Source organism: Semicossyphus pulcher, unplaced genomic scaffold (genome assembly GCF_022749685.1).
Source record: "Semicossyphus pulcher isolate SPU_LCO1_2020_fin unplaced genomic scaffold, fSemPul1.0.p SCAF_1, whole genome shotgun sequence".
NCBI classification, from domain to species: domain Eukaryota; kingdom Metazoa; phylum Chordata; class Actinopteri; order Labriformes; family Labridae; genus Semicossyphus; species Semicossyphus pulcher.
Window position 1 is genome coordinate 3,241,072 of NW_027211603.1, and position 60,948 is coordinate 3,302,019.

A 60,948-nucleotide genomic window follows, 5' to 3' on the forward strand; every position below is an offset into this window, starting at 1 on the left:
TGCTGTATGGCGATCATGACGGTGCATGTCCGTGACAAAGTGTTTGCAACAATCAAGTTAGTTTTCAAACAGCACTGCGGCACGTTGTAAATAGGAGACGTTGTAGCGGCTCGGACCCGGAAACGGTTAAATGCAAAAATGTGACGTCACTCAATAATCGGATAGCGCCATCGTCTGGGTAAAATACTGTAACACAAAACACCTCTCTCTACATTTTTAGACTGGTATATTGCTCGCACCGGTGTATAGGACACAGCCCACTTTTTAGATGAACATTTTTTTTAAATAAAAGTGCGTCTTATACACCAAATTTGACGGTATATGTTGTGTTTCCTGTGATGTCACTTTAGTTTTTTCTATGTCGTCTAAGTGGAAGAAGAATCAAAGCTAAACTTAAACTGACAATGTCGATGATTTCAGTTTCGTTCTCTTGGGCGCCACCTAATGGTGATATTATACACAGATATTCTACTGACAAAATTAGAGTCCGTTCAGGCTCCCTCATAGATTCTATTCAATAACTGTGATTAAGATGCACACAGACCGGGACATTTTAAGGTTGAAAGGAAAAAGATAAGGGGCTATTTCTGTCACTATGGTAATAAATTAAATTGGAGTGTGCTTGTCATGGTCAGCTATGTGTTGTCAGTACACTCATCAATCTCTTCCTGCTTCTTCTTCTTCTTGCAGGTGAAGCTGAACAAACTGGCCTTCCTGAACCAGTTCCACTTCAGCGTTTTCTACGCCTACGTCAAGCTGAAGGAGCAGGAGTGCAGGAACATCGTGTGGATCGCCGAGTGCATCGCGCAGCGGCACCGCGCCAAGATCGACAACTACATTCCAATCTTTTGAGCCTCCTCCTCCTCCCTCTCGTCTTCTTCTTCTTCTTCCTCCTGTCGTCATTTCATTCAGTCTTACATCTTTAAGAATTTCCCATCTCGGTGTAAAAGATTCTGATGGTGTGATGCTAAATTCTCCTCATTCTTCACTCGTAGGTGTAAATTACTCTCAGACACCCGAGTGTCTCATAAAACACGTTAAACGGTAAACTTTAATACAGTGTTCAGCTGGAGAAGGATCACATGCGCTTGTTCCAGACAAGATAATAAGGAGGGAATTCATTTGACTTTCAAACCCTTACCTCTGATTGTCTAAACTTTCTGACGCTTGGTTTGTTTTTGTGCCACGCCCGGTGCTCCTCACAGACAAGCTGGTAGATTGAGCAGGAGAAGAATTTGCAATTTAATAAGATGAGAGGCTTCAATTCCTTTACCATGAACTCCCAGCTCAGCAAACACCAACCATCTTTTTAAGTCATTTTAACCTCCAGGCACAGGATATATAGAGATGCAGTATACTGTCTGTTTTGGATTAACCACCTTCCAAAATGGGTTCAATCCTAAATCTGCAGCTCACACGGCCTCAGAACTTCTCACTCCAGAACAAGACATGAAACATTCCTCCGCTCGGCATCAGACTCCACCAGGTTCTAACCGGTATTTGTTTCTGTTTTAGTGCTAGCTTCTGTCAGCATGTCCGGTCATTACTGTGTGATTTTTCCCAGAAACCTAACGAGTGAAGTGTGTGAGCCCCCCTGATTTGCCGTCTTAACTAGATTGTTGTTAGATCCAAACAGAAGACGTCAGTCCTCGCCGTCCCTGCTCCCGTGTGAACTCTTGAGTCTCTGTAAATGAACGTACTGGAATGAGGCTAAATCGTATGAGAATATGACAGACTTGATGTTTAAAGTATACAAAGATATATAGATATTTAAAGATGAGTACATGATTTTGTTTTTTTCATGCTGTAAAAATTGATTTATTGCGGTTTTGATCTGTTTCTTACTTGTGAAATGTGTATTGTAAATGTGACGAAAAATAAACAGACTAAACTGCTCTAACGCAGGTCTGGAGAAATTCAACACTCATCAAACAGCTTCTGAATATTTGAGCTACTGACTTTGTTTTTTCTTCCTCAGCAGATGGACTTAACTCCATTATCCTGACAACTTCAGTGTTTTATTACTACTGTACATAAAATGCAATGAACAAAATGTCAAAGGAACAGCTACGACTTCTATCATAACCCATCCACTATCATCTGACATTGATACAGCAGCCCGTTCATCTGTTTCTGCCAAGTCTCAGTTTCACTGTAAATAGTGAGTTACATGGAGGCTGCACGAGAGTGTGGTTGACTTTAAGTAACGGCCCTCACGGTATTGTGCTAATTTCAAGCTTCATATTTCACTCTGTGATACCTGTGGAGTAGCTTAGCGTATTTACAATTTAAAAAAAACAAATTCTTCTCACACTGGCGCTCTGTGCAGTTCCCTCATACAGCCTCTGCCTGAAACGACTCGGTCAGCTCTGTCTCTTTAAGAAACCCCGCCCCTACAAGCCCGCCAAGGGCACGCCATCTACCCCATGGTCGTGTTAGAGTTGTCAGCAAAGAGTAAACTTCACTCTTTCGATTTGAAATGAACGCCTGGAGCTCCCGTCCTTTGGAAAAGTAAACACTGATGTCTTTCCTTCACAGACAAAGAAACACTTTCTCCAACACATTTTGAACCAACTTTGACGAGCAGAGTGGTGGAGTGAGCTGCTGGGTGGGCGTGTCCTTGAACTGCGCCTTGGGCAGGAAGTTCTGCTGTGTCTCGGGCAGATGCCCAAATATAGAGTTCCTCCACTTTGTGACATCACAGAGCGTCTGTAGACATCCGTCTTAAAGCGAGCCTTCACAACGGCCTGCAGACTTTTTTAGCAGGGGATCACTCCAACATACTTTTACCTACAGACTTTAAACTTCACCCACGTTTAGTCTGGACATCCAACATCGTAACATTATATACGTCTTAAAATGTGACACAGCACAATACCCCGTCTTTAAGTTTGCTGAAGTAACAACATCATGATGCAGATAAGTTATAAGTCAAAATGAAGCTTTGTCAGGTCTGTCCTCAAGAGGAGAAGAAAACTACTTTAAAATGAGACGTTTGTTGAACGGAGGTCGCTCCATCATTTATGATGCATTCAAGGAAGTTGGGAAATCTAAATGCTGATCGGCTTTTGTGACGCAGCGTCAAGGGAATTTGTGTCAAGTTGAATTTTAGATCTAGAGCAGATTGTTAGCTGAACTTGCTGCAGATGTTTGTTTATAGAGATTAATAAGAAGCTGAATCGTTGACAGATGATGCCGATGGGAGCCGGGGTGTCATTACCTGGATTGTGTTCCGCCTGCTTTTGCTTTCCTCACAGATTTTTTTTCCTGCATACCCCGCAGCCTGCTGATACGTGTTCGGACAATACTACTCACTTACTACATACTATACTGGATCACTTGCCGTCCCTAAAATCCACATCACTGCCTACAGATTCTATGTTTCCTAACAGAATCTGTAAATAGAGATGACAACATGTAGAATGATTCAAGTGTAATACTCCCCCCAAAATGACGTCCGGATCAGTTAGCTTTGCGGAGAAACAGCGAGCAGAAATGTCCTCCAGAGGGAAACTTTTAACTTTTTAATATTAGTACATGGCAGAGCCTGAACCTCCGTACTTCCAGACTTCAGGCTCTATTCTTTAGCTTTAACAAAGTATTTCTTTTTACACAAGTATCTGTACTTCTACTTGTGTAAAGCATGTTCTTTTGCCACCTCTGCTGGAGACCCCAGGAACCTTGACACAGCTCCACTTTGAACGCCGATGCTTTAAAGAACACCTTTACCCTGATGTGAAGCTGCCACAAGTTATTCTTAATGAAAGTGTCGCTGGAGTTTCCCTCCTTCGTGCACCTTGTGAGGCCAGAAATCCATCCTCTTCTTCTACGATTCCCTCCCTGTAAAGAGTGATTGATCACAGGCTGGACACTCTTTAGGTTTGATTGAGTCCAATCAGACTGCTCAGCTCCAGCTGTTGTATCAGCAGCCTGCAGGGCTCTCAGTTAACCCGACAGTCTTATCAGAGAGCTTCTGAGAAACTGAGAAGAGACAAACCTGTGAAACACACCCAGACATGACCTTACACCTGAAAACCAAAGCTCGACTCTTTGACCTGCACTGCTCTGTCGGCCTGACAGACTGGGACATGGACAAGGAGCTGAAACTGGCAACAACCGCAGACCAGTTCTACCACGGTGACTCTTCTCCATTCACTCCTATTTATTCAAACAACTGAGGACGTTCAGGAACACATAATGGAGTCAAAGTAACTGATTCAAAGTGCAAAATGTGCAGCTTGTCTGTGTGTAACGTTCGTGTGTTTATAATCGATAACAGATGACAAACTGAATGATCAATACGTGGTGCAGAGGCCTTCTGCGAGAGCATCGAGACGGAAAGATGAATTCATTTGGTACGATAAAACGTCAGGTGAGTTTTCAATAAAAATAAAATGTAAGACTGTCGCTAAAGAACGAGCCGTCTGTCTGTGGATCCACCTGCTGGCTCAGGATCAGCCCGGTGGTTACGCAGGAGTTCACCTCAGATCATTTTGTGTATCCTAGAGGAACAGCCTCTCTTTCTTCCTGTTTTTTCTTGCATTATTTTCCTCAATGTTGGCACTGATTTACCACAACCGTCCAATATAACACCCGCATGACTGCTGATGCTGCACCAACGTCTGTCAACCTAAAATGTCTGCCATAATCTTTTCCGTGCATCAGACACCTTTGTGAAGCCGAACCTGTGGCTGTTGGTGAATCCAAACATCGCCTGCCCACTCCGGTACGGAGGAGATGCAGCACATCTGCAGACTCTCAGTGAACCTGCGGAGGAAGTCCAAACGTCTGTACAGGACCCTGCAGAGACCAAACATCATCTGAACACAGAGCGTCGCAAGTTCAACTCCCGTGATGCTCCTCTTAAGAAGGAACCGCTGCATTCTGTGTCCTCCAATGACTACATGGTACTTTACACACTGCACTCAACAAATGCTCTGACGTACACTACCTTCTTTTACCTTTGTTTCTCTGCACATGCACACATATGCATGTGCAGGTGATGTGATACAACGATGAACGAATGTAACCTCACTGGTCTTGACTATTAGATTAAGAATGAAGACGTGTCCTGTCGACCAACCAAGAACAGGCGTAAAGGAAGGACCACGAAGGCGAGGGTGAGAACGATCACCTTTGTTTCTTTAGATATCCTTGACACATGAACACATTTTCCTGTCGATCCTCCTGAAGCTTGAGACCGTGCATTATAGTGTCATGCACAAGCACCATAAGAGGAACATTTGGTCTTTCTGCTTGTTTTCAGGACAGTAAGACGCTGAAGCCGGGATGCTGGCCTCGTCCACCAGTGAATTACTGCATCCTCATCGCGTTGGCGCTCAAGAGCAGCCACACTGGGAGCCTCAAAGTGCAGCAGATCTACAACTTCACCAGGTCAGGATTTAATACTTCTGTAAAAGACTAAATTAAAGGTTGTACCTCAAGTTTGGGAAAAGTGGGTGAGTCTGCATGTTCTCCCCGCATGCGTGGGTTCCCTCCGGGGTCTCCGGCTTCCTCCCACAGTCCAAAGACATGCTTGTAAGGTTAATTGGTGATTGCCCATAGGGTGTGAGTGCAAAAGGTTGTCTGTCTCTATGTGTCAGTCCTGTGATTGACTGGCGACCAGTCCAGGGTGTATCCCGCCCTTCGCCCAATGACAGCTGGGATAGGCTCCAGCCCCCCCGCGACCCTGAAAAGGATAAGAGGTATAGATAATTGATGGATGGACTTATGGGCCTCTATACATGTGTGTGTGCAGACCCTTCCCTCTGCATCTATTCTGTTGTTTTGCTTTGCACGGGACATTTTCAGGAGGGGCGCTGCTGTGGTTCCCTGAGCCAATCACAGCGTACAGGTGAGTGTGGGAGTGGTTCAAATTAGCAGCTGGGCCCCATTCAGACCAGCGGACATGGAGAAGGAGCGAGGGAGAGTTGACCTACTTTCTGTTGGACAGGTAGGTGCCTCAAACCAGTTAGGACAAGCTAACTGGCAGTTGGCATGCTAGCGCAAAGGTAACCGTGATGGTGTTGCCTCAGCGGGGTGGGTGTGTTCTCGCACGACAGAGTGAGAGTGAGCTTCTGCCGACGAAGAGCCCAGGAGGAGGGGCCCAGTTTGAAAGTGTTGATTAAATGCAGGAAAAATCCTCCTTATTCTACCTTTTAAGTTTGTGTGAATGAGTCCTTTAAGTGTTCACATACAGAATGTGTCATTGGTTTGAATGATTTCTTTTTTAATAATTGCATTTCTTTATTTCTTTTAAACCTGATGATTTTCATAATCTGGGTGAAATGTAGTGATGTTTAATTCAAGTTCAACATATCCCTGTACACGACCGTCCTCTTTAAAGGATTAGATTTAGGCAAAGGCAATCTCGGAACCCGTCATCTGAGATGATATGGCCTCTCGGGCATTCCGGTTTAGCCAGCATAAATGACTTCCAGCCAAGACTTCCTTCTCCGTGCGCTGCATTGTTTACAGTCCAGTTAGCAGCTTGAGAAGCGACCGTGTGTTCAGATAAAAAGTGAAGTGAAATTCTCCTTATTTTAAAAAAGCCACTGACCTCCCTCCCTCATGTTCCTTCCCGTCTCTTCCCAGAGAGCACTTCCCCTTCTTCCAGACCGCTCCTGACGGCTGGAAGAACACCATCCGACACAACCTGTGCTTCAACAACAGCTTTCGCAAAACCTGCAACCAGCTGTGCAGGGACGGGAAGAGGAAGTCGTGTTTCTGGCACCTGACTCTGGACGGCCACCGCCGGCTGAAGGACGAGATCCGCACGCTGACCGGAGAATCGTTCAAGCAGCTGGAGAGGAGCATGTCCCACCCAGGTGAATGTAAACACCTCAGAGACTTAGCAAAGTGAGTTTCTGTACACGACAGACAAAAATAATTTTTACTAATGACTGCTCTGTTTTTGTTTCAGATGTTATTCAGACTTTATTTGCAATGTGACTGCAGTTGTAAAAGGTACCCAAGAGATTGAATCAATGCATAAATAAACCTAATATGCAGAAAGTATTTTGTTCTCTTTCTTTTCTAATGACACCTCAGGTGGTGCTTTGTTTAAACAGTCCTAAAAAAAAAAACCAAGTGTGTCCGGAGGCCTTTATTACACAGCAAGTTCAACATACCCAGGGTCTCATCCTGATCTGGCTTCACTTAACCTGACGAAGGATATCGCGCTGAGCGGTCACACGACGCTGGTTATCAAGTCGATAAGTCAATCCAGTTTCTATGAGCGCATTCACATTAAAGGGACGTTGTTTGGAGTAAGTGATCAATCTAAACACGAGCAGGTCTGCCGTCAGCTGATCGGCATATTTTACAAACTCGGACCGAACTATGATTTAAAAAAGATATGAAGAAATGACACATAATCCAGACTGACGTCCGCTCAGCTGCAGCTGCTGAATGCAGGCAGGACAAAGACCTGAAGAAAATCATACTGTTTAAATGTGCAAATATAATAATGTCACTGCTCCATTTGAGCACCATTTATTTATTATAGAAGTTGTATCTGTAGTCATCCATCTTTTCTTTGTTTGTTCAGCCATAGTAGATTACTGTTTACTCGCAACACTTGCAGAGAGCGAAAAAGCAGCCGCTTAGCTCCGCCTACCCTCTCTGACAGACCAACCACTGCTGGCTGATGGAAAACGCGTCACTAACTGGGCGCCGTTTGGGATTTTTATCCACAAAAGTCGCACCAGACAGCCAGTCTGTAATACTGCAAATGCAAAGGCTTTCATCAGTGGGCCATAGGCTCAATCACCATTGTGTTACCTCATTCAGAGATAGATGGAGACTTAACAGACTTTTATTTAGATGAAAATCTTAAACTCATGCCTCTTTAATGCAGTGGTACTTCTACCTTAACTTGTACTTGTTAAACTTGTTTCATATATGAAGAGCAGACTGAAGTATTTATTTTAAACATCATAAGGAAGTCCTGATGTGACTCTGAGCAGTAAAATGTGGTCGGTTTTTGCCTGCTCTCTCGTGACTCTTGTGCAAAATACACTGTATTCATATTGTTTCATGTCGGTAGGGAAATCTTTGCTTCATTTGCCAACATTCAAATGGTTTTGGGGCGATGCAGAGACGAGGAGCTTATAGTTTATTTAAGTACGTCTTCTAGTCAAATCATTGTTCGGATACAAGTGATTCAAACGTGACATGTTCAGGTGGATGTCGGAGGTTTATAAAGAAGCACCGGGTTTTTGTCGCTGAGCAGGTCGCAACGAAAGAGAGCGCAGGACAACTCACCCGGACAGGTCAGGACAACGATCGAACACATTTACACACGAGCTGCCCCTCAGGTTATTGATTTACATAGTTGTTAGTTGATTGGTGTCTACCTCTCTAGCAATGGTACATCATGGCTGAATGATGCTTTCTGTTCATCAGAGTTCTGCAGATGACAGCAATGAAGAGCAGCCTCTCAGGACTCTTCCTCCTCCTCCTCCTCTTCAGCAGTTCTGTGTCTGGACTGGGATCAGTGTTGCGGAGAACCTACCATTACATTGAATCTTATTACACCTGGTTGGAGGCTCAAAGCCACTGCAGGAGGTGGGTTTTTTAATTCAGAAGTTTGGCAATAATCACTTTTACTCTGACAGAATTCCTTGCAAACAAATCTGTCTCCTCTTTTTGTCCAAATAGCGATCCTGACTTTGTCGACCTGGCCGTCTTCTACAGGGACTCAGAGAAATACAGTGTGTACATTTATAACTATTCTGCATGGGTCGGCCTGTACAAAGAGGACGAGGCTTGGACTTGGACTCGTGGGGGAAAACTCAAAAAATTTTATCGTGGACCGAACGAGGGAGACGGCACACACAACTGTGCTTACTTCTCGAACAGCGATACTAAGTAAAGTGGGACTGTTTTTACAACATGTTTAAAGCTTGTTTTATATTTCTTTATACATTTTCAAAACAGCCACTGGACTCCATTAGCTCATCGTCATGTTTCATCCTTGTTCAGTTTTCTTTTAAATATATTTGTGTGATTGTGTGGCTTTCAATATTCTTTTTGATTATGTTATTAATGTTACACATGTTGAAGCATGCTTTGATTTGGAAAGTGGTCAGTGAGGAGGCAAACCTTTCTGTTATTTGTAGTACATTTGCTAAAAACGCTTAAAGTCGAGCTGAAACGGCATTTCGAGAGTATCTAGCTTCCGTATCGTGACGTATTTCCGAGTGAAACAGGACGTGCAGGCGGCACATATCATTAGAGGGATTTGATTTGATCGTTGAGAAGTCGGCGTAGACCGACGTTCTCCACAGTGCAGTAGCTAGCTAACTGACCGAACGTTCTTGGTGCTCTGCAGCTAAATGTTGCAGATTGATTGGTTGAAATTGTTTGGTGCTAACTTACGTAAGCACGCGTGAAATTTAGTTTTGATTTTGATATTGAATAGATGCACAATATTACCTGGGATGTGATCTAAAAGGATTAAAATGACATTTTTTATTTCACCTCGACTTTAAAACACTGGTAGGGTTCACATATGAGTGACTGCGAACATGTCTTTGTAATCTTTGTTGTTCATATTTCCCTTGAAAGGTTTCATGGTGCCAGCTGTGAAAGTTCTTTCTTCTTCGTCTGTGAGTATCAGGGAAAAAAAGACTACCGCTACAGATTTATACCACAGTCGATGACGTGGTCTGATGCCCGGCAGTACTGCAAGAAAACTTACTCTGATCTGGCAAGTTTCACACCCATCGAGAGAGTGTACTCAGGGATACAGTCGAGGAACATTCCTGCCTGGACTGGTCTGCACAAAAATGGTAAAGACAAACATTACTGTAACCTGTCATCATCTGATGAACTATTTCAATGTGTCTGACTCCGAATCAGAGAGGGAAGCAAATGCTAAGTTAATAAAGCTATACAGTCTGTGCCTGTGGTTCATTCATTAGCTAGCAGTTAGCAAGTTAACCCCCTTGTTTACTTCAGAATGAGGTTGTATACGTGGAGGCTGCCGACCAGAGTTGTTAATTTATTAGACTAAAGAAGCCTATGGATGGTAGCAGACTCGCCTCTCACGAGCTGCGGGTGAATGACATGCACTGGGTGAGTTAAAATAACCGGTCCTTATGCTGTGTTCAGACCAAAAGCAAATTTAATTTGTTGCGAAACAAAAGTTTGCCCGACTTGGAATGCATCAGAATTATTGATCAAACTTCCAACCAACAAACAAGCATTTGAAAGGTTGTTTTCTTCTCCTCTTTGGGGAAGACCTCACAAAGCTTGCATCAAACACGAAGCGAAAATTTGCCCCTTTAGACATGTTGGCAAAATACGCGTCATTTCTCGGTTCATTACATCCCCAGAGGAGATTTCTCTGACTGAAATCAAGTACCGCTCCGCTGAGGTGCGCCCATTTAATCGGTATCCAGTAAGTCTCAGTTTCACTCTAAGTCACACAGAGGCTGCACTCTGGCTTGCTACAGCAGAATGAACACGAAAAAAGAAACGGGTTATCTCGTGATTTACTTGTGATCTGTATTTACAGATTCTAAATAGAAATGTAGAATCAGTAGGCAGGGACGTGGATTTCCGGGACAGCAAGTGTTCTGGTTTCTGTTTGTACTACGCTTATAGTCCAAGTAATATTGGCCTATCACGTATCAGCAGGCTGCTGCGTATGCTGGATAAACAGTCCGTGTGGAGAGCGTTATCCGCCGTAATGACATCAGCTTCATCTGACAATGATTCTGCGTCTTATTAATCTCTATAAACGGACATCTGCAGGAAGTTCAGCTAACAATCTGTTCTAGATCAAATATTAAACTTGAGACAAATTCACTGACGCGGCATCACGAAAGCCGCTCAGCGTTCATATGTCCCGACTTCCTCGAATGCATCAGATCGATCCGACCAACAAACGAGCATTTTAAAAGTAGTTTTCTTCTTCTCTTGAGGACAGACCTGATAAAGCTTCATCTTTACTTTTTACAAATCTGCATTATGATGTTATTTCGGCAAAGGTAAGACCCGTTAATTAAAGTCACTCACAAGGAAAACGATTTATTTTTCTGTAAACAATGCCGCACACGGAAAAGGTCGTTTATCGCTAACTGCTGGCTACATGCCCCGGCATGTTCACCGTTGTGCACAGAGGCTATATCATCGTCAGACTATAGCCGATGGGATCCAAGATTGACTTGCGACTAACACACCGTCAAGTCAATTTGTCGACATTTTTAACCCACGCGTATGAAGCGACACGCGTCATAAATGTTTGTGACCTGCAGCTTGCCAGTGACTTTCTCCGTACTTTCATCACGCAACAAATGTAACTCGTTTCAGCATCACTATTGCGCCTTCTTTTTGTTCACCAATATAACTGGAGCGCAGACTTCTTGGACGGCCTCTTCCAAAAAAAAAAACACAGCAAAACATATCTGTGAAACAGACAGCTAGCAGCACCCATCTGTCACTCAGTGACCACGCCTCTAACTATGCGTAACTTTAAGCCTTCATTTAATTTAAACTGGTGAGTTTTATAAATATTTACCCCCTGAACAGTTAATAGAGAATAAGCTCTAGAGACAAAGACACTGTTTTAGTAGCAGGCTGTGAACATGTTTGATTCTGCTGTAAAGTTGGGCATAATAGGGGGCCTAATGGGGACTGTCTCACTTTTGGAGCCTCAAGTGGCCATTTAAGGAACTGCATTATTTCTCAGCCCTGGAGGTTGCTGCTTCGTTTACAGAAACCGAAATGATCATATTCAGATTTGGATTAAAACTAATTTCCAACACTTCACGATGTTGCTGTTGGGTTTCCAGTGGCTTTAAGAAAACAGAACATGTTCAACAGCCAGTGTGGTTTCAGGACTGCTATGTTGGATTTTTTTTTTTTACTCTTGCTCCAGATTCAGTCCGTCTTAAAACCATCAGCCTAACAGACAGACTTTTTTCTCCTGTGATCTGCCCTGCATGGAGCACATGGCAGTGGAGCTCAGGGGTGTCAGATTACAGATACTGGGCACCAAAGGAGTCAAAGGACACAGGCGACTCACAACAGAGGACACACCCTGGACCTGGTCATAACCTATGGCCTCTCCACTGGTGTGTCCTCTGTTGTTGACCTGGCTGTGTCCGACCACTACTGTGTGTATTTTAACATCGCCAGTTTTAACCACCAGGAGGCCCCGGTGAGAACAGTGAGGAAACGCTATCTAACTTCTGAGGTGGCTGCAAATTTTATCGAGATTTTACAGAGCACTCCTGCTGAAATCGTACCTGCACCCTGTGATTTAATTGCTGACAATTTTAACAGACAATTGAAATTAGCTCTGGACTCTGTGGCTCCACTTTTAACAAAAACAATAGAAACAAAACCTTTACCCCCGTGGAGAAATGAGGAAATTGAAAAATCAAAAAGACAATGCAGGAGTGCGGAGAGAAGGTGGAGAAAAATAAACTAACAGTCCTTTATCAGATATTTCGTGAACATCTCAAATCGTACAATAAAACAGTCAAACAGGCAAGAATATCCCATTTCTCAAAACTCATCACAGACAACAAAAATAACCCAACATTTCTTTTCTCCACCTTCGATCTTTTAACCAACACCAATTTTAAAAAATCCTCAGAGTCACCAACAGACGCCCTCTGCGAGGACTTTGCAGACCACTTCAGAAGTAAAATCGACGACATCAGATCCAGTCTTTTAGCACATCAGAATGTAACTTTATCACACCTGGACAGTCGCTTTTATCCGAGGAAACACTGGAGAGTTTTGTACTGGTTGATGCAGGGACACTTGTTCGAGTTTTCTCCCAGGTAAACCCAACAACCTGCCTTTTAGATCCAATTCCCACATCACTTTTAAAGACATTTTATGGATTCTTCAAGGAACAGATTTTAAATATAGTAAAATGCTCTCTTCAGACGGGTGTCTTTCCCGCTGCCTTCAAAACGGCAGTAGTGAGCCCCTTCTGAAGAAGAGCAATTTAGATCCCAACATTTTTAATAATTACCGACCTGTATCCAACTTACCGTTTTTAAGTAAAATTTTAGAAAAACTGTTTTAAGCAACTAAATGACGTTTTAGATAGAAACAATATTTTAGAGAAGCATCAATCTGGATTTAGGATGAAGCACAGCACCGAGACAGCCCTTTTAAAGATTTTAAATGACATCAGGTGAGACGCAGACTCACAGAAACTAACAGTCTTGGTTCTACTGGATCTAAGCGCCGCCTTCGACACAGTAGACCATCACATTTTATTAAAAAGACTCAGGAACCTGGTCGGCCTCTCCGGTACTGTTTTTAATTGGTTCAGTTCTTATCTCACAGATCGCTCGTTCTCTGTAAGTATGGATACATGTTCCTCAGGAACACATGAAATCAGGTGTGGGGTGCCCCAAGGGTCAATTTTAGGTCCAATTCTTTTTCATCTTTATATGCTTCCACTTGGGGACGTCATCAGGAGGCACGGCATCAATTTTCACAGCTACGCTGATGACACGCAGCTGTACATTGCCGTGTCTCCTGATGACACAGGGCCTATTGATACCCTTTTAAACTGTATTTTAGATATTAAGTCATTGATGGCAGAGAATTTCCTGCAGCTCAACCAGGACAAAACAGAAGTTTTAATCATTGGTCCTGAAGGCAAGAGAGAGAAACTTTTACCAAAACTGCAGGATTTGAAACCATCACAATACGTAAAGAATCTGGGCGTCATTTTTGACTGAGCTCACTTTTATCCCACACATTAAAAACGTAACAAAAACAGGTTTTTATCATCTTAAGAATATTGCCAGAGTCCGCCCGTTTCTCTCTCAGGCTAACACGGAGGTGCTGATGCATGCTTTTATCTCTTGTCGTTTAGACTATTGTAATGCCCTGCTCTCTGGTCTTCCCAAAAAGACTATCTCTAACTTACAATTGCTGCAAAACTCCGCCTCACGTGTGCTGACGAGGACCAGAGGGCGGGAGCACATTACACCAGTTTTAAAGTCGCTGCATTGGCTCCCCGTGTGTTTCAGGATCGATTTTAAGGTTATTTTATTAGTTTTTAAGTGTCTTAATGGTCTTGCGCCATCTTATCTATCTGAACTGCTTTTATCATATCAACCCTCGCGGACCCTGAGGTCCTCCGGCACCGGCCTTTTAGTCATTCCTAAAGTTAGAACAAAAACCCACGGTGAGGCAGCATTCAGTTACTGTGGCCCATGCTTGTGGAACAGCCTGCCAGAGAGCATCAGGACCGCAGAGACAGTTGATGTTTTTAAAAAGAAGCTCAAGACTCACTTTTTCAACTTGGCTTTTAACTGATTTATCCTATTCTTTTACTATTTTATTCTATTTTTAATATCTAATATTTTTATTGATTTATTCTTAATTCTTTTTGCACTTTGCACTGCATTTATCTCAGCCTATCTTATTGTCATTTAGCCTTTTACTTTTTAGCTCCAGTGTTTCCTCATGGGAGCCCTCCACACTGGGAGTTGTGTCTGGTCTGCCCACGGGGACATCGTCCTGGAGATCCCTCAGGCCCGGAGGACCGTGGGGCTCTGCACCTTGTGCGGAGTTTATCCCGGTCTTTCCGGGTAGGGGTGGTCTCTGTGGGTGGCACTCCCTGCAGGCGTATACTGTGACCCCTTCCGATGCGGATGGCTCCCATAGGTGGCGATTTCCTCACCTGTTCCTCAGTGTCCTGCCACGTCTCTTTACCATGCTTTATCCTGAGTGCGTGCGTGTGTGTGGGTGGGTGTATGTGCATACGTGTACATGTGTGTCTGTCTGTATCTGTGTGTGATAAAGTGTATGTGTGCCTCTGCGGGTGGGTCGGGAGGGGCAGGTTTGCAGTATTTGTATTATTGTGATATGTTTTTAATTTTTCTGTGAAGCACTTTGTGTTGCATTCTTTTTGCATGAAAGGTGCTATATAAATAAAGTTTGATTTGATGACAGGCACCTGTGTCACCATCTCCTCTTGGTATAAAAACATGACTACCCGCGACTGCTCCTCCCGGCTTCCCTTCGTCTGCTTCAAGGACAACCTGGTCCTGGTGAAGGAGAACAAGACCTGGGAGGAGGCGCTTGAGCACTGCCGGGCCATGAGGTCCACCCACAGCTACCTCCAACACCGCCGCTACGAGCTGTTCAGCATGCAGCCTGAAGACCACAGCAGTGTGATGGCCAAGCTGATAGATTCCATCACTGAGGAGGTGGGTTTATTTTCACACAGAATATCACAGATAACATACAAGGAGGCATCTCCAACAATCACAGCTCTGAGGAGCCAGTGCACGGTGGTGCAATGGTTAGCGCTGTCGCCTCACAGCTAGAAGGCTCTTGGTTCAAATCCAGGTTCAGACGTAGTCGGCCTTTCTGTGTAGAGTTTACTGCTAAATATGGAGTAATATATCCTGATTATCTAAGGAACAGCAAACAGGATGTCATTTTAGTGGACGATAGCAGAACTGTAAAATGTGGTGAGGCTGGCAGAGATTGCCAGCAACGGTAAATGGCATTGCCGTCCTCCACAACGGAATTTACAACCGGATGTTACCCCCGTTACACAACAAGGAAACATGGGCGATCTGGACGACCAGAACTTTATGAGCAGCGTCTTAAATCCTACAGAGACGTCACATGAAAACACTTGGACGTACATCAGCATGATAAGAACTAACTATAATGACAGAAACCATGTTTGAGAAAAATGTATTGATTTTGATTTTATAGTTTGACTCATGTCCCATCTGTTAACATGGAGGAGGCGGGCTTTATGAGCTATACTGCAGCCAGTCAGCAGGGGGCGATAAAGAGGGTTTGGCTTCACTTTTAGGGAGCTGTCATGTCGTCCAGCTTTTTATACAGTCTGTGGTCTACACAGACATGTTTAATCTGTCGTCAACCCCTAACAACTCTCCAGCTCCAACCTATGATCCAATTATCGTCTCCCTTGGCTCCACAAAAGAAACCACAGAGAACCTTCATGCTGTGAAGTGACAATACTAAGCAGCTACACACACACACACACACACACACACACACAATATACTGTCAATTACAGTTAAAATCCAGTGTGGAAGTCCTGCTTCCTTGGTTTCGATTGTTGTCTCATTTTTTTTGATGACCCGGCTCTAAAGATGGTTCCCTTTAAGTCTAATGAAACCTTTGTACTGCGCACAGGAGAAGCGTGTTCTCCTTGTTGCTTGTTTTGCGCGGCTCGCTACACGTGCTCATTAAAATCTTTCTTTCCCCGTGAGCACCAACAGGACCATAAATTTCACATCCAGATGACATCATGCACATAAAAATAGCTTCTCCAGCCTCTTGGAGCGCACACGTATAAAACCCTGTTGGTATGAAAAAGAAAATAATACAAGGAGTTATAATCGAGCTTGTTTGCAGGTTTCCTGTCAACAGTTTTATAGATGTTAGAGGATTTCTTGTTTCAGTGGTCTAAAGTTTTTGTGGACTGCAGGTGATTGTTTTCGTTGTCCAGCTGTCTTAGCACATCTTTGGAGATTCATCAGTTGTCTCCACTCCTCAGGTGTGGGCAGGTCTGCGTTTCATGGGAGGTCATTGGTGGTGGGTGAACGGGGCCGACCTGTTGTACTCCGACCTGCCTGACTGCCCCCTCAAGTGGCAGAACTGTGGAGCTCTGTCCAAGAACAACACGGTCAGCATGAAGGCCAGAGACTGTCTGGAGAAGAAGAACTTCCTGTGTTACCTGAAATGGTTCACAACATAAATACACAGCCTCTTTATGTGGTAAAAACACTGTTTAAAAACATCAATGGTGTCTTCATCAAACTAAGGTGGCTCAGATTACAGGAGCTTTAAAATCTTAACTAAGTTATCGTCGGGTTTCTTCACAGATATTCTTACCTCTAATTTCAAACATGCTCACACTGCAAGACATGAAAATGATGGTGCATTACTCACAACCGGTTATTATCTCTAACTTTAAAGTGTGTGCCAGAGGGAGCAACGGATGTGCTCACGTGATCTTGTGTGATGTGACGTGATCTCACTGGGAACAGCTGTAAACAAAACAGAGACTGATGTGGTGCAACGATGTGTCTAAGAAAAGCTTTGCACCGGAATAAATGCATTGTTAAAAGTCTGTTTGAGAACACAGTCAGGATGGGAGGAGAGGTGAGATTATACCTGTTAGTTTATAGTCGACAGTAACATTGTAGCTAGCGTAAACTTCAGGGGTAGTATGACAACCTTTGCTTTTAAACACCGTCTCCTTGTAGACATCTCTTATCGTCTATTATGTTCTACTTGGAAAGTACTGTCCAGATTTTTGGTCCTAATATCAGGCAGGTTCAATTCTCGGAGTTTAACACGGTTCTGAAAAAAAGTCTCAGTACCACGAATTAATTGTGTATAAATTGTGTATTAATCCAGGCAAAACTCCTGGAGCCGAGTGCACCAGCTGGGCGTACGCCTGGTCGTAACCTTACGTCCGACTTAGAGCTGAAAGTTACGACTGACTTTAAATTACGCCCTGTGCACCAGTTAGGCTTAAGCCCCGTGTGTGTCGCACCCGGGCGTATCTTTTACGCCTAGGATGGAGCAGGCGTAAGTTTAGAACGTCAGACTTAAATCCATGGTAAAAAAAACCTGTAAAAGCAACAGCCACAAAACACCGTGGCAGCGTGTCGTTATTTAACAGGATAACTAAAATGGCGTTAAAACGAGAGAGAGTCATCCGTGATCGGACAGTAACTTCCTGTTTGAATTAATTACAGAGCTCTCCCCTCAGCTGCAGCATGTGTGGGACAGAAACGCTGCGCTGTCCCCGCCCTGCAGGTGCTGACTGAGCTCAGATTTTGTTCCAGTAGGGCCTCTGAAAACACAGAGGGAGACATGACAATGTACATCAGACAACGGCATGCTTTATTATTTATATTCTGAATTTCATATCTGTAAAATTTATATTTCTTTACTTTTGTTTTCTTCTGTCGATCATTTGACGAGAGAAGTTAACGAGTGGGGACGTGTGCTGCTTGGTAACAGTCACAGCTTTTCGAATGTTCACGTGGACACGCATCAGAAGACCGTTGTCGGGTAGACTTGGTGCACTCAGTGTAAATTCCCATTTAAGAAGTCGGTCGTAGCTAAGTCGGATGTAAGAGATGAGACCTATTTTTTTTCACGCCCAGCTGGTGCACTCGGCTCCTGCAGCCCGAGCCCAGCCTGAGGAGGAACTTTGAAACTGTCTGATAGTTCAGAATGTGAGGTGTGTTTTCTTACTTTGTCAACTCTGTATGCAACAACTGGGTCTCTGATGGTTAGTTCTGTATCAGCCCAGTAAAAGTTTTGTGCCAGTTTCTAAGTGTTCAGAAACACCAACTGATCACCTGTGATTTCATCTTTATGTAGTAATATCTTATAAGCTATAAAAACCTTGAGCATTATGAATAGTTAGATGGTTTAACATTAATACATTGTTTTCAGTAAATAATGAAGTAGCAACACAAAGGTATGATATGTTGCATTTATGCATTAACATATCTAAAAACACCAGACCTATTATGTTATATATTTGTTGAGTTGTGTGGTACATTATCCCCAAAGTTTTAAACAATGTTCAAATGTAATAAAATAATAAATTATTGGTGATTTCAGCTCTGTTTTGTTCTTTATCCGATCAGATGACATAACGTGAGTAAAGCCCAGTTCAGCTCGATGATTCACAACCCAACGAAACAGTTTGAGAACGTTGCAGAGCAAACTGCAGCGGTGTGAACCAGTTAGTTGCAGAGCGTCTGAAGCTGTTGTGTGGAGTTGAAGATTTGACTTGTCGAATGCAAATGCATGTAAATGCAGCTTTAGAACAGAATGATGAACCTGTTTCACTTCAGCCAACCAGGAAACAGCATAAATTGGCGTAGGCAGCCTGTCTCTGGCGCTGCAGTAGCTAAAGACGGCTCCAGATCCTCTCTTTCCAAACTCTCGGTCTTCGCTGTTTATTAATCAGTGTTACAGGTGAAACTGTGAGCATGTCACTGTCATCCACTTCTTTTTATAATGATGACAGAAATCCAGCTAGTTAATTCATGTAACCTGGACCTAACCTTGTAGTATTAACGCAGTAGGTGTGACGTATGTCAGTGCGTTGTTGCTATGGAGACGGCCAGCTAAGTCTGTGTGCGTTGTGTTGCTTTGATGTGAACGGCCCAGTTTTAGAGCGTTTACGATCAGATGGCAGGGGATTCTTTTGGCAGTTGCATCCAGTCTCGTTTCGAATCATTGATCTGAACTGGCCTTAGAGGCTACCTGCTGCTCTTTAAAGGATTCATACTGATGTCCACAATCACGTTTAATCTTTACAGAAGACTCATAAACAAACGTGTTCGCCTGGTCTACCAATAGACGGTCACATGACCAACAACAAAACTTTATCATCTGGGACAAACACAACATAGGAAATAACGTAATATCTTTGACTTGACAAAATGACAGTGAAATTCAAAGCTTCATGGTATATATACAAACAAAGGTAAAATACTACAAATAATCATTATGAAGAAAAAGAAGGAAGCTTAATAGCTCTTGCTGTTGTCATGGCAACGTGTCAGGTTGAAGCAGCGGTCGCTATAAAGGTGACCGATTGAGACATTAACTAAACTCCAACATTACTGTGACCGTGTCTGTGAACATATTTAACGCCCGGGTCGCTTCGGATAGATTTTTCTCTGCAGTGTTGGATGTTTAGCAATGATGACAAAAACTCCCATGATCCCACGCTGCTCATGACGCCATGTAATTATACTTTTGTTGTTTTTGCTCATTTTTGCGAAGCTAATTTTCTTTTGTTAATCTGACTTTTTGTCTTTTTTAATGTAAATCACCTTTCTTTTTTTCTGATAAAAAATAAATATTTAATTCTAAAAATGTTAAGACTATCCAGCGCTTTTGTGACGTAGTTTTTTAACATTAATAAGTTGTATTAGTGTTGTTTAAAACGTTGACCTCAAAACTTGATAGCATTTTCTCACAATGACACGAACTTATAGCACCAAAGACATCTTATTCTGTTCCTTTTTGACGCTACAAAGGAAATGATTTTAATGTCAACTTTTCAGGAGCTCAGGTCGTAGGTTTGGAGAGAAAACTCAAATGAAAAGTAAGAGACAACCACCAAAGATCAAGAGATGCAGTCACTTTCAGTTAATGGCAGTCACATTATGTGTGGGTTTCCTAGTAGTATTTTTTGTCTATTTTTATTATATTTTCGTTAACAGTCAAACATTTATTTGTATCTTATTATTCTGTAAGCTTTTCCTTTAACGGAAATGAGGACCTGGTTGCTCGTCCGTGTGTGGATGTTTTTCCACCGTTTAAGCTCAGCAGAGATATCTGAAGAAATAAACATGCAGGCGACTCCAAAAACACGTCCGTAGCTCGCTGTGAACCGTGTAAATGCCGTAATGGAAACACGGAGATGAAACTGATTCCTGTCAGCGATCACAGCGTTGCTACGCAGAGAAACACACTCTCTGTAAATCACTGAAGTCAGCTGGAAGGCCGAGTGTCGGTGCTGGCAGGACGATGCACACACACTTAAACGCACACACTCGGCCAGCGTGTCCAGCATAACAGAAGTGTCAGTGAGCAGAGGAGCTGCTGGGATTACTGTCCTGCTATCTTAAGAGTCTGAGCGAACGAGACGATTCTAATTTAGAAAACGGATTAATAAATAAAAGAAGCTGAATTATATTTGAACGTGTTAAAATCTGTTGTAGTGATTTTGTAGTTTGATTGGATTTGAACAGGTTTTGTCTTTAGCGTATCTCTCTGTGCGTAATGAAGCTGGCAGCTGATCAGACTGAGATGCTTTACAGATGTGTCATGTTCTCGTTATGAGCGAGCGATGGAAACCTTTCCAGGAAGGCCGAGTCGTAGAAACCCAGTCTGCCTGAGCAGGATGGTGGAGGTAGTGCGTGTGTGTGTGTGTGTGTGTGTGTGATTTATTTAAGAAACGTTTTCATAATTTTTCTACATTTCACAATGCAGTCACTGGTTTTTGGTAATTGTAGAAATGTGTTGCAGTCGTGTTCTTAAAAAAAAAAGGGACGAACAAACCAAATTGGTGCAACATTTCAAAAACAAATAAAATCATTAGCAAGTGCCTCCCAAAAAACATTCGTCATGTTTTTAATCTGCCACCACTGGGGCCGAGGTCTGTGTGGGTTTACGCAGGAAATACTTTGTTGATGAACAAGTACTTCATCGAATTAGTGACACAAAGAAAGTCTTGTACGAAATACCAAATCAAGCCATTAGAGCAGAGATGCACCACATATCCTGCTTCCTATACGTCATCACTGCATCCATGCTCTCTGTAAATACTGTAAATACTACAGACATCTACCTCTTGTGTATACAGCTCCCATAACCCAAACAATATTTATATCAGCACCTTTGCACTCTTTGTCTTCTTTCTACAAGTGTTACTGTGTCTTTTTCTAAATAATGTGTATAATATATATTGTATCCATAGTCCTGTATATAGTCTCTTTAGTTTTAAGGCGCATTCACACTGAAGTCTGTTTGTTTGATCCGAATCAAACACCAAATTGTTACGATGCTGCTTTTTGCCTCGTGTTTTGCTTGTGTTCTCACAGCAGCTTTAACCGGCAGACCACAAGTTTTGCACTGCATGAAAATGAGGAATGGGACACACTATCCTGACATCACACGTTGCCTGGAAACCAGACGGGCCACTAGATCTAATAAGTAACGAAGCTGACCTGCAGCATGTTTGTGTGTCTTACAGTGTTTACATATTTTAAGATCAGATCAGCTTCATTTAACAGACTATCAAAAGTCAGAAAGGCATTAATGTTTAATTTATACAAATATTTAATTGTTGTCACTTACAGATAAAAGTATTTGTGATTCCTCTCACCGTCCAGGCTCACGTTGTTTACATTTATTATTATTTGGTCAAACTTTACTGAACTACTTCAATGTACGAATATTTGTTTACATTTAGTGGGGGGCTGGACAATCACGTTTGTGTTCGTCACCAAGTTGCTATGAACCTTGGGTAAGTCCCACAGGAAAGTCTGCAGATATGCGGACTCACGGAAAGACCGTAATTTGGCGCCGTAAAGACCGCATCAGAGCCCTCACACACTCTGCACACACGGCACCAAGCACTCACACATTTACCGGGAACGCGCCTCAAAGTCTGTGAGTGTGGAGATCGGGACTGGGCCTCTGCTGGTCCTGACTACACTTTCTGAAGAATTATTGGATGTATTGACATCAGATCTTGTGCAGATATTCATGGTGCTCTGATGATGGAAACCTGAGACTTTCATGAACCTTTGACCTTTCCTGTAGCACCACCTGCAGGTCAAAGTTTGATGGATTTGCATAACATTTTGTACAAACATTAATGGTTCCCAGAGGACAAACCGTGATGATGTAGCGACCCTCTGACCTTTCTCCCAACACCACCATGAGGTTAATATTTGTGGTCCCTCCAGCCTCTGAATAGAAAGCAAATGAAGGACAGAAAATGGAGCCTGAGGGTGGATGAAGCTGTCTCATAAACCAGGAAGCTGTAGACTACAGCGTCTGTATCTGCCTCCAGCCACAACAAATGAACAAAACTCTGACATCAACTTTTCCAAAGACGAAGGTAAGAATGAGTCAGAGCAGCTCCCTGAACGACTTCATCAGTTTTCTGATTAGCTTTTAATCCGTTTTATTCTCATCATGACTCAGAGCTTTATTTTCTTGTGACAGGAAAAAGCTTTGACGCCAATGTAACTTGGTATTTACTGGATGAACACTTATGTTAAGCTACCAGTAGCACCAGTATACCAGTCGGCCTCTGAGCCAGCTGCAGGGGAAAGGTGTCAGATTTCATTGTCGCCAGATGTTTTACAGTTTGGCGTCTTGGTTTGACCAAAGCAGGGTGAACTTCAGGCTCTCAGTTTTGGAAGGAATGAAATAAATCAATATTGTGACGGAGAGCTAAAGCAGCCGTCAGTAGACGTATCTGCCCCCTGGTGAGTATTTCCCTGCACTGCATGTTAGCAGGAAACCAGAGAAACTAGAGTCTACTGCTGAATGACACATGAACAGAAGCTCATCTGATCAGTCTAAACACCGTCAGGTCTTAATGCAGACCTAAAAGACTGTTGTAGTTTGAACTTGCTTGTTAAAGCTCATGTAGAACTCATCATCTGCCTAAGAGGAATCAATGCATTCTTCTTACTTCCCAGTCAGCCAAAGTTTTCCATCATGTTGCTACGAGGATTGATGAGCTCTGAGTCTGAGTGCATCAATCAACTGTTCGACTGAAACAAAGACACACTCCCGAGTTTCCTTTCATGCTGTGCTCTCGTGTAACTCTCCGAGGAGCTTTTGGAAGCTGCTTCTTGACGTCACTCACCTTGAATCCGTTCCCTCATCCGTCTGGATCGACAGAGGCCGCTTTCCTGCACGTGACGCCGTCTTTACGGGACAGCTGGCAGCGTTTACAGCAGAGAGGGAGACTGATGAGGTGTTTGAGCTCAGAGGAGGGAACGGAGCTGCAACCAGCAGGACCAAACTCAAGACAGAAGTTCTCATATTGTAGAGTTAACTTGTTAAGCAGCCTGTGGAGCTGACTGTGGGCAAAGAGAGGAACCTGTTAAATCACTAAATGAACACGGATACAGTGCAGAAAGATCCCGGAGAGCAGGAGCAGGTTCTCTACATGTGATGTGAACTTTTACTTATTGTGTCACATGTAGAGAAAGTCTGTTCGTCTGACCACCTCTCACTGAGTTAAAGTTCATAATGTGTTTTCTTACAAGACTCTCTTCAAACATTATTCTTTGAGGGAAACATTAAAGTGGAACGATCTGAAGAAAATTTTAATTTCAACCCTCAAAACTTTCTAAAAAGACAGTTTATGTTTGAATCTTCTGCAAATGAGCGGTTTGTACGTTCCCTTAAGAAACCCTGAAAACTACCTGAATATTAAATTCTACGGAAGCCCGAAGTGGACATGCATCCACACATTTCATTTACTCTTTTATCCTGTGATGATGAGTTATTTCCTGTTGTTTTCTTGAGGTTTGACTTACTTATCTCCTCTTAAAGAGAAAGTGTTGGAGCTGGTGGTGTCAGGCGGCTCCGTCCGCCTCCATCAGCCTCTCGCAGATCTGCTGCTGCAGCAGCCACACTGTGTTAGTGCTGTGGGAGTGTTACCGTAGCAACAGTTTTGTGGAGTGTTTGTGAGTGTTTCAAGCTCCCGCGGGATTTGGGGGGTGGACGAGCTATAAACTAGTGTGTGTGTGTGTTTGTGTGTGTGTGTGTGTGTGTGTGTAAATCAGTGTTGGCTGTAGATGCCTGGGTGACCTAATGCACATCTGTGAGTGCTGGACTGATAGACGGAGAGTTTTAGAGAGCAGAGTTTCACTTCTGTCTCTGAGTGTTGAAGCTCAGTCTGTAATCTCATTTTTTTAACACAGGTAAACAAACAAACAAACAAACAAACAGTGTCCTGATGCTCTGACAGGGATGTGAGGTTAGTATTTGGAGCCGGACAGAGTGGATCCGCTCTTTGCCTCCAGCAGCTGCTCCTGTTCTGAGCCGTTATATCTTATTCATCACCTGCTGAACAGAAACCAGATACAACTCTTCTTTTCAGCCTCGTCCTCAGGCTGCTGCTCACACCTGAGTTTTACACAGTCACAACAAAGGCCTCATCATTGATCTGCTTAGTTATTTGTTGTGTCTATCACAGATTATTAACGATACTCTCTCTGTGATGTTTTTAATGGAAAAATCGTCTTGACCGATATCCTGTACCGAGAAGGAAGAGAACACTTACCAAACCATCCTTAATTATTTCTTAATTAATTAATACTGATAAATACAGAATAAAAAGTGTTTGCGTTATAACAGCAGTTATCATCCTACTGAAATGATCACATTACACAGATGGAACATTTTCTTTGTTTCCTAGTTGTAGTCCTCGATGCGCCGGCCCCAGGCTCGACCTCCAACCGCGGCCCTTTGCTGCATGTCATCCCCACTCTCTGTTTCTGACCCCGTCCACTGTCCTCACTCTTTTAATAAAGGCATACAAGGCCAATTGATAAATAAATAAATAAAGTACTCCTTTTTTAACCTTTGCCTTTATTTGATAGGACAGCTGAAGATTGATGGGAAACACGAGGAAGAGAGAGGTGGGGGAATGACATGCAGCAAAGAGTCAAACCCAGAGCCGACGCGTCAAGGACTTTGCCTCTACCAACTAAGCTGAACAGACGCTCTTTAAAATCCTACTTAAAGTGATAATGTCAAAGATTTGTACTTGAATAATTGTTTGTTAAGTCTCTATCTATCGCCGAATGAGGTAACACAATGGTGATGGAGCATATGGCCCGCTCGTGAAAGCCTTTGCATTTGCAGCATTACAGACTGGGTGTCTGTGGCGACTCTTAAGGAAAAAAATCACAAGCTGCGCCCAGTTAGTGACGCGTTTTCCATCAGCCAGCAGTGGTTGGTCTGCCAGAGAGGGTAGGCGGAGCTAGGCAAACAGTCTGAAAAGGAAAGCGACCGTCAGCGAGGAAAATCAAGAGTTACAACCGGAGCCAACCGTGGACGTCACACATGCAGCACTGTCTGGATATCTGGGAAGTGTGCTCCAGCAATTACTGTTTATCACCACAGGTGTCGCCAAAGAGAACGAATCTGAGATCTTCGAGATTACAACTTTAAGTAAAAGTAAATTTCCTAAAAGTATCAAAAGTGCAAGAAAAAGCCTTTTTTTTAAACCAGATTTTTATTACTGATGCATTAACGTCAGATATAAGTACTTTAATTAGCTTGTTTACTCCTGTAGTTTCCAACCTACAAGGGCTGCTACCCAGAAAGGGTCATAGGATAAACCTGAAGGACTGTGAGGTGAATATATAGAGTTTACTTTTTGTGAAATATGAAATAATTGAACCTTTAAAAAATCGTAGAACAGAGAAACACTAAATCTGGTCTGATGTACATTTAGTAAACCTTAAATTGTTTAGTTTTTTTAATGTAACGTGCATTGTTGTTTTTTTACCTGAAACAGAACAGAAGAAAAACAAATCAATTAGCAAGAGTCAGCGTGATTGTTAACAAGCAGCACACAGGTTAAAGGTGTTAAAGGGTGAGAGGCCCTGAGACAGTGACAGATCTATACATCCCTAAACAGTCAGGACTCTGTGTATTAAAGGAACAAATTAATTGTTGCATATTTTAGCGGTAGTGACACTAGAGTTGATTATTTTTCTGACAACAGGCCGAGCTATTCAAAGTCACAAGAACCCGAGAACTCTCTGACACTCTCCCAACAATATGAATATGCACAATACACATGCATACAATATTATCACCGATCCTCTGTTATGATATCATCTTACTGTTCCCCTGGGCAGAGTCACATGACCCTGTTAGGGTGAGAGAGGGGGGTCAGAAAGCCTCAATGAAAACCACATGGAGGGAGGAGAGAGCTGCGACTAAACAGAGAGAGAGAGAGAGAGAGAGAGAGAGAGAGAGAGGCCAACATGAGCCACAGAAACAAACCGAGAACAACAAGAGAGCAGCTGTAGGAAACATCTGAGCCTGCAGAACCAGAACCAACATCAGGACCAGGACCAGGGGCTACACAACAACCAGAACCGGGACCCACACAGAGCAGGAGCAGCCCAGGCCACCATGTCAGAGTCCATCAGGAGGAAAAGCTCCAGCAGACAGCTCATGCAGAACCTCATCAGGTGAGAGAAACACTCTTCAGCACGTCACAGGTTTGATGCAGGAATAAATTAGCATTCTGCTAAAGCTTCTGTGCAGAGGTGGAAAACAACTAATGCAAAGTTCTGATCGTGCACTTTTATTGTATCTCTGTGTCATTATTAGTGGAGCATCTTTGCATCACTGTAACTACTTTAAATACTCCTGTGTATTTGTCCTGTGAACTTATTCTGTAAAATATTGTAATTAATTGTTTTTAAATATTTTTCATACTAAAATCGTCACAGTAGAATTTCTGTCACTAACCTGCAGTTAAATAGACGTTAAAGTACCATAAAGATGAAACACTCCAGTGTGCGTACCTCTAACGCTGTCATAAAGCCACCAGTGCAGCCGTCGTACTGTATAAACATTTATAAATGAATGATGGGAAGTAACTTTATTCACATCAGTACTTTACTGCTCTGTGAGTACAACTCTTACATTTTAAAATTTTACTTTAACTGCTTGTATTTAACTTTTTACTCCACTACAAGTACACACACACTTTGGCAGCATATTACAAAAGAAGCACGTCTTATCTCTCTGCTGATGTCGTCCTGTAGATGTGTAATTAGTGTTTCATGGTGAACAATCTCATCCTGCTTTCTTGTGACATTTAAAGATGTCGCTCATCGAGAATCTTTGCCATGAAAAATGTAAACAAAGGCTGTTTCGCCCACATGCTGTTAGAATCCTTCTGACACCTACCAGCAGTTACAGCCATTAAAAATATACAGAAATAATCAGTCTTGTCATTACTGGTCTTACCTGCGTTTGTAGGTCATGTAGAGGCATCAGTGTCTGTTTCATAACCACCAAAAAACTTTAAATAACTCGTAGTGACAATTAATTAAAATAACACAGACAGAGTCCGCCTGCAGGATGAACACGTGAGCTTATTTTCTTTATGGTAACGCATGTGCAGATGCATCTGTCTGTCTCTCTGTCTATCCGTCTGTCTGTCTAAGTGTCTGTCCCCCCGTCCGTCCATCCGTTTTAATGGAGTTTGCTTTTGATGCTGATGTCAGTGGAAAAAAACACAAAAGAAACGAAGGGAAGTTTTTATTCCTAAAAGCACATCGTAGGAAAAATGTATCCCCGCTTTTTTTGTATGTTGCCGTTGTATTTGTAAAAACTGCTAACTAATTTAATTTAAAGTTTTGGGTCACAGGGAGGAAAGTTTGTGGCACTGGTTGTTTTTAACTGATCCTCTCACAGTCAGTCGTTGTGGTTGTCAGTTGGCATTTCTCACCTCAACTCATCAGGATCCTTTAAACCCTCACTTTGGCCTTAATGTAGATTTTCTGTCCCCATAATAAAATTCAAGATTAAATGAAATTGTAAACCCAAATTACAGGCTAAAATAATTTCTGATTATTCTCGGACGGGAATTTTAAAGCATCCACTTCCACTTTTCCTAAGACTGTGCCTGTTTGCTTTAATGTTTACTTTAACATTATGAAGGGGAACTTGTCTGTTTAAACACAGAACACACACTCTTAAAAAATTCAATTCAATAAAACCTAGATTACATGCCGTCATCATCATCCAACCTGAACAAAAGTGGTTAATAAAAACCTTTATGTACGTCTGATGACCCTGATTCACCCTTAGCACGCAACAGTTTAATACCAGGAGGGACTTAATATGGTTGTCTGATCTATGGATGCAGAGGGATCACAGACTGTGGAGAGCATGACGTAGTGTCTGTGCTGTCAACCATATTTACTGCTTCTTACAATCTGGGTAAATCACTGAAAATCCCAACGTTGGACGTTTATAGTCTCAAAACAATTGAATGTTTCAAAACCCGTTATGAGAGATATTAAGCTTGTGACAGATTCCAAGGAAGAATTCAGTGTTCTCGTTCACTGTGGTCACAAATTGGTAAAGCGGTGACTAAAACAGAAAAACATTCTGCATTGTCTCCAGCAGTACCATGGAGTGGGTTCCAACTGAGAAGTTAAGAAGTACACCGTGTTCTCGAAAGATGTGGCCTTAATACCATCATAAAATTAGAAAAATAAGGGACCTGGAATGAGACCATGCGGAACACCAAACAAAAGATGAACACAGACGGTAGAAAAACAGAAGACCAGACCAAAGTCTAAGATGATGAGGCGCTGAGTTTATGAAAAGGTAAAACAGGGCAATCCTTTACACCAACTGTCAGCAGCTTATCATGATAATGCCTGTGTTAAATATTAATACAAAATGTTTACAGAGCTTCAAACCGATATCTGAAGAAACAATCAGCTTGGGGATGAGTCAATATATTATTCATAGACTGACTGGCAGATTTTCTCTTGATATAGCGTACTTTATAAGAGGACCGTATCTAAAGCCTGATCGAAAAAAGATATCATAAGCTTTCCCAGTTCTGACATAATCATTTGGGCAGTGAAAAATATTTTGCTCAAATGGTGCAATTTTATAATCTCAAAAACCTAAAAAAAGCAGTGAGAATTATTCGCCTTATACATCAGCAGCACAGTATAACATTTTTAAAAATGCACCAACAACAAGAACATTTTAGTTCTCATAATACCTTCTACTGAGAAAGTTTGCAGCGTCTCTACAGTAGAACAGATTAAATTCAAACACCTCTCATGTTATTCTTTTTTGTAACCTGTAAATATTAAGTTGTCTATTCGCTGAGTATGCCTCATTTCCTTTGACAAATATCAATCGAATACTGAGTATTTTGCATTACATTAAGTTCAGCCTGTCATACAGGGGCGGATCCAGAGGGGTGGCCAGGGCCCCCCTTGAAATCTGATTGGCCCCCCCAAGTGCAACCCCAAAACCCTAAACTTTGATTGGCTATTTGCCTTGTTAGAGGCGGGACTTAAAATCAACTATTTGGGCTGTGTTGCAACAAGCTGCTAGTAGCTTTCTTTCCATTTCAGTGTGGCACCTTTCCTTTAGTACTTTAGATCGTTACTCTGATCACACGTCTGCTGTTTGAGTCCTTAAAGAGTTAAGCTTAGAAGGAAGGGTTAATTAAATGCTATTCATATGCGTGTAGACACATACTTCATGCACCCCTGCATAAGTCAGTGCCCCAGCTGGGCCACCCCATCCAATAAAGTCTGGATCCGCCCCTGCTGTCATACAGACTGCTATGATGCTCAGCAAAGCACCCCGCGTCCAGTGAGCAGGTACTAAATACAATGGTAAAACAAGCAAAAAAAAGTTCTAGTGCCAGTTCAAAGCAAGTGAAGTCTTTTCAGGAAAAGCTTCTTTAACAGATTCAATTCTGATTCATCTGCTTTAACGAGCACAGGAGCTTCATGTCTCGTGTGGTTCTGAATGTTTGCACCCCTTTTTAATCTACTGTTCCTTGTTGTCAGTGAGGTTCTTGTTTCCTCTGAGATCGGTGGAACATTTCTGTGTGACCTCACTGAATATGACACTGAGCTCCGAGTTCAATGGCTTCTTTTATAGCTGCAACTTCCTTAATGGCCATGACATCATCTGGCTGAGTCCTGAACCCCCTCCTGCTCAACTGCACACACACACACACACACACACACACACACACACACACACACAAAGAAACGCGGTTCCCCAGGCCTCCATTGCCTCATTGTGTAAATGGTGGAAAAAGTGATGCCTATCAGACAGATTTCCTCTATAATTTGCCCTTTTCTCGTTTATGCCTCACAGCATCGTGTTAAATGTCCAAGTAGAGCTGAAGATACCTCGTAGTTACAGACTGTCCTGTGGAGACAATATCCTGTGACAGCAGTGACTGCATGAAAACAGCTACATCTTTGATTTGTGATTTCCTACACTGTCCCATTATGCCTTTCAGAGAGTTCAGGGTCTAATTGTCTTCAGCTGTGGGTTTGACATGTAGTTTATCATCTAAGATAATTACGGAGCCCCCAAAGTCCTTACAGATATTTATTGTTTTGCATCTTGTGCACACAGGAAGTCCTGTCTCGTGGATATCCTGTAGAGTGAGAAAATGTTTTCCCAGGTAATTTGTGGTAGAAAAATGTAAATGTGCGTGGACTCCTGTACGCTAAGAAGCTGAATGGAAAGCTAACACAGGGTACACACTACAAGATAATTATACAGATTTTGGGCCCGATTCTCACCTGTTCACAAAAGTAAGCAAAGTCACGATTTGTTGATGGATCTAAAGCTGATCTCTCCAGATGTTCCTGTGGTGTGAGGGATGTTCAGAGTGATCTGTTCGGAAGAACGTCATGGCCGCACCGATCTGATATCCTGTTGTGTGGGGGGAACCCAGAGGACAGCACACAGAGCAAGCACTCTGTCGATTGTCATGTGGGGATGAAACGATTTTGAAGCAAGCTGAGTGAAGCAGGAAGCACAACAACCGCAGCCATGTTCACACCGTCTCCACCACTTCATCCTCCTTCGTTTTCTTCGTGAATTTTCAGAAAAAAGTCCAAAAACTATCTTCGCCAATTCTTCCTGCCCGTCGTCCGCCATGTTTGTTTACTCTAAAGTCTCGTTTTACTGCGAGTGATTTAGTGACAATTCCAGCTGTGGGAGTCGGACTCTGGTTGTTGGTGAATGAATCTGTTAGTGTGTGGTGTGCTGTCATATCGTTGTTCTCCACACACTACAGGAACAAAACTGTTCAATCTATCATTATTTGTCGTCATGTGTGGGCTCTCTCACATTTTACACATCTGATAAGATTTTAGAAATCTTTAAGTGTGGGCCAGGCTGAAGGTGGAGGGCGTACAAAGCTGAGGACTTTCCAATCCCAGACTTGGGATCACTTTTAGGGTACTGCCTGTGATTTGGTGAGGGCAACAGAGACACTTTGGATCATCTTGGGAAAGATCTTGGTTTTAAATAAAAGCTGATATGCACAGTGTCAAGAAAAGACAGCAGACAGCAGGCTGCAAACCATGATTCTTCCTTAACCTTATCCAAGTGTTAAAGCGTGTTAACACAACCAAACAAAAAGTAAATAATGCTTCAGCCTGTACCAGCAGATATTTGATTGTAAAACAATGAAATATATTGCCAGTGAACATTTTAGAAATTCGCTCAGTATCAACATTTTTATTGGCTTGCAATTAGAAACAAAACAACACATTTCTTCATTATATTGATTGATAGAAGACATAACCTGTTATATCGATATGTATATTTTCAAACATATTTATAGACATTAGTTATAAATGTACATTTCTAGGAGACAGGATCAGCACAAGATAAGTTATTCTTCTTTGCAGAAAACCTTTAATATATCCTGAATTTCTCTCTGGGTCAATGAAGTATCCATCCACCCATCCATTGATCCAACTGACCAACCAACCAACCCACCAACCATCCATCCATCCATCCAATGATCCAACCAACCAACCAACCAACCAACCAACCAACCAACCAACCAACCATCCATCCATCCATCCATTGATCCAACCAACCAACCAACCAACCATCCATCCATCCATCCATTGATCCAACCAACCAACCAACCATTCATCCATCCATTCATCCATCCATCCATTCATCCAATCAACCAACCAACCATCCATCCATCCATTGATCCAACCAAACAACCAACAAACCCACCAACCAACCAACCAGCCATACATCCATCCATCCATCCATCTATCCAGCCAGCCAACCAGCACAGTGACTTGTTGGAATAAGATCTTGGCTTCATCGTGCACTTGATAAAATGTTGTAAAACCCTCTAAGGATTCTTTGAGGTCAGGGGTTAGGAGTGAAATAGATATGATTTGTAGTTATGATCTGAACCTTTGCAGAACATGTAACACCACCTGTGCGGGCCTTTAAGGAGTCCCTCGTCCTTCCTCTCGTTGCATTTCAGGCAGAAATGATGCGATCCAGAAAATCAATCTCATCCCCAGTTGACCCGTTTCCCCAAAACTGGCCCAAGTGAGAAGCTGAAACAGCCTCACAGATCACACATCAAACTGATTTACAGCAAACTAAAGACTGACTCCTGCCAACTCGGCTCCCACTGCGCCTCCAGTGAGCATGATCTCATGTAGGTCACTTTCCCACATAATAATGACCGCAGTGTTGGACGCACAGCCGCTCATGGACAGTGTCCTCAGCAGCCACGATGACATTCACATCAGCTTTAATGTTTGAATTTGTTCTCAATTTTCTTCTCATGATGAATTCATTCAGCCAAGTGTTTGATGTTTTGACTTGTTGGGAACATTAATCAGACTTTTGGTTGAAGGACTTTATATTTCATTTGAACACAACTGGCCAGTGAAAGAGAGCGCTCTGCATGTTTTATGTGTTTGTTAATGAGAACCAACAAGCTCAAGGCCTCGGCCTGTTTTTCTTCCACAGTGCTGCTGCTTCGTTGTGACTTAATTCACAATCACACCGCAGGTTTTACCAGTCTACATCCTGTGCAGTGATTCATTCAAAGTTTATCATGAAGCTGCAGAAGTCTGAGGTGATGAAATCAAGTAGGTTTCTCATTAAGTTGAAGCGTGTTGGAAGGAAATTCTGCAGGATGCAAACACAGGGAGGGAAGTTTTATCTTTAGAAGGGTCTGTCTTTGTAGGATGTCTACTTTATTGTCCTACTTTTCTATCTTAGACTGCTGAAGCCTAACGTGTACATTTTCAAATATTTGCATGGAAGGAAGACGTTGGATTTTGTCCCCTATCAAATATTCTTCCTCCTGTTTATTCACTAGCAAGGACCACAGCATCAACAGGATACAATTTAACAATTTACTGATTAATCAGATTGATGAAGCTGATGCTTGGACGTGTAAAGGTGGAAATTCTTGTGATCAGCGTCTTGGAGAAGCTTCACGTGGGATGTGCCGCAGCACCCAGACGCGACGAACCCCCTCAAGGCCCGACGGAGAGGAGGCGGAAAGAAACACAGACAGCTCAGGAGTGGGAGGGAGGGGTGCAGAATGCGAGAGCGAAAGAGGAGGAGGAGAGGAGGAGGCTTGAATTTATGGGAATGCTTGAAGAGGCGTGATTGAGGTGTGGTCCTGCTCATGAAACTTTGCTTGTAGCGGGTGGTGATATTCTGCCCTTGTGCATTAAGTTTAAAGGTATTTGGTGTTTGTTTGTAGGATGGACAAAATACCAGGTACCTCTTAGTATCATGACGTCTACTTCGACAACAACTTGGCGATTGTTTCTGTCAAATCTAATAAAATTAGAGTGGAGGAACAGGATTATTCAGATGATTGGAAAGGTTGTAAACATGCAAACAGTTTAGTCAGATTATCTAAACCCTTTAATTTGTTGGGAAAACTTAATGTAAGTGTGATGTCACTGCACAGTTACAGTTAGGCAGAAGGTCAGTTATGGAAGAAGTCTGCAAAATGTTTATGTGTTGTGAAGTTTACAATCCTCTTTTTCTTTTTCACATACGTAAGATTAACCTACGAGTTAGTTCAAGGCATGACCGTCCTGTTTCTTGTCCAGTCTATAAATATTAAGTAATGGCTCCACATTCTCAGAGATCTCAGTAATAACATCTGTAAATACAACGTGATCACGTCCAAAAATAACGTCCAAGCTGTGAACTGTAATTATCCTTTGAAAGCATGCTGACATCAGGCTTTGGAGAACGTGTTTGTTCCCTAAAAACAGGTGCTCTCATGAGATTTCAAACACACATCCAATCATATGGCTGACTGAATAATTCCAAAGCTCTTGTTGTTCCAGACTTTCTCCAGACCTCCGTGACGAGATGGAGCTCTGGCCAGGCAGGAATAAAGTCTCCCTCCATCAGCCGACCCGCTCCTCCTCCATCCCTTCACCTCCTCCCTCGCTCTGCCTCTCGTTGTCTCTCCCCAGAGACCAACATTAAGTGAAACAGCACAGCAGCTGGCTCCAGCTCTGCCAGATGTGCTTAGACAATAAAAAGACTTATTGTTATCAAGTCCCGCCCCAAGGAAACGCAGACAGATCAGACAACAGAGCCGAATGAGTCCTGTGAAACTGAACAACAGCTCATTTTTCCCGATGAATTTTAAACCAACATACCTGAAAACACACGTACACAAGCTTTCCCATAGAAACCTTTAACTGTTGTTTCAGACAACCAGGAAATGTGATGGATACGTGATTGGGCAACAAAGTGGTTGTAAGAGCAGACAACGTGGTCTCAGGGTTCTTTCACACCTAAGTCAGTTTGTTTGATCCGAATCAAAGGCCAAAGTTTGGTTTGTGTTCACACGGCAGCCGACCAAAAGCTTTGGAGCGCGAGGAAACTGCTCTCTGATTGGTCAGAACATGGGAAAAGTCCCTGAAGGAAACAAAGAGAGAGCGCGCTCTTCAATCGAACTCAACACGATCACAGACTTTAATGTTGTCTGGGACATTGTTCCACAGCTCGATCGGTTTATTCTCCTTTAGTTTTTCACTGAACAGTTTGACATACGTTTCCACAAGCATTTGTGAAAGCCCTCCCCTCGTCGCTCCCCCACGTCTGCCGTCTACTCATCTCGCTGCCTGGCTGCGTGTCTGTCTCTGCAAGTGTCAGCATCCGCTAACAACCCACAATGCACCGTGTTTTTTTTTTTTTTGCTTCCTTTATTTGTTCCTACTTTAAGTCTTATTATGTTCTCACCTGAATCGAACCGGACCGTGGTTCATTTGGACCGAGTCCCGTCTCTTCGGGCAGACCATGGTCCGGTTGTTTGGTCTGCACCAGAGTTCGAGTGCGTGTTCACACCTGTCCAAATGAACCAGACTTTCAGAGTAACGTCAGGACCAAAGCTGTCAGGTGTGAAAGCATCCTAATACATAGTTGAGTGCCAAAGTGGGTAATAGAGCAGATGATGTGGTTTAAATCTGAACATCTCAACCTCTTCAGCATCTGTTCCCTGTATCAGCCGGGTTATAAACCCCTCTGTCCCCAAACCTTTGTGTGCTTTCAGTCTGGGAATGCTTTTGAATGTTTGAGGATTTAATTATTGCCTTCAACCTTGGTGAAGATCATCTTCTGTTACAATGTCGCCATTCACAAAGCCAGCTCCATGTAGAAATCCCTGTTTGTTGTTTTGGTGCACACTGTATAAATAATAGACGAAGCTCCATGACACCATGCTTTGGTTTTATGACTTATTGAAGCCTCGAGTTTGACATTTTGTTGGTTTTGACTTATCGGGGCGGCTGTGGCTCAGTGGTGGAGTCGGTTGGCTCTCTATTGGAAGGTTGGTGTTTGTGGAATGGGTGTGAATGTGCTTTGAATGGTCGCAAGACTGGAAAAGCGCTATATAAGTACAGGACGAGAGGGTGAAGCTGGTTATTTCTGTAACTAATCCATCATCTTTCTGATCAGCTAATTAAGCGAAATGTTTTCCACTGAATGAGATTAAATTTGTGGTTGAATTCAAACACGTTTTTAGGAGACCAAAGAAGCTAACCGTGTGTGTGAAACTAGCTAGCACACTGCTCGCTCACCTGCATCTGTGTAGGGAGAGCGAGCAGCAGAAGAAGAAACAAAACGGGCCACTAAAAGAGCCGGCCTTCTCATCGCTACAGCCTGATATAGGACAACAACAATCCGTCTCCCATGCAGACGCCTCCACTCATACATCATTGTGTTATAAACACTAAACAAGCTAACCCAGGTACAGTGAATGCAGACATCCATATCTGCACATTAGAGCTGACATATAAATAATATAATACTAGATTTTCACTCAGTATAAAAACGGGAGCACAGATTTCACAGACGGTCTGTTAGTACTATATAAACCGTTTTACAACCCAACAACAACCACGACTGAGAGGTTCAATTCAACGAGCTATAAAGACCAAACCCCTTTTAGGCACCGGGCTGTGAACATGTCTGCAGCAGAATGAAAGATGTTTACAGAGTTGGGCATCTTAATAAAGCGCCTAATGGGGATTGGCTCGATTTTGCAGCCAGCCTCGAGTGGCCACTGTGGCCACAGTTTTTTGTGTGTAGGCTTCATTTCTGAGACCAGAGCTTGCAGCTTGTGTGGGAGATCTTGACTGGTCTGCAAACAGTCCCATCCAACATGTATGGGATGCACGAGCCGGACATTGTTCCCAGTTTTGCACCTCTGTAAAACTGTTGTGTCTGAATCCATACGCGTATCCCTGCAGCCAACATCTGGTGGAAAAACTGAAGCCAGACGAGTGGAGGCTGTTATAGCAGCCGATCACGGCTCATGGTGTTGGAATGACATATTTAACAGTCACATGTGGGTGTAATGTGGAGGTGTCAACATACTTTTGGCCATGTTGTGCATATGGAGCGTTTCAGCCCCTGGGGACGGTAGGATTTGTGCAGCTGCTGTGATAGCCGGCATTCAGAGCAGGAAAAAACAAACACATGAACTGCACGTGATTTTGTGGAGTGAGACTACTTCATTTAAAAGTGCTGCCAACTTTTCAGAGTGTTATCCAGAGAGTATTTGGTGGCGTATACGCTGACAGCCTGCTGGTGTCCATGTTGGTTGCAGGGTGACGGCCCAGCGGAGCCAGGAGGATGCTGAGGAGGTGGAGAGGGAGCGAAGGAGGAGAGCCAGGGAGAGGCAGAGAGGAGAGGGGAGTCCCTCCTGGCCCGAGCCCCCCCAACACAACGACCTGGCACACAACGTGGAGTGAGTATTACAAATGGTTACAAAGCGCTGTTCTCCTGACAGCTGACCCACTCAGTGTAAATATCGACCAGCCCGAGAACATGTTGGCACCACTTGGGTATTTTAAAAAGGTCATACGATACAAATAATGTCTTCTTGAAGGTTAAAAAAAGGAACTACTTCTTCTTTTTCACGTGAAACCACCGTGATGTCTGTAAGGTTATAACAAGTTGAAGTTTAGCTTAGCATAGCTTAGCATAAAGAGCGGAGGCAGGGGAAAGCAGCTGTCCTGGCTCTGGGTCCAAGACAACAAGCGCCTCTTGTCTGGTTTTATCTCCCGTGCTCACTAGTTTTATATTTCCTTTGTTGAAGTGTGACATTCCTGCTCACAGCCAAGAAATAGTCCACCACATCACACCTTGTTAAACCAGAACGTGTCCTATTTACACTTCAGTTTATGAAGACGTTTAACAAACATGTTACCACATGTCAATAAGGGAGGTCTGGAAGTTTCCCTTTGCCTCCAGTCTTTATGCTAAGCTAAGCTAATGAGGTGTAGTTTCATATTTACTGTAGATTTCAGAGTGTCATCTAACTGTTCGCAAGAAAACTAATAAATAAGTGTCCCTAAATGTCACAGCTTTTCTTTAAAGAGATTTAAAGTTCATTCAGGTTGCAAAGCTCAGTCTTGGATTGATGCATCCAGAGTCCTGTGCTTTGAATTACGTGTTCACGGTATGTGGAACGGTCCCTGGTGTTTACAGCAGCGTCTCCATCACCTGCAGTGCTGATCACAGTGGAACAGATCTGTGCATGTGTGTGTAATCAGCATGTTCGGTCCAGTGATGCTGCAGGAGAATGAGCTGAGAGAAGCGTTGCTGTTTGATGGCTCAGAGATGTGATGAGGGGGAAAACTCAGGCTGCTGATCAGACGTGTTTACAGCACTGTGAGGTGAGATGCAGATCACTTATTAAAGGCTGCACCGTTCACTGGTTCACTCATCATGTTTCATTTGTGTGATATCAGTCTACCTCTACTTCAGGTTGACACTGACGCTCCGCCAGCGAGCAGACAGTTTGGTTATTAAGTCAGTCTGTTGGGGCTGAAACAGCCAGGATAATCTCACTCAAACAATGAGTCAGTGTTGACGTTTGTTTGGGACGCGACAGTTGTCTTCAGGGCTCGAGTCCTGTGTTTGACCCACTGGTTTTCCAAGCCAATCACAACACAGCAGAGCAGAACTGATCACTGCTTCCCTTAACCTAAGACCTGTAATCCCAGCAAATTTCACTGAAAGCTGTTGAGTAGTTGGGCCGTTGGTTTGGCTCAATGGGTGCAGCAGGCACCCGTGTGCAGAGGCCGGGACGCAGCAGCCGCTGGTTCGACTCCCGTCCTCGTCCCTTTGCTGCATGTCATCCTCCCCATACTTCCTGTCTCTCTTCAGCTGTCCTATCTAATAAAAGCAGTAGTTTTTGAGACATGCTAACTAACAAACAACCAGCTGAAGGAGACAGTAAAGACTGAGCTTTGGCTGGGCAGAAGCTGTTCAGTGACTGTGTGTGAATCATTCCGTCAGCCTGGATTAAATGAAGGTTAAAACACACACAGCAAACATTTACAGACCGCTGGACATCAGCTCTTTAGTGCTGAAGAGGTCCACTCACTGATGTGAGCTCACCTGGAACAGGAGGCTGCAATGCCTCTGTTTATTGTTCCCATGGATACGGTCTCTGTTTACATGGAGGTAAAGCTGCAGGTCCTGTCTGCCACCTGCCTCCTGGTTTAACCCTCTGCCCTGTCAGGGTGACATCAGACACAGTGTTTAGCTGGATCCAGTCCAATATGTAATAGGTTCTTCCTTCGCCTCATGCTACAACCTTCTTATAGGTTTCACGCATAAACAAGATCAGTTTAAATCTAGAACATCAAAAATTCTAATACGTTTTAATACCTTGACTCCATCTTTTGTCAGCCACAGTCAGGTAACGTTCTCCACTCGGTCCTCAGGTTGGACGAGGAGCTGAAGCCCAGCTGCCGCTTTGTTCTGGAGGAGGACGAAGGTTTCAGCGACGGGAGTCACAGGTTGGAGAACCGCACAGAGCAGGAGGTCCCGGAGGACTGCAGGGCCCGACTGCAGAGATCCTCAACACCACAGAGGAAACCACAGCCTGAAGAGGAGAAACAGAAAGAGGCTGTCGACACAGGAAGTGAGCCAGAGCGAAGCGAGCGGTCTCAGGCTGCTTCAGTGAAACCTCCAGAGAAGGTACACCTTCCAACAGTACAGTCAACACTGAAGCGTTCAGGTGGAGCTTGTGTCCAGTCCTTGTGTCACTGCCTCACTGTTCAATCAAATTTATGCAAATCTTGCTTTTTCAGGTGGTTTGTGAAGACACCCTCATTTACTTTTTACTTTTATGGCATTTTGGCCGTCGCCATCTTGGTTATTGGAGCCAGAAGTGACCATATATGGACCACAGATTGTTGCCGACCTGTCAATCAGATAAAATAATCCCGCCGTAAATCTTAAATCCCTGTTTTAATGTCTTTTTTTTAACACAAAACGGGACCTTTAAGTAATCATCTTGAATATTTTCATTAAAATAAATGTTTAAGTCACTAACTATCGCTGAATGAGGTAACACAATGTTGACTGAGCCTATGGCCCACTGATGAAAGCCTTTACATTTGCAGTACATAGTATTATTACAAACTGGGTTTCTGTGGGGACATTTGCGAGAAAATCACAAGCGGCGCCCAGTTAGTGACGCGTTTTCCATCAGCCAGCAGTGGTTGGTCTGCCAGAGAGAGTAGGCGGAGCTAAGCGGCTGCTTTTCTGGTCTCCGCCAAGTGTTGCGAGTAAACAATAATCTACTATGGCTGAACAAACAAAGAAAAGATGGATGACTACAGATACAACTTCAACAAGAAGTGAAAATCCAAAGAAGAAGAAACAAACTCGACGCTCAGATGAAGCAAACAGTCTGAAAAGGAAAGCGACCGTCAGCCAGGAAAATCAGGAGTTACAACCGGAGCCAACCGTGGACGTCACACATGCAGCACTGTCTGGATATCTAGGAAGTGTGCTCCCTCAATTACAGTTTATCACCATAGGTGGCGCCAAAGAGAACGAATCTGAGATCCTCGAGATTACAACTTTAGCTTTGAAGAAGACTCGAAACTGTGGATTGAGACCATAAACTTATGAGGAAAGGTGATAAAACAATTGAGAAGTAGAGTAAACTTTTACTATTAGACTTACATACAATTTGACTTCCTTTTGCAACCATTGGAGTCGCCCCCTGCTGGCCATCAGACATATTGAAGGTGCACATTGGCTTCTCTTTTTAGACCTGGAGGCGACTAAACCATCTCTGTTAGCTGTTTATTTCAATAAAATGTTCTACAGACATAAATGCTACCCAATCAATCAATCAATCAATCAATCAATCATTTAGTTAACATGGACATGGATAATGTGGATTAACATGTTACCTGCTTTGCTGTTGGTTCATTTCAGGCGTCCAGCAACAGAAAGGAAGTCAGGACGTCGTACAGCTCCACAGTGTTCCTCCCTCAGGACGTCAGGCTGCCTGACAGGACGTCCTACCTGGTGGCCGGGACGATGAAGCCACGGTGTGTTCTCACCTCACTGTCACTGATGTATCTCACTCTAAGTATTATGTTTTCTTTGTGGTGTATTTGAATAGGATCTGAAAATGCTTCTCTTCCACCACTTTGTGAACCAGTAAAAATAACCTCCTGCAAAGCGGAGGGGCCTGCAGGGTGGACGGGGAGGTGGAGCAGGAGCAGAAGAAGGAAGAAGAGGAGGTGCAGGCAGCTCTGCAGAGGGAGTGGAGGTCAGACGACACCCGACAGTGCCACAGAGATGAAGATGATCAGGAGGAAGAAGAGCTGAGCTTCACACATGAGGAGAAGGAAGACTTTCATGTCAGGAGGGAGGAGAGACACATGGAGGAGCAGGAGGAGGAGGAGCAGGAGGAGGAGGGAGAATACAAGATGATAGACGAGGTTGGCTTCAAGTACTTTAACTTATACCTGTAATTTACTACATTTCAAAGTATTGTCCAGATTGTCGTGAAACCTGCTGTGAATATTCATGATCACCAGAGGATGATCCTAATTATTTTGTAGATTTCTGATTTTTTCATGGGTCCAAATTTCTCGTGACAACACTTAAGTCCATGGCAAGACTTCATGAGTAGTGCTGATATTCATGGTCCCCACAAGATGCGTCCTAAAGAGGAGGTATCATGCTGTTTCACATTTTATGTTGGTAAAAGTATGTTGGAGTAATCCCCTGCTAAATGAGTCTCAGTCTGCGGGCCGCTGTGAACGCCAGGTTTCACACATAATGTGTTGGAAATGCCATACTATACTAGCAGTACTGATTTGGCCACAATGTAGTCTGTAATATGCAAACAAAAGCTAAATGTGCAGTATGCCAAAAATACCCGTCTGTTGTAGTGATTCGGAGAAATTCTCCAGTATGCATCGGACCAGTCTACCTCGCCTACTGTATCCCACAATGCAAAGCGCTGGAACGTCACAGCTGCAGTATAAATGACGGACAGCAGCAGCATTGCAGCAGAAGGGGGCGCTATAGCTAAAGAAGCTGCGGTTATTGTTTACTTCCGCCTGATGTAGCATACTGCAAAATGAAATTGAAAAGTTCCTCCATACTACAGACTACTGCCGAACGCAGTATAGTAGTATAGTATAGTATATAGTATGTAATATGTAGTATATATTACGTAGTATATAGTATGTAGCATATAGTATATAATATATAGTATGTAGTATGTAGTATATAGTGCGTAATAAATAGTATGTAGTATATAGTACGTAGCATGTAGCATGTAGTATGTAGTGTGTATTATATAGTACATAGAATATAGCATGTAGTATGTAGTATATAGTATATAGTATGTAGTATATAGTACATATTATATAATATGTAGTATCCCTCTTCTACAAACACTGTTAAAGATCTCAACAGAACAGGCCTTTTTACATGTTAACACACTGTTGCCGTGTGATCTGGGTTAGTTTTGTTCACATTGTCGGGGCCTCTGGTAGGAATTTAAGCCTTTACTCTTATTATTCGTGTAGTGCTTGTACGACTGTGCATTAGAGTGCTGATAAAGCACCAAACCTGTCATGTTTCTCGCAGTGTTTCATAAATTCAAATCTCATTAGAAAACATGCATGCTCACAAAACTGGCTTTAGATGTGAGAGTAATAAAGTAAGAGAACGCTGCGTGGGCTCACAGGGAGCAGAAAGGAGGCGTGCAGCCTGAGGAGAGCTGCGATGATGTCAGATGTTACAAATTCCTCATTTTACAACCAGTTTCCTGAGTCTTCAGTAATAACACAGCATGGATGAGCAGCAGGACCACGTTTTTAAACGATTTACAATGACAAGACATAAAAAGACAGAAAAGTTTTTTTACCAACTTCTGCTGATAAAATGGCTTCATGGTGCTCACATCTGTATGTTTGTGTGCCTCCTAGAGGTCGATGGAGGGCAGGAGGAGCGAGGAGGAGACCAGGAGATCTGCAGCCTCTGTTTGCAGCAGCAGCGAAGGCGAGGACTCGTTAAACTGCTACGGCCCCATGAGCCCCACATTCAAGGTATGTCATCCAAACAAAGCTGGTCTGTACCAGTGACCGTATATAAAGATGGACGATGCATCTCCATCTGCTCTCATTGTACAAAAGTGAAACCAAAATACCCCCCGAGGTAGGCGCTGCCATCTTGTGCTGGTGACGTCATTTGGAGCCAGAGATCGGCAGGTGGAGCCGCCGTAGCCACTTCTGATAACCAAAACACACATTTAACTTACCGAAAAACGGCAAAGATCCAGCACGTCGACGTGTTTAACAGCAGAACAGCTTCTCATGTTGGTTTGAAGCAGATATTCACAGTTATGTAAAGTTCAATGACTGTAGTGTTAGTGTTTGTTACGTCTCCTCTCGCCGTTCCTCCTCTACTCTGCTACTCGAGAACAGAATGCTGCAGGAGCCCCATTTGTCAACAGAGCTGTCAATCATGAGGTTACACCCCCTTTTTATAGCATCAAATAATTAATTAAAAGTAAACTTCTCAGAACACTTGGACATAAATCAGCGTGATGAGAACTAACTATAATGACAGAAAAATGTATTTGATGTGTATTTTGATTTTATAGTTTGACTCATGTCCCATCTGTTAACATGGAGGAGGCGGGCTTTGTGACCTGTACTGCAGCCAGTCAGCAGGGGGCGATAGAGAGGGTTTGGCTTCACTTTTAGGGAGCTGTCACGTCGGCCATCTTTTTATAGTCTGTGGTCTGTACAATGAAGTTTTGCAAGTCTCCATCTTAGCACCGTTAACATTTTACACAAAACATCAGGTTTTTGGTGTCGAACAGGAAGTTCATCATTTTAGAACTTCCATTTTCTGCAAGCTGGACAACAACTATCATTTCTCAATCAGTAATAACTCGTTCTGCCTTCGCTAAATTCTTCCACATGCAGCTGCTTGTAGCTGAAGTTTAAATCCAGAAACTGATGTAGGAACAAAGTTAAACTACATTTCATACGGACCTGATTGCTTCCAGCTTCAGGGAGGATGTTGCAACTTATCTCTAGAAGAACAGAGTCCTCTTCCTGTCTGATGTTATAAGGCATAAAGCAGGGAGAGTTGTTCCATTATTAGTGCCTCTAACTCAAAGTGTTGAATTTCTGATGGAAAGATTCTTAATGTTGTGTCATGTTAACCTTCCTGATATGTTTGGTTTCTTTCATGCTCCCTGCGGTTCCACCAGAAACTCCTCATCCAGTTTTACCCAGTAAGTCCTGCTCATGTGTCAGCTGACTGTAACGACACTAGTAACACACTACATGTGAGATTCTTACCTATAGTCATGTAGCTCCTGCAGCCTGCAGTGATCTGTGTCTCTTTGCAGGATGAAGCCAACAGCAGAGTCTCAACAGACGGTAAATGCAAGGTGAGTGCCAGGGTCAAAGGTCAGCAGCTGCCGTAAGATTAAAGACATAGCCGGACACTTCTACTCTCTGCTTCTGTTAGTGTTAGCTGTTGGGCATTTTATTCCATATCATTATTTATTTCCCTCACTGACATGTTGTGATCCTGGTTGAGCCGTGCTAAGCTCTTGCCAAGTGAGATCTCGAACAGTTCATTTTAATTGATTCCATTTTTCAGTTTTTCTGGGTTTTCTTAAACCCTACCCTCCAAAATGAAGCAGCAAGAGGACGTATTTTCTGTTTCTGCTTTGCTGTGTGAAAAAAATATCTGTTTTTCATCAGTAAAAACTACAACTTTGTGCCAGTTTGTAGTCCAGGACTGCAACATTCCTCAGTGAAAAGTCTGTTTTACATTTCCAAAGTGTCCGTTACAAGTATCATTTCTGAGATCACCGATTGTCTTTCCTCAGATCATAGAGAGGACAGAGTCTCTGAAGAAAAGGTGAGTCTGTGTTTGTATCAGGTTGAAGATTGAAGAAGAATTGTGGAGCAGTAGTTCAAAAAGTCGGACTCCTACTAAACAGACACACATCTTTATTAAAGCATGACTTATTTCCAAACGTTCCTGTGCATTCTGTACCTGAACATTTCTGCATTCTTCTGAAGCACCAGCAACATCAAGAAGACGCTGCCGCCTGTTCCTGTTCACAAGATTAACAAGAAACTGGAGCAGTACACACACGCCCTCGAGGTAGAACCCCACTGAGAAGCTCTCACACGCTTCTTTGTTCTCTTTGACTCATAACAGAAAAGATGATGGATGATGAGCTCATCCATGCAACTCTGTTGAAGTCACTGCTGAATTGTTAAGGATAAATGCAGCCCCCTATAGTGAATATGATGTCATTTTAAACACAGACACATACATTCAGGTTCACATTTACTACTAACTTCATCATCAACATCTTCATCACAACAGGTCTCATCTAAAGAAGGCCGATCAGGCGGTCAGGTGCTCACGGACCTGGCGAGCCCCTCTGAACCCGTCTCCTCTAAGAAGAGCATGTTTGAGGCCGGAGAGGCCTGGAACCAAAACACCGTCTCAGTCACGCCATCGAAGGTAAACCATGACTGTCACTTTATCAGTCAAGTGTCCTCTGGAAGGAAAGTTACAGCAGGCCGTGTATGTCTACACTGATCAAGCTGGCACCTCTGAGTCACACAGCAGACTCTTATTTCACTGGGTGATGATAAATTAAAACAAACAGATAAATGTACATGACAAAAGCAGCAGATCTGTGGTCACCTGGAGACACAAGCTGTGTCCCAGGGGCTGCAGCCTTCGAAGGCCGTATTTGAAGGCCGATTGCGTCACAGAAGCTCGTCGAAGGCTCCTTCAGATGCGGCAGACAAATTAATCCTCTGTTGCCCCGGCCACGAAAGGATGCATTGGGTGCATCCTTCGCGGCCCACCGTATCCCGAGATGCATTGCACGCCAGTTCAAACGAAATGGCAGACTTTTAAACGGTCTAGGAATACACTTGAAAAAGTTTTTGGTTTCAACTCAATCGAATAGCTAGCGTTACACATGTTTGACACATGAAACAAATTATTTTTAAAACAATAGGTTAACTTACACAAGGTTACATATGCTAGCAAGTTAGCCCGCTAGCTAATTGTTGTTAGGTGACAAGAGCGGCGTTTGGTGACGCTAGGGTAGACCAGACCGTCTCATTTCACTTCGGCTTTAACGTCTACGCAGGCTATAAATGGAGCATCCTCCATGGACAGCCTCCTTTGAAGGCTGCAGCCCGTGGATTGGGACGCAGCTACAGAGTGCAGGAGGATGTTTGGGTTGCTTGGCAACAACAGTCCAGTTTCAGTTTAAGTTGTGGAACTAGTCGAGTTGGTGGCGCAAAATAATCTGTTGTTGATTTTTACTTTTTAATAATATTTGCTGCTTGTAACTGTTGCACAAAACAAATATCACACTCATGGCCGTGATGTACTGAATATCATCATGGCTGTGATTATCTGCAACAAATACTGCTTAAATATCCAATTAATTAGACTGATATGAAATCATGAACAGCTTGGTATAAAAAACTGTTGTTACAAGACGTGTAATATATTTATTTGTTGGTTTGTGATAGTTTAGGTTTGGTCATAAGTCTAATGTGTTCTTTTTTGGCCCTTGCCTCAGACTCATTACAGGAGTTTTCTGTAATCCTGCTGTTGAATAATAAGACACATGTGTAGGTTCTGAGGCATATAAACCAAGTTTTCCTCTTTTACAGTCATTCAGAAATATGGCGTCGTTATAAATAAGAGTCTGTCTCAGTGATTTCTCAGAGAATCTTATGTTTTCATTTGTCTTCTTTTCTCTCTCAGGATGCAGATGGATTAAAGGTGGGCGTGGCTGATCTCATTAATCAGTGGGTGAAAGGAAGTGAAGATGCGAGTCGCTGTAGCTCGCCCTCCAGACCAACAGCAGCAGTGAGTTACAATTTGACCTTAAAAGACTTTTTTTTATGTCACTGTTATTCAGCAAAATCCACGTGGCATTTTACCTCAAATATTTCCTCTCTTCTCTCTGGTAACGTTCTTATATCTTACTTCATCTCAGCTGTGTGACAGTCAGCATTTTTCTCTGCTCTGGTCTGTTTCATGCAACCACGCCCCGGCCTCTTTTCAGCTGGTGTAAATCATCAGTCTAACAGAGCAGTCAGGGAGAGTCTGCCCCCTTTTGCTGCAGCAGCATCTCTCAGACCGTCTATACAGAGGTCACATTAGATGCAATAAGTCAGCAGTTCAGGGCCGTTTGTTTTTAACGACACTTCTGTCTGTCCTGTGGTTCATAAATGAGGACACAATGAAGTTATAGTGTAAATATCTATGAATCTGTCCCTGATAAATGCTGTGTCATCATCTGAATTTCAGGAGAGCTCAGCTGGTAAGAGATATAAATTTGTTGTGACGGGTCACGGCAAGTATGAGAAAGTTTCTGTGGATCACGACTGCAGCGAGGACGCGAACTGTGAGTCGGGTAAGACCAAACATACATCGTTCACTCTGAAGGCAGGAAGGTTTTAAGGCTCAAATAATGTTGGATTCATTTGGAGTTTTAACTGTTCAACTACTTCAATTTAACATTATCAGCAATAAAAAGGTGTGTAGTGTTACTGACGCTACTTTACTTCTACCTTCAAATACCTCATCTGACTTTAATTATGTGTAAAAATGTTGGATAGTATAATTTTGTTCACTCAGAGAACCGAGGTTACAACGTAACCAAGAGCTCTCTGTCATACTGAGATCTCTCCACTGTTACATATTCCATATAGGAAGCTGGAGAGATTGTCTCTGTACTCAGAGAACCGAGGTTACAACGTAACCAAGCGATTTGTTTTAACAGTATTTCTCACAATACATGTGAATTGAACACACAAAAAATACCCTATTTCCTCCTGTTTCATTACATTCATTTCATAACATTCAATGTAAGGAAATGTTTGAGCCTCATTTCAGAAAACAAGTAGCCATATTAAGACGTTTAACTTTGTTAAAACTGTCGTCCTAATCCCACGAAAAGAACAGTTTTGTTGGAACTTACTATTTCTATACTGTAGTTGCACACCATAGCATTGTGATAAAGAATGAAAAATACAAGTCAAGAATTTTACATTCATCTTTATGCATTTTTGAATCACACAGTAAACAAAAATATATTATAGTTGAAGCATCAGTGTAGTCTCTGTGGTTAGCTTATGGGGGTACAGCCCCCCTCACCTAAGATAAAATCCACATCATGAATGTTATCTTGAGGAAAACAGTTTTTAAAATCAAAAACAGCAACAAAAATATCTTTAACAACAACATGCTCACTTCTGCCACTGCAGCAGCAAAATCCACCAAAGCTCATCATCAAACATCCGTCCAGCTATCTCTCTCTTTTTCTCCCTTTGTCTGTTTACCTGACGATCATCATTCTTTGGTCTTCACTTCTACATCCTAGTTACAATCTAAACTCTAAACTAGTGTGCACACGTCCTGGACGATTCACCACAAGGCAGGAAATTACAATCCACCAACAAAGCCACAAGGTTTTTCCGTTAAATTTGACAACTTTGTATCTCAAGGCATCAGAAAAACTTTTCAACTTGTTGTTATGATTGTGATGAATTTGATTCTGGGATGTGTTAGGGATGGGCAATATATGATATGATGATCTCTTAATAGCACCAAAAAGCAATTATAATGCCAAAACATGTTAGCATTATCACTGTGATGATGCTAACATATTGGTGTTGATTTAACATTCACCGTGTCCCCATAAATTTAGTGTCAGTAAGCTAACATTTACTTTTTAGCACCAAAGATAAAGTGATGGGAATGTCATAGTTTTTCAGGTACTTAGTCATTAACCAAATTATTGGACAACTTTACCCGATTCATTAGGATTCAACAGGACCATTAATGTCAGTACAAATTCCTTTCCAAAACATCCCTAATGTGTGATGACATTTCAGCCCAAAATGGTGGACCAACTTAACAACATACCCAACATCGCAGCAACTAAAGAAATAACCTGAGCACCTGTTGACCTATGTAGATACTATATATTTATATATACTGACAGAAGTAGGTAAGGTATCATAATATCTTTGCACATTGCCCAACCTAAATAAACTCCCCCGTGGTTGTAGTTTCTTGCCCTGATCGGAAAGCCCGGACATCTGCTTCTTTGTTTCCATCCATACCTGACTTACAGAAATCTGCTCTGACTGGACCTTCAACCTTCGTCCATCTTTGTTTCACTTCTTTCGAAATCCATCTGCCCTGTTGTTCCAGGAATGTAAAAGCCCTATTTATCACAGAGATAAAAAACTGCCTACCAGCAGTGTACACTAGAAGCCTTACTTCATTTAGAAAAGTAGAAAAGGAAGCACATGAAAAATCAAACATTTGTCAAAATATCGACAGTACATGCATTCAGTCTAGGCTGTCATCACATGAAAGAAGGAAGTTGCCTTATGTTTTTCCCATTTGACAGGTTATAACTCAAGTAGAGCAGTTGAGTCTGAGCAGTAACCAATGGCACTTTAAAATATTTTCTACCTCCTCACTGCAGCCCATTTTTTCCAGTTAATTTCAGCTATTCTATTGTAGAAATCCACAAATGGTTTACATCTATTTAACAGCAAACAGCAGGTTCCCTCACCTATCTGAGATCATAACATCCTTTTTGTGAGGAACAATGCAAAGACGAAACCACACACATCACTTATCATCTATCAATCCCAAACATACTTTTGCACCAGTTCAAGTTACACATCTGCAGTACTCGTGGAACCAAATCCTCTCGCTTTTCTGTTGAAGTCCTTCTTTTCGTCTTCCTGACATTTGCGTTTTATCAGCCCCCTTTCAAACACAGCTGCGATTTTCGTGAGCGGCTTCTCTGCAGCCTCTTTGAGCTTCCTGGCATCAAAGCGGGGGCTGTACAGCAAAAGCGGCAGACGATTGACAAAAGATGGAACTTCGCCTTGGTTGTCCTTCGGTGCCTTTTTCTCCTCTGAATCTTTCTTGGTGGAATTGATCTGCTGCATTATTCGGTCTTTGGTGGAGAACATCTGAAAGAGGAGGGCATCCCACATTTTCAATGCCTTGGGACCTTGTTCTGCAACCACCTCCTGATTGGCACATTGGTCAGTTGGTGGTGCAAGAATAACATCTTGACCTATCATCTTGTTGCCGCCACTTGAATCGACCTGAGATTTGGGCTCCGGCTGTGGAAACTCAGGTTCCTCTGGCTCAACAACCATGTGTTTCTTGAGCCTCGTCCATCCACTGAGCTTACCCTTAAGGCCTTTTGGCTTCAGGGTTGCTTTGGACTCAGTGGATGAAGAAGGTGTCTCTGCTTTAACGGTCTTCTTGTCAGCAGTTGAAGATGCAATTGATGTCACTGACTTCGTGGAGGGTTCGACTGTCAGGGCTTCCTTCGGTGCAGCTGTAGTTTTGGTCCTCAGATCGTCCTTCTCCTTGAGTCCAGTTTTTTGCTGAGATGGCGGTGATGTTCCTCTGTTTGGAGATGGAGCTTTGACTGAGACTGAGGCCTGAGGCAGAGAGGCAGGAGTGGCAGAGTCAATCACAGCGGCTGTAACTATGGACGGTTGTATGACAGTATCTGTTGCTGGCTTTGCTGGGGAAATGTTCTCTACTGGTGGCTCTGTTGAAGTCTGAATAGTACTGGTGTGCAAGCTAATCTGGTCTGGATTGGGAGAAGACTTTGACAAATCATTTTTTATGACTGAGGGCTTAGTCTCTATAGTGGCAGAGGGAGGTCTTGATTCTACCTGCTTAGCGGGAGCTTGTGCTTGTGGAGTAGGTTTTCTGGTTAAAACAGGATTGGTAGAATTAATCGGAGCGCTAGATTCAGTGTTCAATGAGGAGAGTTTTTCTTCCTTTATGGAAGCCGTTGCTCGGTCGGTTTTGGTCTTGTGTATTTCAGATTTTTCTTTAAACTCAGCGCTGTTAATCAGGACTGAATTGTTCTTATTTGTGGGTTTTGCTTCTGGATTTAAGCTATTTTCTGTAATTGACATAGCACGGGGCTGAGCAATGCTAGCAGGTGTGTTATTTCGAACAGGTGTAATGGGTCTGTTTATCAGGTCTTTCAAACTGACTGGGGGTTTTGTTTCTTGATTATGGTTTAACGCAACGGGACTTTTCGGGCAGTGGAGTATGGTTGGAGTATAGGACCGAATAGGTGTATTGTGCCCTCTTGGCTCTGGTCGAGGGGAGCCTCTTGTTGCGGACCAATGTTTAGTTCCTGTAGGAGGGCTTAGTGGGGTTTTTGCATCTTTGGTTGCTTCAGCAAATGTTTGAATATTTGTAGCAGCTGTTTTATTTACCTCCGTGTGTGAGATGGCTTGACTATTTACAGTGATGTTTGTTTCAAGAGATTTCTTTGTTTCGGTGACCGATTGCCTTAACTGAACCACTCCAGTCTGAGAGGTCACTGAATTCAAAGAGGTTTGAACTTTATCTCCAGGTAACATGATTGGACTTTGTCTTGCTAACGTTGACTGTTCTATACTGGAACTAGATCTGTTAGCCATGACATAACCAGAAGAAGAGGAAGTTATTGTTGTTTCAGTGTTAGATGTTCTAGAATTTTTAGTTCTTGGAGGGGGACTTGGTATTGACTTATGGGCTATAATTGGCTGGATGAAAGGAAGTTGATCCTTTATGTTGGATGCAGTAGTACGATGTGGTGTAGATGTCTCGGATATTCTAGGCTCTGCAAGAAGGTTGTCAATCTGTTTATAATCTGCCCTTGAGTTTGCATAGATTTGTGTTTGAGCAACAGTAGCAGAAACGAGGGTTGCATCAACGGCTGCCTTTGCTACAGTTTGATTCTGAGGTCTGTCTGATCTAATTTGAGGGCTTTTTGGTGGGATATGCCTGATGGTAGGGCTAGAGGGCACAGTAGGTTTACTCCCCTGCATAGTATTTAAAGAGGGTACTGCTTTGTCTGTGATCATAGGAGCAATAGTTTCTGTAAGAAGCTTGTTTGGAACTTTGGTTTCAGAGGCAGTAGGAGTAGCAGAAGTACTGTGAACGTCTTTCAAATTAGATTCGTTTGTCTGTGCAGTTTTCGCCACAGGTCTAATTTGTTGATTAGCCTCTAAAGCTCCTGGTTGTCCGGGGGAGACTGTGGAGACTTTGTTGGGTGGTTTGGTCCCACTGTTTGGTATGTTGAGTTCTGTGTTTATTTTTAAAAGACTAGAAGTTGGTCTTGCATCAGGGAGAAACTTTGTTCTGTTTTCTGCTCTAGGAGGTATAGTAGGCAGATGCTCTGTGGGTGTTTTCCCAGTCAATAAATCTACTCTTCCATTGTTGGGTTGCGGATGTAATTGTGCGCCTACTGATGAGTTGCTGACTCTGTTATTGTCAATATAATTGTAATTGGGGAGTTGGGCTTCTATATCAATTTGTCTGGGCAGCATTGCATCTTTAGCAGAGATGGTAAAAGCGGTTTCAGTTGCTCTTTGGGCCTCTACTGTAGGGTTTTTAAACAAACTTGCTCCTTGAACCACATTATCCTGGCCACTGGATCCTGTGCTTTTCTGTTTGTTTAGAGGCACATTTTCACTAGTTTTGTTGAACTTTTGGGGCTGTGTTGTGGGCAAACTGGAGGTCATATTTGCTGGGAATTGAATGTCTGAAATGTTAGGTGATTTGGTTGCAGTCACAGAAGTGTCAAGTAGTTTGGTTTCCCTGGTAGGTTTGCCCACCAAGTTAGTATTGACAGCAGGTATATTTGGTACACTGTGTGCTTTGGAAGATTTCAAAGAGACACCATCTCCATGTAAATGAAATGGATGGATTTTTGTCTCTGCGCTGAGCTGTTGGGTAATTTTAGTGTACTGACCGGCTGCTGATACTGTGCAGGTACTGTACTGTGCAGAACATACAGATGCTCTTACAGGCTCATGCGGCAAAATTGATTCTGCGGTAGTCACTCGTTCTTTCGAAAATAGATTGGAGAATTGTGGCTCAGTGTTTGTTTTGTCAGGAGTACGTTCTCTATGAGCTACCATTGAAGGCAGAATGCTACCAGTGTTTGTCTTATTAGGTAAAGTAGTTTTGCTGCTCTCTTTTAAAAGCTTTTCTCTTTGTTTCTGTAAAAGCACTTCAGTAGCCGCTTGACTGACAGCTTTACTGATAATTGCTGTTTCTTGGTTCTTTCTCGAGAATAATACACCAATTACGTTGGGACTCCCTAAGAGTTTCGGTTCTAACTCAGTGGCAGGAGATTGAAAAGGCAGTTTTTTATGCTCAGCTAGATCTTTAACAGGATTGGCATTCAGTTGGACATTGAGACCATTGGCTGTTGGTGTACTGACTCCACCAGCACTTTGGCCTGACTGGACTGGAGCTATCTCAGTTCGTCCTGGCTGTTGTTTTGCATATCTGACTTTAGAATCTACATTTGCTTGTGTTATCTCAAGTTTTTTACTATTCTCTGTGACATCTATCCCTCTTGAACTATGCTGTGTTTTTGCATAAGAATCTTCTTTTACTAAAGGTGAGGAAGAGCTCAACAGACCATTGCTATTAGCCAGGCATGGATTTGTATTTAGCGCTGCCTCGATAGAAAATAAAGCCGCACTTTGTGTGTGTACCTCACCTGCTTTAGGTATCTGTATTGAAGCATCAGAGTATGAAGCTTTTGTTGTGGATACATCACTTGTGGATTGCTGCATTGTTTTCTGTGCCAAGCCAAAGGGAAGCTCAGGTTTTATTGTGTCCACAATAAATGCTGTAAGTTTTTGTGTTCCAATACTGAGGGCTTCAGACCGATTTTCCTCAAACACATCTTCGCTACATGTGGTGTTCTGTTCAGCTGGAATCTCAGAATCACTTGGCGATGACAAAATGTTAACAGCAGGAACCTCAGTTGAAGATGGAAGACCTTGATGTCCATTGGGTTGTTTAGTTGCATCAAACTTTGAGACCTGTGGTTCATCTAAAGCATCAGACTGTGTTTCATTAACCCTGGGGGGTGGAGGGCTAGTATTTGATGAAATTGTCCTAATCCCACCGAAGGCAAGATACTCAGCTGGAGTAAGCCCATAATACATGGATCGAGATTTGGGCTTTGAGTTTGCTAATGACATTTGACTTTCCAATAGTGACGTCAAAGACTTGCGTGCGTCAACCACAGGTGGACGAAAAGTGGACGACGGGGGGCTTGGACTTGGTGGTGCTTGCACTAAATTCACTGGTGTTGGGTTGAGATTTGAAGCCTTTGGCGAAGTGGAGTAAAACGATGGAACCTTTGGCAAAGGTGAAGCTTCACTTTCAGACACTTGGACTGTTTGCAGTTTTGAGACGACTGGTTCTGTCAGTGTTGGTTTGACCATAGCAGAGTCAAGTGCAGTCAAACTTGAAGCTAAATTGCTTCTGCTATGCAGCTCGGTAGTCTTCGTACAACTTACTTTATTTTGAATCTCTATCTCTTTGTAATTCCTAGCTTGTTTGATTGAAGAATTGTGATTAACATCATTCATCTTCAGTTCTTCTGTGGCAGCTACAGATTTACTTATACTGCTAGTTTGGATTGCAGACTTGTGTCTTGGAGCCTCATTGGGAATTACAGAAACTTGTGAATCTTGGGAGCAGTTGAAAGCAGGACTTGCAGCAAATAAAAGCGGGTTAGGTTTGGATATTTCAAAAAAGGGTGTGGATACTCGAGCTGGTGCACAAGAGGGAGTTTTAGGTCTTCCACATTGGGACCTAGCCAGAGAAAGATTCTGATCTGGGTTTACCACTGACACAGCTGTTTTCTCCCTGAATACAGCAGGTGACAATGCTCCTTGGCTGGTTGGGTTCAAAACTGTTAGGTCCTGGATGGAGGGAGGTTTAGAGATCTCATAAAATGTTGCCTTTGATGTATAAATCCTGGCTGGTGCAGCTTCAGGCCTTGTTTCTTTCACCGCTTCAACAAGTGATATTTTTGAAGCGGTTATCTCAGAGGGCATTTGGCTTAGAACACAGTTGCCATTATTGGTAGGTCTGGCAGTCCAAAACATTGTCTGCGTCTGAGGGCTTTCCTTTGAACTGGCGTTTGTCTCCCTCTGGCTGGGAGTAAAAGCTTGTGTCTGAGTGTTTGAAACCGATAGCAGCAGTGGAAGAGGAGGTAGGTCTGCAACTTGAGAAGGTGCCGGGTCTGGGCCATAGTTAGGGGTGGCTGGGGATAGGGTCAGGCTGTGAGTTGATATTTTAGTGCTGGACTGCGACACAGCAACTGGGGGGACTGTTGTGACTGACCCATGGGAATTTGGTGTCATGTTTACATTGAATGCAGAAGGACGAGGTATTGCTGGAACCTGCTCAGGTGGTGACGGGGGTGGTGAAGCCGAAGGTGGCATCATAAAAGGAGTCATGTCATCAAATAAGAAAGAAGAGCACTCATACAGCGGAGCCACCTGCTCTTCAGAAGTCCTGATTTGATCTATGTAGGACTGAGGGGGACCGTAGGGACTGCTCCGAGGATGGGGGAATGCAGATGCAGAGTGATTGTAGAGGGAGCCAAAAGGTAAACTGGAAACCGAAGAGTCTGCAACGTAGGCTGAATCTGGTGTCCTTGGTGGGCTTGACTGATCACTGTGCTCAAGGTCTGTGCTCGCTTCGTTGACAGGCGACAAACAGGATCGAAAGGGGACAGGCGTCTGAGAGAGGCTACCTTTTTTCTTGGCTCTCTTCTTCTTGAGTTTCTGAAGCCTTGCATTGTCTTTGCCTGGTTTCGGCATTAAGGGCGGAGGATACTGCTGGGACAGGTCAGGATCCAGCCCATTCGTGTAGCCGACTTCCATCAGCATTTTAAAGGCCTGCAAAAAACAGATTAAAGACATCAGTCTATTTATCTTCAGCCAGAAACCTATAATCTAAACATATGAATTATTCATGAAAAAATGTGTTTTGTGATGTTTAGCTTCATTGTATTTGCTTGATAACAAACTCACTAACCCTAACCCTAAAACTGCACAGAACCAGATGCTCCTAACATTATTTGGCGTCGATACTAAAAGAGAGAACATCCAAAAAGACAAGAGCCAACAACATGTCTAATGAAGAAGATACAAATCCCCTCAGTATTAGCTATTACGTCTCAACCCATTAATGTCCACAGTGGAATTTGATTATTTGAAGTTCAAAGTAGTAGTTGAAAAACCTGACTACCCTCGTGTCCATCAACTAAAAATAGTTTGTTACAGAAATGGTTGTATCTCAAAAACAACAAGGAGTAAAATCAAATGCTTCGTATCGTTGGATTCAGAACAACTAAAATTTCAATATTAAATGCATTAAATCTATCATCTTGATTTTTTTTTATTTTAAATCACAACTTTGTCTACTAATTATGACGATAAATATTCACCATCATCATGTTTTGGTTTTGTGTAGCCACATGTATAAACCTCCACCTCCAAAAGAAAATGTTCTGTGGGACTTTTCCTTCACATACTAAATTTAGTTGATAGTCATTAATGGGTTAACTGGATTATTGAGCGATCACAGCTGAAATGTAATGAGATGCCAGTTGTATGATTTGATGACACTAAGCATCTCGATGTGTAGAGGAGTTTTGATCAAATACAGAACCATCATTAAGTACATCTTTGATGGCAGAGTTTGTTCTTCATTGAGTATGGATATAATAGATGTTTGAGTTGGGTCATTGATTGGGTTTATAGGAACTATAATTGTTGATTAGTTGTTTTTTCCCTCTTTTTCAGCTGGACAGTTCTATGAAGATTTGTGAAAGACGAGCTGGACTTTGAAGAAGAAAAAAAACATACTGCACACATTTTAGCCACTATCACTTCATCCTTCCCTTTAAACTTTCAGTTGGTATTTAAATCCTGTTATGACGATTCTTTCCTGTGAAACTTTGGTAACATTTTACAAAAGGTAGTGAAACAAATAGTGAATCATTTTCCTGTTTAACAGGTATCCACTTATTTTGTGAATTATCATCTCAGCGGTAGTACATCTTTAATACAATGAAATAAATGTAATTGAGACGATTCTTTGTGTTTCATTTGTGAATTCTTCACCTGCCAAAGTGTCTCTGTGCCTTTTTTGTCGTTTAATGTTGTGAGCTAACGGTCTGACTGTGTTCCTGGTGTTTTGTATTCAGCTGCTAACCAACGGTACTGATTTAACCCGCATGCTAACGGCTCTGAAACAAGCCTGCAGCTGGCTTTGTAAAACTATGAGCTCTCATGACAACGGCCTCATTAGCAGGTTTTGAAACTTTTAATTGGGTCCTGAAGATGCTGCATGGCAACAGGAAGCGTCACTATTGTAAATAGAAAGGCATGTAAAGCTGTTGCTTATGGCGAGGCTACTTTAAAATGATGACAAGGTACTTATGAAAATAGTCTCTCAAGGAGACTGTCAGATTTAAAAATGACCTCTGCAGAAAATAAAGTAAATCCAAAGAAAGACGAGTGGCACATACAGGAGGATGATCAGGTTCATGCAAGGAGGAGGGGTGGTAGCATAAAGCTAATGTTCAGAACCAAAGAAGCTAAAGGTGTTAGCAGCAGTAAACTGGGTCCAAATGCCTTTGTCATTGACATGACAAGCAAACAGTCAGGGGGTCAGGGGTGTAATTAGCTGACAATAAATGTAACATACATTCCTTTGTACCCAGGATTATGTAAGACAACGGTGTGTTTGTAAAGGAATTGACAGTTTTATTTTAAAGTACAAAAGCTTATACAACAATCAAATTTAAATGACATCCTATCATAGCTCGTTTTGTTTACTGTAATGTTATTTGGTCGTCTCTAGTGACAACATTGTTCCCTTTCTGTCTGATTATTGGAGGATCTTTGGGTGACAGTAGGAAAGGTCCCAGGTCTAATTTTAGCCCGAGGGAAATAAGAGCAAACATCCTGACACCGAGCACCTGCTGCCTGCTGTCCCGCGATCACACAAACAGCCTCAGTCTGCTGGAAATCAATCCGAGGCCCAAATCCTCTCAGAGCTGCTCCGACCGTGAGCTTAGACTCAGATTTCGAAGCAATGATTATCTTAAATTTTTAGTTATTGTCATGTCTGCACCAGTTTGGTTATAGGAAAAAGGAGAAATATACCAACCGGGACGTTTTACACAGATTTAACTAAAATATTTAGACGCTGCAGTAAAAAGAAAAAACACCTCCTGTGGATTCTCAAAATTTAAACAGTCGGATTGTTTGGCTGCTTTTGAGCGAACGATTTACATAAATCTCTGTCAAAGTGACTCAAACAGTCACGGCGACAAGGAGGCCAGCTGACACATGAGGAGTCCCCCTTTTAAGGCTCTGGGGTTGGATATCTGGGAGGCTTCCATTGGAGCAGCTCAAAAGAGGAAAGTGTAAGATTAGCTTAGTGATAAAACTGTGTCGTGACCTCAATCTATAAATCTTTAAAGAACTCAATGAAACAAAATGGAGGGCGAGGTCTTCATTAATCATCACGTTTATTAATCAGAGCGACACTTACCGAGGTGGAAACAGGCGCTGCTTGTGTTTTGCTTGACAGGCTGCAAAGCAAACGACAGTTCAGTGTAAGACACGGGGGACAGGGGCACATTAATGTAGTTACCATTCACGACTAAACTAAATAAAAAGGCCAAACAAAAGAATCCTCAACGTGCTGGTGTGCATTTAACTTAATCGCTGACTCATACTTGTCATCTGTCACAGCACAGATTGTGCAGAAACATACACAAGGTGAACAATGCAAGCTGTTGCTCTCAAAGATAAAATGTCTCGTATGCATCATGCCTTTAACATTTCAGATCGTGCACGTGCTACTATCAAATCCTATGCATCATTCGCAGGTTAGCACCAGGCTAATTGGCCGTGACCACGCTGCAGTTCAACCAGCTTGTCAATCAACACGCACTGAGTTTGACTGGTTTACCTTCGGCGAGCGGCTGTCGGGACAAAGTGCTCTCTGCTTGTTAATCCCAGGCTCAGGGTGCCACAGGGCTCATCCTGAAGTGAACTGGAGCCTTAGGGAGCGAGCCACAGCGCCCGGAGCAGCTCCAAAAATAAAACTGTCGCCCTCAGTGTGTGTTGCAGGGGCAGATGGGGGTTTCCAGGCCACCTGAGATGGCTGAGGTGCAGCCCCTACAGGCAGTCAGAAGAGACCTCCACCTGAGGGAAGGTGGTTGTTTGTGTCTGTTGAGCAGACCAGCAGTGACGTCCAGTTTGTACCATCATCATAGGCCCTCTACCTGACATTAACAAGGGTTGATTCAATTCTTTTAACACAGCCAGTGATCAAATCTTGTTTACCACAACAACCCCAATTAAATAACCAGCATCTTAACTTGTTCAGGCTTTTAAAAACTCTGTTAAAGCTCCATTTTGAAAGTGTTTTAAGTTTCTACCAAAAAAGTTTGTCTTGGGATTTGTATAACTGTATTTATGTGAAATGTTGGTTTCTTGTACGGCTGATGATTTCGATATAAAGTCCTTATAGACCAGACAAAAAGCAGTCTAACATGTGAAAACATTAGAAGCTTCCTGTTTTCTAAAAAGCAGATTTACGATGACTTTGTGGTTCTACATTATGGCTGCATTTGTTTGTGCAGATACAACGGAATGACAAGTTCCAAAACCAAACCTGTGATTAAAGTTGTTCTGTGTTCACTATCAAAACATTTCAATAAAGTTGGGTTGAAAAATTCCAAAATTAGCCATGACGTAACATCTAGACAACCTCCTCACCCCTCTCACCCGATCCAAGCACCGGACCTGGGGGACAGAGCCTTCTCTATTGCTGCCCCCTGCCTCTGGAACTCTCTCCCCCATCACCTCAGACACTCTCCCTCACTCCCCTCTTTCAAAACTGGTCTCAAAACCCAACTTTTCAAATCTGCTTTTAACCTGTGACCGTCTGTGTTTTTTTTTCTTTTTTATATACACACTTTAACTTTATTTTTCTGCACGTTGATTGTTTTGTACTGTATATTGCTTTTACTGTCTTTGCTATGTTGTTTTTACATGTAAAGTGTCTTTGAGTACCTTTTAAAGCGCTATATAAATAAAATGTATTATTATTATTATTAGATTGTGTGTATATACTCGAGTTACAGCCTTTGTCAATGCTGCTGTGTACATGTCTTCCCATGCAGTATCTGTTCTGCAAACCAAGTGTCGCTTTACCTCTTAAAAATGTATTTCTGTCAGGCATGTGGAGGAGGACCAGATTATCTGGAGTTACCGTTGGTTTATTAAGGTTAGTCTGTCAATCTGTTTGAATGTAAAGTATGTACATGACCAGCTGTGCCAGTGGAGCCACTCGGAGGCCTGTAGGTTGTTGTAGCATTCAGCTCCCAGAGGAAGTAAATATAGAGGCATTTAATTGTATCTCACACTTTACCATAGCTCTAATAGTAGTTGTAATTTGCATATGAATAAACCTCTGCATTTTATTTCATAATTCATGGAGTCACTATTTTTGCATGAAAGCCTCCGACCACCAGGGGCAGTATTGTGCAGCACTGAGCAGCAGCTTCTCAGTCTGTGAGCTAATAAGAATGTATGCACCTCCCAAGGCCACATCCAGGGAGGGGTCTGGGGTGGCCACAGCCCCACGTGAGGTCCCTCCTCTGAACTGCTGATTGGTTAGCTTGCTGTCGTCAACTACAGGTGGCGTCCCAGTTATCAAATTAACAACAATATCCAATGCTACTCCTCGTTAATTTACCAGATTAGCAACAGACAAGCAACCCTGCTACAAGCTGACAAAGTTGTTACAGCATATAGCCTGTTAGCAACAATTAGCAACATTAGCATGTATAAGGGGTTCTGTTTCTAGCAACATGTTAAATTTAAGTGAAATATCAGCTCATCTTTAGCCCTGCTTTAGTTTGATTACATTATTCCATCAGGGCCGTCTGATAATAGCAGATAGTAGTGACCCAGACGTCCCTCTCCCCAGCAACGTTTTCCAGTTCCTCCTGAGGGATTCCGACGTGTTCTCATGCCAGGCGGGATATATAATCCCTCCAGCGAGCTCTGGGTTGGCCCCAGG

General features: G+C 42.8%; 4 protein-coding genes across 5 annotated transcripts in view; 3 read left to right on the forward strand and 1 right to left on the reverse strand.

Moving 5' to 3' along the window:
• LOC138583493 (V-type proton ATPase subunit d 1) overlaps positions 1 to 1,932 on the forward strand; it is a 6,074-nt gene extending 4,142 nt beyond the window's left edge. Inside the window, exon 8 of the mRNA XM_069655403.1 lies at positions 691 to 1,932. Within this exon, the coding sequence (XP_069511504.1) occupies positions 691 to 852 (162 nt within the window). The 3' untranslated portion in view covers positions 853 to 1,932. The remainder of the gene's footprint in view (positions 1 to 690) is intronic.
• Positions 1,933 to 4,016: 2,084 nt separating this feature from the next.
• On the forward strand, positions 4,017 to 6,951 carry foxr1 (forkhead box R1). Its single transcript, XM_069664271.1, has 7 exons — positions 4,017 to 4,137; positions 4,280 to 4,372; positions 4,666 to 4,907; positions 5,052 to 5,120; positions 5,267 to 5,394; positions 6,595 to 6,827; positions 6,923 to 6,951. The coding sequence occupies exons 1-7, from the start codon at positions 4,017 to 4,019 to the stop codon at positions 6,949 to 6,951; spliced, it is 915 nt and encodes a 304-aa protein (XP_069520372.1).
• Positions 6,952 to 26,537: 19,586 nt separating this feature from the next.
• Positions 26,538 to 56,926, forward strand: LOC138591327 (lymphocyte-specific protein 1-like). Of its 2 annotated transcripts, none has more exons than XM_069661889.1 (14): positions 26,538 to 26,762; positions 37,232 to 37,372; positions 39,360 to 39,615; positions 40,870 to 40,985; positions 41,099 to 41,381; positions 42,885 to 43,004; positions 44,180 to 44,203; positions 44,321 to 44,362; positions 44,810 to 44,841; positions 45,006 to 45,090; positions 45,319 to 45,459; positions 46,732 to 46,836; positions 47,281 to 47,386; positions 56,646 to 56,926. In XM_069661889.1, the coding sequence occupies exons 1-14, from the start codon at positions 26,704 to 26,706 to the stop codon at positions 56,669 to 56,671; spliced, it is 1,536 nt and encodes a 511-aa protein (XP_069517990.1). In that variant the 5' UTR covers positions 26,538 to 26,703; the 3' UTR covers positions 56,672 to 56,926. The 2 variants fall into 2 exon arrangements, with proteins under 2 accessions (XP_069517990.1, XP_069517999.1); XM_069661898.1 differs by having other exon boundaries at positions 47,281 to 47,377.
• On the reverse strand, positions 48,080 to 51,095 carry LOC138590708 (proline-rich protein 33-like). Its single transcript, XM_069661096.1, has one exon. It carries the CDS (start codon positions 50,940 to 50,942, stop codon positions 49,668 to 49,670), a length of 1,275 nt encoding a protein of 424 aa, XP_069517197.1. The 5' UTR covers positions 50,943 to 51,095; the 3' UTR covers positions 48,080 to 49,667.
• Positions 56,927 to 60,948: the final 4,022 nt, after the last annotated feature.

Bases quoted from the DNA above. Each gene is read 5' to 3' on its own strand.
- foxr1 (XM_069664271.1), top strand. From the start codon at position 4,017: ATGACCTTACACCTGAAAACCAAAGCTCGACTCTTTGACCTGCACTGC. The intron at 4,908-5,051 runs GTACTTTACACA...CTTGACTATTAG, and splicing joins TGTCCTCCAATGACTACATG to ATTAAGAATGAAGACGTGTC. The intron at 5,121-5,266 runs GTGAGAACGATC...GCTTGTTTTCAG, and splicing joins GAAGGACCACGAAGGCGAGG to GACAGTAAGACGCTGAAGCC.
- LOC138591327 (XM_069661889.1), top strand. From the start codon at position 26,704: ATGTCAGAGTCCATCAGGAGGAAAAGCTCCAGCAGACAGCTCATGCAG. The intron at 26,763-37,231 runs GTGAGAGAAACA...TGTTGGTTGCAG, and splicing joins CTCATGCAGAACCTCATCAG to GGTGACGGCCCAGCGGAGCC. The intron at 47,387-56,645 runs GTAAGACCAAAC...CCTCTTTTTCAG, and splicing joins GGACGCGAACTGTGAGTCGG to CTGGACAGTTCTATGAAGAT.
- LOC138590708 (XM_069661096.1), bottom strand. From the start codon at position 50,942: ATGTCAATTACAGAAAATAGCTTAAATCCAGAAGCAAAACCCACAAAT.